Raw genomic sequence first — 60,948 nt, 5'->3', positions numbered from 1 at the left:
TGAAGAGCAGAAGAGAGAAAATGGGAATCCACTATTATAAGGTCTTTGTGCTGTACATGAAGCAGGATTCTTTGAAGCCAAACCGGTTAAAGCGTGTGTTGGGAATCCTAGGGGAATCACTAAAATGAGGCTCTCCACCTCTTTCTCACACTCAGCCCAAGTTTTGTACAGAGTTCCACCCCGGCTCAATGGTGGAGCATGAGACTCAGGCCAAACCAATCAGCACATAGTGGCCACAGTGACTGGTTCAGGCTGAGGCAGGTGACAGAAAACCAGTGGGACATGTCAAGGCTTTTCTTGGAAATGCCAGGACAAAGACAATTCAACTGTATTTCACAGAGTCAGATGTAGAAAGTACTTGAGACCTGGCACTGACAGAGCCCTGTTGGAACCAAGACCTGTGGGTGAACAGTCAACAGGAAGAGGTGGGCAGCTGAGAGAAGGGAGAGAGGAGGCAGAAGGGCAAGAACTTTTCAGTTATGTGAGCCAATGAAGCTTTTTGCCTGAGCTTGTTTGGGCGTGTGTGATTTTCAGTCACCTGCTGTGTTACAAAATACCACAAATTATCTTTCCCCAGCTCACGCATCGAAGTGTAGGTTAGCTGGGTCCTTTGCCCTGGGTCTCACCAGTCTGAAATCAAGCTGTCAGCCAAGACTCTGATCTCAACTGAGGCTCAGGGTCCTCTTCCAAGCTTACTGTTGGCCAAATTCATTTCCTTGTGTAGGACGGAAGCCCTCCACACCTGGAGGCTGCTCCACATTCCCTGCCGTGTAGCCCTCTCCACAACATGGAAGTTTACTTCTTAAAGGTGAACAGGAGAATGTCTGTGCTGCTTTGAATTTGTCCTACAGGTAAGGCGTGCACCTTCTTTTAAAGGACGTCCCTGATTTAAGTCCACCCAGACCAATTTCCCTCCTGACTACCTCAAAGTCAACTGATAGGGAGATTCGTTATGTCTGCATAATCCCTTTACCTTTGCCGTGTAACATAACGAGAGCGAAAACCCATCATATTCACAAGTTCTGCCCACACTCGAAGGGATTATACAGCCATGTACACCATGGAGTAGGAATCTTGAGGACCATTTTAGAATTCTGCCTACCACAGAGACCTGATGCCCTTTTGCCTTACACTCAGTCATGAATCAGTTTCCAGAATTTTCCATGTTTTACTAGACTTCAAGTTTGACCTCTTTTCACTTGGCTTTACAATTGCCTGCTTACTTGTCTCTCTTCCCCCATTAGAAGCTGACAACTGAATGAGTATTCATCATCTCCATTCCAGCTCACAACCTGGCACAGGTCTGGTGCTCCACAAACTGTTGTATGGATAAATGGAGTTGATTCTTATGTTGGGGATGAGGATTAATCTAGATGACTTCAAAGACCACATTGATTGTGAATATTCTTTAATTCCACCCTGCTGACTGCATACTGTCCAAACTTGAGCATGGTTTAAGAGGTCCTATCTGACCTGCCCCACGCACACTTCTCTGCCCTCACTACTGTCAAAGTCCCACTTTTTCATTACTGTCTGTGCTGTAAGAACACTAAATCACTTCATTTCTAGACTACGGTTTGCTTTTTTAGTTTCACAACAGTGCCTGTGGTGTGTCCTTAGCCTAGAAGGTTCTTCCCTACATCAACGGACTTAATGCTGCTACCCATCATTTCTATAAACTTAGAAATCACTACCCCAGAAAAAATTTTTAAAAATAAATAAATAAATCACTACCCCAGGACTTTTTTCTTCATCACCCTCTCCTACTTCTCTGTGTGGTTGGTGCCCCCCCTTCTTCTTCCCCCTTTCCTAGAACTTGTCACCTCTTGTAAGTTGAAGCCATCTCCCCTACCAACCTGAGCTGTCCTGGAGAGGGTCATTATGTTGGGTCCCAGCACTGGCCTGCTCTGGGTAAGGACCATGAATAGTTGAACAAACAAAAGGGTTCAATAATCTCTATTTTGTGATTTGGGGTCTTTCAAGATATTCATACTTCCTGGTGTCCTGGGCCCCCTGGCAAGCCAGCCTAGCAGGCCCTAGCTCACCTATAGGTTCCAAGCCCGGGCCACAGGGCAATGGGTATTGTCCTTCACAACGTTCAAATGATAGGCTAGTTTCTGTTGGCCTGGGAAGGCTTTTTTAAATTCCCATCTGCCACCTAGTACTCCTTTAAAAGAGAGAGTGCATGGCGAATTATGAGGCGAAATGACTGGCATTCCTGGTCATGCTGTCCTTAGAGCTTCATGGTGATGAACTGTAATTAGACAATATGCTGTTCAGAGATGGGGTACCAGCCTAGGACAAGAACTTGTTACCTCCACTGGGACAGCTTGTTCCAGTTGCTGAGCATTTGACAGTAGCTTTTCCCTCTCCCTTTTCCCGGAGAGCTAGCCACTCCCTTGTTTAGAGGGCGAGAGTTGGCCCAAGCCTTGCAAGGACCTAGAGTTGTGATGGGGAGGAGAGCAGGTCACTGTCTCATCCGTACCGCAGGCAAGAATCGAGCTGTGCCCCTGTGCCCCACACTCCATCATGAATCTCAGCTTCTAGGCTTTTCCATGTTCGAAGACCTGATAAGATGGGTGCTCATTTTGGGTGAGTGGCCATTTTTGTACCACTCGAAGGGGAACGGCTCACATAACGGTCTATGTAAAAGGCATTTTCTGGCCTTGAGCAGTGCACAACCTGTGGAGCTGTATGCAATGGTTCTACTGAACCCTTAAGTCGCCAAGTATGACGACAGGAGCTCGTGTGAGGAGGTGAGATGGTGGTAAAATTCTTGGTAAACAAAAATAATAGCTCATAATTGTGGAGCAGTTACTATATGCTTCTAAATATTCTAGGCACTTTCCCAATAATTCCGTGAGTTCAGTACTTTTATCATCATCAGTATCATTTTACAGATAAGAAAAGCAAAAGAAATGGCAAAATCTGGTCCTGAACACACTTCCTCAAATGTGCCCGCCACGCTCTATAGTTGACACAGAACTACCTGGCGCGCTGCCCGCGCTCTTCCTCTCGCCTCTTAGGGCGCCTGCGCGTGTGTCCCCGCGACCGCCTTCCGCCTGGCGTAGCGGCCGGTCACGTGCCGGCACGGGGGCGGGAGCCCGCGCGGGACGCCTGCGCGCCTGCGCGCCGCGGGCTGACCGATTCTACCCTGTCCGGCGGAGCCGGCTCTGGGTCCCGCGGCCATAGCCGCGTCTTCTCTCAGCTGTGCCACCAGCCGGGGCTCGGGCCCGGGCCCGGGCCCCCGGGACATGGCCCTCCGGAGTGCGCAGGGTGACGGCCCCACCTCCAGCCGCTGGGACGGTGGCGCGGAGAAGACAGGTACGGAAGCCGGCGGGGGCGCCGAGGAGCGACCTTCGGGGACGGCCCGAGGGGCAGGGGCGGCCCTGCGGGGGGTAGGCAGGCGACAGCTGTCGGAGGAGGGGCCCCGGGCGCAGGCGGCGTCCGGGGGGTGGGGGGGCCCCCGAGGGACCGCGCGAGGTGTGCCCAGCGCCGCAGGCTGAGGTCGGGACGGCGGGAGAGGAAAAGGGTGGTGGGCCCGGTCATGTCTGAAAGGGAAGCGATCCTGGAGTTGGGGAGTCAGCGGATGCTGAGACCAGAGGAACCCTGTTGGCCGACTCGCGTGCCCCGTGCGAAGGACTGGCGGGGGATCTGGTCCGGCTTCGTCACGTCTGGGGAGAACTGGGTCTCCCGGAGAACTGAGGCCGAGCCTCCACCCCCGGCCCGAGGCTGTCTGGCCACGTCCGCACACTCCTGGTGCCTCCTCCCTAGTTGTAAGGCCCGTTTCCCAAACTTCATTCATCTCTCGCCGGCTTAATTTACGCGGTGTACGTGCTCCACTTACTTCTTTTAATTGCCATAAAAATCCAGCCTTTTAAAAACGTACAGTTCACTGGTTCTTAGCACATTTACGGTGTTGTGCAATCATAGCCACTGTCTGATTCCAGAACATTTCTAATTCCAAAAAGAAACCCCCATCACTCTCCATTCTCTAGTCTCCGCAGCTCCTGGCAACCACTAATCTACTTTCTGTCTCGATGCTGTGCCACCTAATTTAACGTTACTTAATTGTGTAGAAGAAAGCGATTCTCCCAAATTTTTATAGTTTCATACTAAGCAGTAATTTCTATGAAATCATCGTTTCGTTGTGCACTGTTTTTGAATGTTTTACATACAGTTAAAACACGGCGCTTAGAATTATTGTTTACTCTGTACCAAGGAAAATAATCCTTTCCCCCTAAGAAGGTAGCTTTCCCATTTTTCCGTCCCCTGTTGGGTGCTGCCCATAACAGAGCCAGCCACCTATGCAACCCACATTTTTGGTGAAGCACCTGATGTCCACATCTTGTTTCTCTGGGCTCATTTTCTGTTATCTTCCTTTCCTCCTGTTCACTCCTCATATTACTTCTTTGGGCCCTTTGGCCTTGTAACCCTTTGCTGGTGTTTTTGTACGACATCTGTCCTCATGGCATAGTGCCCCAAGCAGTATGGTTTTGTGACCTGTTGTAGTGTGGCTGTGCCTAGGTTGTGAGACTTTAACCCAGTTTCCTTGGTTTTGCTTCTCTGGAAGGAATTTAGAGATGAGAGTTTTGCTTTTAATCATATTGGAGAATTGTTGGCAAAGTTACTAATACTGGAATCCCTCCTTTGTAGACTTTATGATCAGATTGGTTTACTCTCTAGAGTATTTTTCTTTATTGTTGGGGTAAAGCAGTTTTTTGTTTTGTTTTGTTTTAAGTAGGCTCCACGGAGCCCAACAGGGGCCTCGAACTCACCACCCTGAGATCAAGACCTGAACTGATATCAAGAGTCGGATGCTTAACTGACTGAGCCACCCAGGTGCCCCAAGCAGTTTTTCTTAATACATGCTTGTCTTCATGTTTCAGGTAGTTAATGGATCTCTGCTAATTTGGATACTGTTTGTTGAAACTAATTAGGACTTCCAGAAACAGAGGTTACTTTGTTTTATTTTGTTTTTAGTAGGAACCTTACTTGAGTAAGGTAAGGTTTTCCTCTCCCACTCTTTATCTGGTACAGGTATGAAGTTTAAACATAAAATTTTAAGAAAATTTCCATTGTCAGCATTAGAAGTTTAAGGGATGGAACAGGAAGTGTCTGTTTGGGGGAATCTGTGTCCCCTCTGGCTGGGTCTTCCATTGTTTTGATTTAGGCTGAGTGGACGTTAATTTTACTGTTTTCCTGAGAATCCCAAGAATAGGTCTATGATTTTTCTCTTTCTGAGATGATACTAGTCGTTCAGCTGAGACTCTGCTAACCTTTTCTTCCTTGTTGTATAGGCCTACAGTTGTCCTTATCACTCTGTAATTCGTACATCTCTAGTGCACTTGAGTTTTCTGTTTTCTCCCCCTTTTTTACATCACAATGAGAGCCTATATATTAGGGGCAATAAATTTTTGTTGAAGCGGGGAATGGCACACATAGGTGTGCCTTCCTCATCTGCCACTACCATTCAATCACTAGATTGTGGGGTTGATAGTGGAGCCTAAACAGACAGCAGCTAAAGTCCACATTTGAACGGTATCCTATTTTGGGAAGTACCAGTAGCTTTAGAAAGAGGCCAAAGAGTTTACATATCTATTTAGAGTTTTGCAGTGAGCCTGTCCCTAACAGTAGTGTGGGGGAAAATAATGTCATTTACTATAGGCCACTTTTTCCAGGAACAGTGGCCAAGCCAAATTATTTCTTTTATTCTGCACATATTTGTTGAGTTCCCACAAAGTGCCAAAAACGAGAAGATAGTAGTAAATTTTGAAATGCAGGATTAAAAATAGAATAGGAGCATAGTGTTAGGAGAAATAAGTATGGGAGCTGTGGTTTGAGTTCAGAATTAGTTAAAATTCTGGCAGATTATTTGCCAAAGCATAATGGAAATCCAGCTGATTGCAAACAGTGCTACTGTTACTAGTTAGTGATACTAGCAACAATTTTCCTTTCCCCCAGATTGCCGAATAGCTTACTTGGGAAGAGGGGTGGGGTGGATATATGTATAAACAATTTGAGGAAATATTTCCACACTCTTAGCAAGTAGTTTAATAAGATTCCTAAATGTCAGCTCACCTCAACAATATTCAGTATTATCATTCTAAGTGTTCTTAATTTGTGATGTGTAGAAAGTACAAGGATACTCTGAATTTATTTATTTATTTATTTTTAAAGATTTTATTTATTTATTTGACAGAGAGCACAAGCAGGGGGAGCAGCAGAGGGAGAGGGAGAAGCAGGTTCCGCACTGAGCAGAGAGCCCGATGTGGGGCTCGATCCCAGGACCCTGGGATCATGACCTGAGCCGAAGGCAGACGCTTAACCAACTGAGCCACCTAGACACCCCAAAGTTTAAAAATAAAAATATATATGTAAATAAAATATTTTGATTTTTCTTTCTTTGCTGGAAATTAATCCAATTCCTGCCATATTTTGTCTCAGCCTGTGTTATATAAAAACTCTTTTCTTCTACATGTCTGCAGTTCCTCTCTGAACACATACAGCCTTCTCTTCCAAAGGATGGCCCTTTGATCCAAAGTTTATTTTGTTTAATTTTATTTATTTGAGAGCGAGAAAGCGGGAGAGCGTGCGCATGAGTGGGGTGAGGGGCAGAGGGAGAGGGATAAGCAGACTCCCCATTGAGCAGGGAGCCCAACACGGGGGTCGGTCCCAGGACTCCAGGATCATGAACTGAGCCAAAGGCAGATGCTTAACTGACTGAGCCACCCAGGAGCCCCTGATCGAGTTTAAAATTCCTTCCTTGACTTCCTCTTTTTCTTTTTTTTTTAATATTTTATTTTTAAGTCACCTCTGCACCCAGTGTGGGACTCGAACCCACAACCCCGAGATCAGGAATCACAGGTTCCCCTGACTGAGCCAGCCAGGCGCCCCACCTTGTCTTCCTCTTGAGTGCAGGATAAAACCCAAATTCTTATTGCCCACAGTTCCTGCATCCATCCAGGTTCTGTTTTCTCTCTTTCCCTAACACTTCAGCCGCACAGAATTTTTCTGTTTTCTGGACGCGTTATTTCTTTCATGTGACAAGGCTTTCCACACACTCTTTCCTCTGCCTGGAATGCTTCCTTCAACAGTCTTCCATGTGCAAAGTTTGCTTTAAGAAGAATAGGGGCAGAATAGGGGCGCCTGGGTAGCGCAGTCGGTTAAGCGTCTGCCTTCAGATCAGGTCATGATCCCAGGCTCCTGGGATGGAGCCCCGGGTCAGACTCCCTGCTCAGCAGGGAGCCTGCTTCTCCCTCTCCCTCCCCCTCTGCCTCTCTCTCAAATAAAATCTTAAAAAAAATTTTTTTAACTAAAAAAAGGTGGCAGAAGGTATTTTCACTGAAGCCTTTCTTGATTGCCCCAGAAGTAGTCATTCTTTCCTCTGGATTTTCATAATTTTTCATGATTCTGTTATATAATAATGTGTCCCTCCCTAATGTGACTCTCTCAAAGGCTGAGGTGTCATATTCATCGTCCTGTCCCCAGTGTAGTACTTATTACAAGTAGCAGCTCATTCAATGATGGTTTGATAAATGAATGGATAGACTAATGAGCGGGTGGGTAGAAGGAAGGAAGGACACACTCAAGCCAAGAGCTTGAAGCATCTTGGGGCACCTGCGTGGCTCATTCAGTTAAGCAGTGGACTCTTGATTTTGGCTCAGGTCGTGAGATCGAGCCCCACGTTGGGCTCCACGCTCAGTGGGGAGTTTGCTTGAGATTCTTTCTCCCCACCGCCATGCACACGCTCTAATTCAATCAATCAATCTTTAAGAACTTGAAGCATGTTATAAACAAATGTTAGACTAGTTAGGTGCTATGCTAGCAGAGGGAATTGAGACCTGATTTTTCATGATCTCTAGGTAGAGTTACTATTTAATATAGCATCCAAGCTGGGACATTTCTGAGAGTGCAGTTAGCAGGAGGGGTTTACTATGAGTAATTATGCCGGGACTATAGACGTAAACTAGGAATCTCTCAGACAAACTGGAACAGATGGTCACCCTACTAGGTTATCAGGGAAAATAACAGTCTAACCAGGAGAACAGGTTTACCGGGGTGAAGAGTCACCTGTGTTGTATTCCTGTCTGCACCTCCAGGTGCATGTGACTCCAAGCCAGTGATGCCTCTGTTTGTATGGTTTGTATGTCACAGCTGTCATAGGTAACCAGGATCATTACTACCAACTTTCATGGTGTTAATAATGTGCATCTTTGTCATGGGAACAATTTGTAGACTGTTGTCTCAAAATAGGGTATTATTGAGGAAGGCTGCTTAGGGACCCTTCTAAAGCCTACTCTTCCTTCCAGTGTTACCTTCCACTTAACTGTAGGGTCTTGCGCTTTGTATATGCTACATAACTGTTTCTTACATGAGTCTGTTTACTGTTAGATGAAAGGGCCCTGTGTTTCCTGGATCCAAGCCTTTCTTTTGCTCTCTGCCCCACCCCTTGCCTCTTGAAATCCCCTCTTCCTTTAGAAATTGCACTCTTCAGTAAGGCCTTCTCAAGTTAGCCTGACCTACCACAGCCTCTTTGAGTTCTTGGTGTCTGCACATCCATTTGGGGGGGCAATTATACTACACTGTTTTGTAACATCTCTTTGGTATTGTCCTGTTTAACTTTTATTGTGTTTGCTGTTCCTAATATTAGATATTCTGCACTGAACTGTGAAAGCATATTACCACATTATTTTCGATAGAAAAATTACAGTAGGATACCCATCAACCACAGACTCTCAGCCAATTTCCTAAGAAGGAATTTAAACACAGTAAAATGCCAGTGTAAATCACAAACTATCACATAAGGATGTAAGATGCTTAAAACATTACTTTCTGCTCACATGCAATTAACATGGTGGTCAAGAAACAGTTGCTGTGTGTGCACGATCATGCCTCTCTTACCACCAGCCACACTGGGGACCCAAGTACACCCTTTGATATTCTGCTTTTGAAAATAATCTCTATGTAGGGGTGCCTGGCTGGCTCCGTTGGTAGAGCATGCAACTCTTGATCTCTAGGTCATGAGTTCAGGCCCCACATTGGGCATGGAGCCTACTTTAAAAAAAAAAAGAAAGAAAAAATATCTCTGTAATTCTGAGATGTTACCAGCTGTATTAGCATGTAACGAGAATTTTTTATCATGTGGTTTTATTTTAAAAGTATTAAATTTTGGTGACATGTATATAAACAACAGGAAAAAATTATTATGTAAAGACATATGTATGTTCTGTGAAGTTAGTTATTAAGAAAGAACAAGCATTCTGTTCTATTCCAAAACATTACTAGTGTTAGAAATGCCTAAATTCACTGGGTGTTTATTCTAATGGTAGTCCCTTGCCTGTCACTTATATGGTTTATCTCCTTAGTGTTTTGCACATTATGTACTAATGACATACCTATAGGTCAACTTCAAAAATACCTACTTGTACCTCAAACCAAATCAGGAGATTGAGCGAGCCCTGCACAGAAAATGAGCACGTGCTGAATATGTGCCTGATGCCTTTTCCCCCTTTGTTTTGCAGACTTTAACGCCAAAAGGAAAAAGAAAGTGGCAGAGATACACCAGGCTCTGAACAGTGACCCCACTGATGTGGCCGCCCTTAGACGCATGGCCATCAGTGAAGGAGGGCTTCTGACTGATGAGATCAGGCAGAAAGTGTGGCCCAAGCTCCTCAATGTCAACACCAATGACCCACCTCCTATATCAGGTAATGGTGGTGGGTGGTTGTGAGGGAAATCTGTCTAGGACGCAAGGATAAAAGAACTCCAGGTGGCGCCTGGGTGGCTCAGTTGGTTGGGCGTCTGCTTTCGGCTCAAATCGTGGTCTCGGGGTCCTAAGATCAAGCCCCGCATCGGGCTCCCTGCTCAGTGGGGAGCCTGCCTCTCCCTCTCCTCTCCCTCTGCCACTTCCCCTGCTTGTGCTCTCTCACTCTCTCTCACTCTCTCTCAAATGAATAAATAAAATTTTAAAAAAGAAAATAGAAAGAGTTCCAGGATCTTTGATTTTTAGGCTCATTTTAAGCCAATAGTAGATGAGCAAATCTAAAGCATTTTAGGACATGTTTTGGCATCCCCTGAAAGTGATAAGTAGAATTTTCTTCAAAAAATGAAATGAGCTTTTATTAGTTTGATAGGTAGCTTTTATTGACTAGGTAGGGGAGTTTATTCTAGTTTCTATATTCACTTAGGGGTGGGTTATAGGAATCTGTATTTTAACAGACAAATGAACTCATTCTGGTGCAGTGAACTCATTTTGAGAAACGCTAGGCCATGGGGAGAGAGAATACCTCTCTGGTCTTTAAGCAAAACAAAACTTTTTTATTGGGAACTACTAAGACGTTTTGAATTCTGAAGTTCTGTAACAGTATGAAAAGCCGTTACTGTGGCACCTGGGTGGCTCGGTCGGTTGGGCGTTCGACTCTTGATTTCAGCGCGGGTCTTGATCTCATGGTCATGGGACTGAGCCCCATGTGGGGCTCTGCGCTCCGTGGAGAGTCTGCTTGAGATTCTTTCTCCCTCACTCTCTGCCCCTCCTCCGTGCACACACGTTCACTTACGTGTTCTCTCTCTTTCTAAAATAAATACATAAATCTTGAAAAGAAAAGAAAAGCTGTTCTTTACTAATTTGCAAGGCCAATGAAGTAAAAGCAGTTCCTTGGAATATAGTACAAAATACAAAAAAGTACTGCACAACAGTGAATCCACTTGGTCATTCAGTCACTCAACAAACATTGATTGCTTTTCTGCTATGTACCGCCAAAGTCCAGGTGCTAGAGATCCTTTCACTCGTGTGGCAGATATTAACTGTGCTCCTGCTGTGTGCCAGGTGCTAGAGGCGGGTCATGCAGCCTCTGCTGATAAGCCCACGGTGCCGAGGTGCAGCCAAGTAGGTGTTAAGTTGCCACTTGTTATTATCTTTGAAACCGGCTGCCTCGGAGCAGTCAGCTTTCGGTTGGAAGGAAAAGACGTCGCCACATTCACACTCTAAACCATGAGAGGATGATCTTCTGTCAGATTCCAAACTACCCAGATCTTTACAAGATGAAGTCTGTGTGTAGGGAAGTGTTACACGTGCTCCTCCGGTAGCTTCGGATTGGGGCTGTGATGGAAATGCGCACTTGTTATATTACCCTCGGTTGGGGTTGAGGGAGATGTGTGCTGGTTCCATTTACAACAGCTAGAGACTGCCTCCTTACTTTCACACTGTGTTGGACTTAATCAGCTGAACACAGGCTCCTATTTGCAGTGTCTTAGTTTTTAGATTTCAGGGTCAAGAGAGGTTAGGTTCTTCTTTGTGTGAGTTTATCTTAATGCTCCTTCCTGAACAGCTCAGTGCTCCCGAGGCTGCAGAGATGTCCAGGTTTTCCAGTGATCTGTGCTTTCCACATTCATGATCTTATTTGATCAGCGTAGTAACATATGGAAGGAGATATCCCCATTTTACCGACGTGCATGTTGAAATTCAGAGCAGTCTCCCAGTGACATGCCAGGAGCAGCCTCCAGTAGGCCCCTGGCTTCCTGACATCTCTGCTGCTCCTTCTGCCTCACCCTGAACACTGCATGTCCCTCCTCTTATGGTCACAGTGACTCGAATGAAACAGCATGTTTGGAACTAAACTGGGGATTCTTCTCCAAATGTTGTGTCTTGTGTCTTGTCCTCTTCAGGAAAAAGCTGAAGAATGTCCTCCGGGCTTCTGATGTCATACCAGAACGTTTTTGCCCCTGATCTGGCTCCCAGACATTCCTGCAGTAACATGTTCCTTTTCCTCCCACAGGGAAGAACCTACGGCAGGGAAGCAAGGACTACCAGCAAGTGCTGCTGGACGTCAGGCGGTCTTTGCGGCGGTTCCCGCCTGGTGAGAAGCTCTTTGGGTCCCGCCACCTGGGAGTTCCCGGCCCAGCTGCTTCCAGCCCAGCCCACGGCGTGACCTCAAAGGGGCCCCTGCCTCCTCAGGAGCCCTTTGTACGCTCAGTCTGCGGAGACATTCTCTCCCCGGCTCAGTCACGTTCACACCCCCGCAGCGAAAGCCTGAGCCCAGAGTAATTTCTCTTGGCCTAGAGGTGCTGAATGAAAAACTTGGAGGCTTTTCCCTGATTCAGAGCCACCGAAGAGACTTCATAGGGACCGTTGGAGCCATCGTCTGGCTTTAAATAGCAGATAGGTTTACAAGGGGGCACTAAGAAGAAGTATTCATACCTTCATTTGATTAGATGTGGATGTGAGGGCGATCTGGCTGCGACTTCTGTCACCCCATTGATCGCCAGGGTTGATTCAGCTGATCTGGCTGGCTAGGCAGGTGTCCCCTTCCTCCCTCACCGCTCCATGTGCGTCCCTCCCGAAGCTGTGCGCTCGGTTGAAGAGGACGACCTTCCCCGAGAGAGGAGAGGACTGTTCTTCGGTCAGGGGTATCCGAGTAGCTGCGCTCCCTGCTAGACCCTCCAAACAAGCTCTCATCTGATTAGATGTATAAATAGGGGTATCCTACCTGTGCCTCTGTTGGGTCCCTGGACTGGAAGGGAAGGAGGCCATTCCCTGCATGTTTTAAAGGGTCTGTTTAGAAATCGCTTCCCATTCCAGGAGGCATGAGAAGAATGACCAACTGTTGTCTCCATGTTCACAGTGAAGGAAGCTGGGCAACAGACCTCGTGTTTATGATCCATTTCTCTTCCTTTGGCAGCCTCACCTTTGTTTAGGTCCACGAAGAAAGGAGAATTGCTAAAAGGGACAAGAGCCTCTAAATCCATTGCCTCACTCTTCCGAAACCATGCTCTGGCTTGGATTTTGCCTCTTAAATCTTGCTTGCACCCCTGCTCATGATTCCTGTGTAGCCGGTAGCCTGCCCGCTTGCTTTTGATAAAAACGTCTGCCCGTGGCCCAGTCCCCTTTCCCTGTCCTGCCGGTTTGGAGGAGACCACACAGGCAGGTGCCCTCATTTCCCCCTAGGTAACCTGCTTTTCCTCTGACCCCTTTCTGCCTCTGCCATTTATGGAATGTTGGTCTGTGAGGTTCTTTGTGTGGGCTGCACTTTCCATGTAGTTTCATATTCTTCTTACATCCGTGTTCTTTTGAGCTCAGCTGACCTCTCTTACTCTGAAAATTCAGACAGAGTTTAGTCTTGTTCTCTCACCACTTTGATTACTTTCCCTAACCATAGTAGTTACTTCATTTTCTTTTTATTGGGACTTTTAGAATAAGCCCTTTTGAGAAGGGGTTTCCAGATATACCTTGGATCAGGATATATTCCTGTGATACTTCGTTTGGTTTAGAGGAGAACATGTAACTCTTAAATTTTTATTTTTATATAATTTCTCATACCTATAGAAAAAGTTGCAAAAATAGGACAAATAATTCCCCAGATGCCTTTTACGCAGATTTCCTACATTATATGTTGATGTTTTACTATATTTGCTTTAGTATTGCTTTGTCTCTCTCCTACACACACACACACATACGCTTTTTTTTCTGAATTATTTAAGAATCAATACAGACATGGTGTCCCTTTACGCCTAAATATTTCAGGGTGTGGTTCCTAAAAACAAGGCTCTTACATACTCAAACGGCACTCAAGAAATCAGCAACATACTGAAAACTAGTGCTACTAACGTGGAGATTTTATTCAGGTCTCACCCTGCAATGGCAGTAAAATCCTTTAAAGGAAAAGGCAATGTGAATGCAAGCAGTTCCCATTCAGTCATCCTACCTCATTAGCCTCCTCGACCCTGGAGTAGTTCCTTTGTGTTTTATGACTCAGTTATTTTTATAAAATTCCCCTCGCTTTGGGTTGCCGAGCTCCTGGAGACGCTCCCCAGCAGCGACCCCGGGGTACGGGGTACTTCCCGGCCGCCGCAGGCGTGCGGTTCCTGCTCCAGGCAGTGTCAGCTGTGACTGGGCTGAGAAGGGGTTGGCGGGCCGGGCCCGCCCCGCCCCACCCCGCCCCGCCGTAAGGCTGCTGCTCCGTGGCTCCTTCCTGTGTGCCGAGTAGTATCGGTGTGGGGATTTTAATACGTGTTGCCAAACTGTTCATAACTTATTCTTTTTATTAAACACTTGGCAAATCCTTTGCTGACCGTCTTCGCCCCTCCTTGTTAGGAGGATGCTCAGTGTGTTCAGGGGCATCTCCCCTCATCTTCCCTCCCCAGGCATGCCGGAGAAGCAGAGAGAGGGGCTCCAGGAAGAGCTGATCGACATCATCCTCCTCATCTTGGAGCGGAACCCTCAGCTGCACTACTACCAGGGTTACCACGACATCGTGGTCACGTTTCTGCTGGTGGTAGGCGAGAAGCTGACACCGTCCCTGGTAGAAAAATTGTCTACCCACCACCTCAGGTACCAGCGCAGAGGAATACAAGAGGATGTGGGATCCCTCCTCAAGCTCCCCCTGGGGACCACTCCTCGGCCCGTTTGCTAGTCTCTTTCCAGTGGTGGGAACCCGGTTCTACCCCCTCGGCCCTGATCTGAGCATTTGGTCTGACCGAGCTCATTGAATTGTCTCCGTCCAGGGATTTCATGGATCCAACAATGGACAACACCAAGCATATATTAAACTATCTGATGCCCATCATTGACCAGGTGAATCCAGAGCTCCATGACTTCATGCAGTGGTATGTATACGTTTCCATTTGTGTACACGCTTGCACACGCACACCCACACCCCTTTGACTTTCTCCTGGCCCTGGTCTCTTCCTCACAAGTCCAGCTCAATCGCACCACCATTGTATGTTGACAGGCGTTAAGTTTTTCCAGATTGTCCTTTCTGTTCGCCAGTGAGCTGGATAATTCAGTTCTGTACAGTCTGGGAGCTCTTTTTTGGGTACTGTGCTCTTGTGGGGATATGAGAGATGTACAGCACATGCCCTTGAGGAGGTTACATCTGGTGGGGAGGGCTGGGGAGGTGAGTATGCCGAGGTGGACTTTGAGGTTATTGCTTCAGGAAAAGGACATACTACTGTAGGATCCCGAATCGAGAAGGACAAGGCCATCCGTGGGTTGTTTTATTCTCTAGGTTCCAAGGAGAAGAAATATTTCTTTGCAAATCTTATATGATTTTTTTCTCTAATGTGTAATTGGAAATGAGTCCTTGGGCCAACACCTCACCCCCCCCCTTTTTTTTTAATGTCTGTGCCTTAAGATGTTTCAATCATCTCACGTTAACTGAACAATTAATACAGTTGTGTCTTTAAGCCTGAGAATATGTGCAAACCATGGTATCGTTCTGTGAAAACAGCTACTTCTTCTTCCTGTTACTGACACTGGTTAGCCATTAGGACAGCAGCCAGCGAGATAAGGCAACCAGGACCCCATCATAGTATTAGTGTCATGATGGTGGGTATGTTTTAAGGATTTTGTATTCGGTGAGAAGATGCTGAATTCCTAGGGGGCTGAATTTTCCAGAGAGTGTATCTCCCAAATTCTTTCTTAATAAGCACCGAGGACAAAGATGTCCCAGGGAGCGGAGAGGGACAGCCTGTCAGGGAACCTAATGTCTGGATTTCCTTGCTCCTAGTGCCGAGGTGGGGACCATCTTTGCCCTCAGCTGGCTCATCACCTGGTTTGGGCATGTCCTGTCTGACTTCCGGCACGTCGTGCGGTTATACGACTTCTTCCTGGCCTGCCACCCGCTGATGCCCATTTACTTTGCAGCCGTGGTAGGTACAGGCCACAAGCCAGCAGCTAGGTTCCCCATCACCCATTCCAACTCAGTCATTTTCCCTCAAGGGAGACCAGGTGATTTTGGAAAGATGGGAAAGAGCATTTCCCAGACTGGTGCCCCTGGACGCCGCTCTGTGCAATGTGAATGGGAGTGTTAATGGGGAAAGAAAAGGCTCTGTGTAAAAATAGGATTGGGAAATGCTTGGTTAAACCAAGTTAAAGAGATCTGTTTCCTGCATGATTCTTCTGAACCTTTAAAATGCTCATGTGCATAATGAATTGTCCATGTTCCTCTTGACATCCCCCGGAACTAGTGTAGACTGCCAGCTCCAGGCCAGGGAGGGAGAAGGTGCAGTACGACGACAGGGGGGACACTGGCAGGGCTTGATGGGGTTCCTCTTCCATGGAGGTGCCTTCACTGCTCTTGAGAGGGGAGCAAGACTGTTCTTTCTACTGCTTTGAACCATTTTTTTCTGTGTGGGAGCTCCAGGAGTCTCCCTGTGAGCCCTTTTCTTTTCTTCCTCCTAAAAGAACCTCCTTCATTTCGTTGATCGGCCTTCCGCATCCTGGGGTGGAAGTCTGCCTGTAGCAGGAAGGGCCAGCCCCCTGGGAAAAGCATACGTACGTTATTCCTTCCTAGATGGATACAAGAGTCTGCTGTCTGTTACCGATTTAAATTCGTCTGTAAGGAGAATGACATGCAAGCGGCGAAGGCCCTGCTTGTCCCGGTCTCTGATGCAAGGCCTTGCTCCCCACAGATCGTGTTGTATCGAGAGCAGGAAGTCCTGGATTGTGACTGTGACATGGCCTCGGTCCACCACCTGTTGTCCCAGATCCCTCAGGACCTGCCCTATGAGACCCTGATCAGCAGAGCTGGAGACCTGTTTGTTCAGTTTCCCCCGTCCGAACTTGCGCGGGAGGCATCTGCCCAACAGCAGGCCGAGAAGTGAGTGAGGCGGAGGCTCTGGTTGAACTGGGGGTGTCTGTGGGTGAGCAGAAGTGGTGGAAGATTGTGTCTGCCGGGCGCCGGGCTGGGGGGTGTCTCCAGAGATCTAAGCTCCAGCCAGCAGGATCCCTACCTCGGTCTTCACGGCTCTTTATCCAGAAGAGCCTTGTGAGCAGTGGACGGCTCTGCCCTCAGCCTCTGTGATAATCCCGTTTTTCTGTCTCTTCTTTCATTGCATTTCCTTCTTCTGTCTCCCCCCCCTCTGCAGGACAGCCGCCTCTACCTTCAAAGACTTTGAGCTGGCATCAGCCCAGCAGAGGCCTGACACGGTGCTGCGCCAGCGGTTTCGGGGATTCCTGCGACCTGAGGATCGAACGAAAGACGTCCTGACCAAACCAAGGACCAACCGCTTTGTGAAGCTGGCGGTGATGGGGCTGACGGTGGCACTTGGAGCGGCCGCCCTGGCTGTGGTGAAAAGTGCCTTGGAGTGGGCCCCCAAGTTCCAGCTGCAGCTGTTCCCCTAAATGCCAGGGAGGGCGCTGCCTCCTCCATTACGTTGAGGTTTCACCCTTCCATGGAAGGATTGGGAGGGGGTGGAATTTCCTTTATTAAAAGGGTTTCTGTCAAGGGTTTTCTATTCCTGCCAGGCCCCACCCTGCCTGCCTGTGGCTCACCTTTGCTCCAGAGCCCACTGGCACCTGAGAGCTGCGCTTGGAGGCCGAGCCAGGCCGCGGGCCTCCTCTCCCTCCCCACCGCCCTGCCCCTGCGCTGCCCGCTGCCGCCTCTTGGCGGTGGGCACCAGGGGTTTCTTGAGCTGCCCGGGGCCCTGGGAACCCACCGGGCCTGGTTACTGGGGACCTTCTTCGCTGCCCTGTAGCAAGTAAGCTGGGCCACCAAGGGCCCTCCTCGCAGTGCCTCCTGTTCCGTCTGCCGCCACTGGCCTGAGGAGGAAGGAGCTGCTGCCGTGGGAGTTAGACCTTGGAACCGAGGCGAGGGACAGAGGCTGCTAGCCGGGTGCAAGATCGGCCCCTCTCGAGAGCAGCTCCGTTAGCTGGTCAGAAATCAGACAGATGTGAAGTAGGTTACTAGGTAAATCCTACCTATTTTCAGCCTAGAAATCACTTGGGCATTTCCAGTCAAACAGGAAGGAATGTGAGGTTGCAGGGCCCAGATGTAACCTGGTTTTGCCTGCCTTCTTTTTCCTCCCTGTTCTCTCACAAGCCACACGATGTTGCTTTTAAAGGACACTTTTATTACTCTTTTTAGAATTACATATACACCCAACGTGTAAAGTACCCTCACTCTGAAAATGATAGTTCCTTCACGGGAAAAACGGTCCTCATCAGCAAGATGAGCTTCTAAGACCCTGAAGTTTCCTTTCTCCTCAACTGTTGAACGTCTCACTTGAGCTAGAGCTGCTGTGTGTTTACAGCCCCACACTTCCAGAGCGCCCACGGGCCCACTCTCCTTCCTTCCTCTTCTCCTCAGACCACTGCTCTCCCAAGTAGGCACCCACTCGCTCCTACCTTGGCTTCGTTTGGGGGATTCAGTTTATCTTCTCAACTGCTGGTCTCTCCTTCCTGGTTGGAAATGTCATTGGAGACTTGTCAGCAACCAGAAGGAACACAGCAGCCTGAAGAGTATGGGAGAAGCTGAGAACAGCCAGCTCCCGCCCCAAGCTTCTGGAGGACTCTCCAGGCCTTCGGGGACAAGACGGATCATTCAGTCCTTCTGGACCACTTTTCTTGTAAGCGAAACCAAGTTGGTTTGAGGTTAACTCTGGCTTGAAAAAAAAGTGCCTTTTGCTGCTTTAAAGAATTGAGGTGTAGAGTATGAAGCAGCCATGTACTTTCATTTTCCTGTCTCTTGGGCACTGTTCTCTTGGCAGGTGTTTTCTTAAAGGGAACGTGCCAGAAGTCCTGTCCCTTAGCGTACCGAGACGGCAGAGTGGGGGGCACTTAGTACGCCAGGCAGCCGGCAGGCCCAGGGCAGTGAGGGGTCTCTACGGCGAGTCACGTGAAGTGACACTAAGCACTTTAAAACAAAAGGTTAAAGTGATGGGTCATTCTCTGTAGCAGGAGTCCCACTTGGGGTAAGCGTAATGTGGATGGATTAATCTAGACAGTGATGGAGACATGAAGACAAAGGAAATTCTTCCAGGACCCGGTCCCAGGCTTCTCCCCCGGCAAGCTTGTGCCCTTGCCGCCTTCACAGATGCACAGCTCCCCTGCCGCAGCGCTGGGGCCTGTCTAAATGCGGAAGGAATTGATGGGCAAGAGGGGCGGAGGGGCATAGGGTCACAGGCTTTGGATCCCAGAAGGCAAGTGGCACAGGCTTCTGTTGTAGCCTTAGGAGGGGGTTCATTTGTTTTGTAGCTTTGCTGACATTGGGATTCTCCCTGCCAACGAGAAGAAAGCATTATCCTTTTACCTTCAGGTGGTTTACTATTCTGTAAAGAATATGTGTAAATAGTTTGTACAGAACCCTGTATAAAATAAACAGCCATATGTGGTTACTAGTCAGTCTCCTGACATGCCGTCCTGTGCTCCCTCACATCCCGCTCCTGGCCTGGGACTGTGCTGGAGTCTAGGGACTCTTGAGTGGCCTTGACTTACGTGGAGAGCTTGGGGAACACCTGCAGTCCTGTTTCTACTTCACCTGCAAGAGGTACGACCTACCCGTTCCAGGTGCTGCCCGGGGGCACTGGCCCCAGTTAGGCAGTGCAAGTGACATGGGACATTGGTCCAGGGGGATCTTGCCTGTTCTCCGCATACTTCTGGGGATGCCTTAGGCTCTAAAGGCGGACATTTGGTTTGGGAACCTAATCAGTCTGATGTGAAGGCAACTTTATCTCCACATGTAATTCCCATCCGCAGAGGAGCTGCTGAGAGCGGTTCTTGCCAAGCTCTTCCCACACCTCTTAACTGCCAGCCATTGGGTAGTGGGAACCCAGAGCGGTGCCTTGAGCATGGGGCCATCTTGGAGGCAAGAATCCATGTTGTCTGGGACATGTTTTGATGCTTCCCTGGCCCAGAGTGGGGGTGTGAGGGCACCCAAGCCGGACAGGCATCACTCAGCTCTTGGACCGTGTCCCACCACCCTAGGCCAGCGCACACACACACACACACACACACACACCCCCGTGCTGCCCCCTGGCCTGACACTCATGGAGTCCACAGGGCTGGCCAGGACACCGCCCTGCTTCCGGGAGCTCACACACCAGACAGTTGCATTGAACAAGCAGGTTGCTCTGAGTGGCAAATTTGGTGGTGGTTTTGTTGAGTTGATGGTTGACTATGGAGAAGTTTTGGTAATTAGAACGTTGAAGGAAGTACATGTGTGATATGATAAATACTTGGGTTTTGTCCCCAGTTCCCCTAACAGCCTGGGAATTTCCCGATGGGAGTGTCTTTGGTTGTTCACAATGATTCCCTTTTGATTCCAGGTGAGTTTATGCTAATGAGGTGACAAGGTAGGGCGACTGGAGAGTTCCGGGAATGGGCAGGTCAGCAGAAAGACCAAGGGATTGGAGGGTGGGACTTCCAGCCCCTCCCAGACCCCTGGGGAGGGGAGGAGATCCTGGGGAGCCATGGCTACACAACACAAACTCTGGATCAGAGATCTCGCAAAGCTTCTGGGTGAACACCTCAAGGTGCTGGGAGGGTAATGCTCCCAGAGGGGGCTTGGGGGCACCGCACCTCCCTACCCCACGCCTTGGCCTATGCATCCCTTCCATATTACTGTTTGCAGAGTTGTATCCTTTATAGTAAATCCGTAAAGGTTAGTGAAGTTGTTCTGAGTTCTGTGAGCCCTTCTAGCCAAGTATTGAACCTGAGGGGGTGTCGTGGAAACCCCTGAATTTGTGGTTGGCCGGGCAGAAATGTGGGCAGCCCAGGCACCCCATTTGTGGCTGGCATCTGAGGGGGGGCAGGCTCGTGGAACTGAGCCCTCTAACCTGTGGGGTCTGATGCTACTTCCCGGTAGTTATGTCAGAATCCAGTTGAATTGTTGGGCCGAGAGCTGTTGGAGAATTGGGGCAATGGGGTCAGAAAATGCCACACGATACTTAAGGTGGAGGGGAAATTGTGTGAAAACAGCTGAATAAAAAGTGTGCCCGTCTCGTAGACAAACGGAGTGGGTCGTGCCAGCGCGAGGGGACCTGCGGTTGAGGCCCTGGAGAAGGGGGTTGGGACTCTCTCGGGGGCAATCTGGGGGGCCGGGGTGGCAGGACGGCCAGTGTCACTTCCGGGCGGTGTGGGCGTCTGCGAGTGCGAATCGGGCCTCCCACGCGGGCGGCGCGGGGAGCTGCGGCGGGGAGGGGGGCAGCAAACGGCGCGCTGGCGTGAGCGCTTCACCTACGCGGCGGTGAACGTGGACGGGCCCTTCACGCTTCTACCGGCCCCGCGCCACGCCCCCCCGCCCCCGCGCGCCCTGGGCTCCTCCAGGGATTAAGTGGGGACTACAGGGAAGAACAAGCCGGGAGGCTTTTGCCAAATGCAACCAAGAGGTGAGGGGGCCTGAGGCTCGGCCTGGCTTGATCTTCTTTCCCCTGCCCTGCGTCCCCTCGCCCCCTCACTCCTCATCCTTCTGCGGTGTCTCCCGCTGCCTTTCTCCCTGTCCTTACAAAGGCCCTCTCTTGCTGATGGTCTCCCCGATTGACCGATGGTTGTTTGCCCAGCAGCTTTTGTGAGCCAGCAAGGCTGTGGGCTCGCCTCCAACTTGCTGCTTTTGAAGTGAGTGGCTTTCCTGCCAGATCCCCCCCCCGCCCCGCCCGACTCGAGAGGAAGACGTGTCCGCTTCGGCAGGGGAGGGGCAGCCCGCCCTCCAGGGCCGCGGCTGCTCCCATTGGAGGAGGCGCGGTCTTCCACTCGCCGTCCCCCGCCCCAGCAGAGAGACTGGCACGCAGGTCCGCCGGGACCTCCGGCTGCTGGCTCAGGTAGGTGGCCCCAGTCCAAAGTTTCGAGTCTGCCCCGGTGAGTTGGCAGTGGGCTCTCAGCGGTCTGGGCCCCCGGCAATGGGCTGACCCCTTGGGAGGGGGAGGCTCCTCCACTCAACCCACAGCAGGGAGCACTCAAGGCCCGGCTGTCTTGGATCCTTCCTGGTGCTGGACGCGGAGCCTGGGACAGCCCGCACCCCTCCATTGGTACTCCGGACCCTCTGCTTGGCTGCAGCAGACCCAACCTCTCTGCCAAGTGGCCGAGTGAGCCGAGCTGCACGGCAGCCCCCGGCCTGTCCTGTCTCCACTGTTGATACAGCCATGGCTAAAGAAACACTCCATTAATACCTCTTAATGCTATCGGACAGAGAATGGTACAAGGCCCCGGGAAAGGCGACAGCGTGGGGCGTACTGGGGGTGAGGAGGACTGGGGTGAACCGAGAGCCACAGTCCCCACCCTGGCCCAGCCCTGCCCTGTGGAAATGAGGGCCCAGGGTTACAAGTGTTGTCTCTTTCAAGAGAAGCTGGGCATCTAGGTTTTAATGCAGTCTCTCTCAATTTAAAATCGTTGGCAACCAAATTTCTAAAATACTGGGGAGGGGGCGCCTCGGTGGCTCAGTCGTGAAACCTCAGGTCATGATCCCGGGGTCCTGGGATCGAGGCCCGCATCGGGCTCCCTGCTCCGCGGGAAGCCTGCTTCTCCCTCTCCCACTCCCCCTGCTTGTGTTCCCTCTCTCGCTGTGTCTGTCAAATAAATAAAATCTTTAAAAAAATAAAATACTGGGGAGACTGGTTACAGCCTGTACTGAGAGAACAGGTCTCTGCTTAACTGTTGCGCTCAGGCCCCTGAGGGCTGCGAGACACTGGCCCTCGTGCAGGGGTGGGGGGGGTGGGGGCGGAGGGAGCTGGGGACAGAATACCTCCCGCCCCCACCGGGCCCCATCTCACTGTGCTGCAGCCCTGCTCTCCTCCCCGGCAGGGGCTCTGTCTGACCCTTTCTTCCTCCCAGGGCAGCGAGGCTGGCAGAGCACAAGACCCTCACTCATGTTCTCAGAGGACTCTCTGCTCCCAGTGCCTGGGGTCAACGCTTGAGCCTCCGGGGACCAGAACGAGCCCTGCCCCAGCCCCCAGCCCCAGCCCAAGCCACACGCCCCAACTTCTGGAGCCTGGAATCCAGGCAGGCCTTGAAGGGCAGAGACGCCCTCCGCCTGTCTTGACGGTGATCCACATGGAAGCTCAGACGATGTGTTCACCATCAAGTACCGGATCTCAACAGGGAAGGGGGCTTGGTCAGAGAAGGCAGCAAAACTTCCATCTCTTTCATCTCTGACCAGCACAGACTGACACCAAAACTGTGCCATCTTGCCTGAGGTATTAAAATGGGGATGGCCAGCCCCGCCCCTCAACCGCAGCAGCTTCACGTGTTCCTGAAAGATCGCTGTCCTCCAAGCCCACAGGGCTGCAGCAAGGCTGGCCTGCCGTCCTCGCCCTCCCCCCGCAAGGACCCATCTGCATACCCACTTCCTGCCTGACCCAAGAGCGTGCAGCCCCTCAAGTGGGCACAGGAGTGCCTCGACCGGGGCAAGGATCCCCGTGCAGGTCACACCCTCGCTCCACCACTGCCAGGGGCTACCGGGCCCTGCCTCAGTGCCCACGGAGCTCGCCATCCTGCCCGTGTGCAGGGTCCCAGCCCGTGACGCTTTCACGCCCCCTTATGACATCACACGCATCCCTTCCTGGAAAGCCATTTTAATTAGCTTACACAGGCAGCAAAGAGGGAGACATGGAAGCTGAACTTGATGCGCTGTGCTTTAGACACCGCCAGGTCTCCCCCTGGCTCCGAACGGGCTTAGCAGCAGCTGTCTAACACACCACAGGCCTCCGACAGCAAAGACAGAGGAGAGTCAGCCCCAGAGAGCCGATGGGGAAGCGGTGGGCTCTGGGTGCTCAGCGTTCAGCAGACGAGGGCGGTGGAAGGGGGAGAGCGTGGACTCACACGGGGCTCTCAGAGGCTCCATCCAGCAGGGCTGTGTTTAAGTCTGGGTCAGGTGGAGGGAAGAGCCACAGAGAAGAGCTGAGAGGTCTGGCCGGCAAGCCCCAGAGGAAGGGCAAAGGCCCTGGGGCAGACGCAGCCATGGACAACACCGACCACAAGCTTAGGCAGGGCCCCCTGCAACACCCCTTGCAAACAAAGCCCTCCGCACAGCTCGGGGGCCTTGGTCTCTACAAGGCCTGTCTCAGCCATGCGCAAAGGCATCTCCCAGGGAAGAAATCAGAGCCAAAGCACCAGCCCTGTCCCACAGCAGCATGGGGATGTGGGGCTGGGTCAGCGTGGGGACCAGGCCATCCTCAGCTAGTGGCAGTTCTGACAGCTGGGGTGGCAAGGAATCCCATTCACCCGGCAACGGCAGCCCCCACTGGTGTCTCCCGGGCCCTGGAGGGTGGGGAGGAGAGAAGGTCACGACAGTGAAGACAGTGCCCTCCCTCCATCACACCCTCAAAGCACTGCACGCCCCCACCCCGGGCCTTTGCTCGGGCCGGTCCTCCTGCTATGAACGGCCCCCCCGGCCTCAGCTACCTGATGGAGGCAGTCAGTAAGACCTTTCTGGGCTCCCACAGCGCCCCCAATTACATGGTCTCAGTCTACACTCCCCTGGACCCAGAGGAGACAAAGGATGTGACAGATCTTTGCATATCCTGGGTGGGCCCCGCACCCGGGCCCCAGAGACAGGGCGGCTCCCTCTGCCTCCGTCTGTCCTGGTGTCCACCTGGACGGAAGGACAAGCCCCCGTCTCCAGAAACAGACTCCCAGTAAAGACAGCTGCCTTCCGTGCAGCGCTCACCACAGCCAGCCCGCGGAGCACCTCCCTTGCACGTTTTCAGCTGACTCAGGAGAAGGCGGGAGAGGCCCTGCCAGCGTCCCCACGTTACAGATGAGCAGCCTAACCCCAAGGCCAGGGTGCGCCCACCACCGGCCCGCTCGCCTCGGACCCGCCTCGGACCCCAGACCGACTCCTCATCGCTGCCCTGGGCGGGGGCGGGGGGGAGGGGTCAGCCAGCTTTTTCCGTAAAGGGCCGGTTCCTTCAGGCTTCTGGGGCCATATGGTCCCGGCCTTTGTGGGCCAAATGCGGCCGCAGACAGGACACAACGGAGGTACTGGGCTGTGCTCCCAGAACACGCTACTTAGGGACAGGACACTTGGATTTCATATCATTTCACAGCTCACAAGATAGTCTTCTGTTCTTGGTACTTTGCAAACACTTAAAAAAATGTAAAAAACGTTCTTACTTTACCAGCTGGACAAATACAGGCAGTGGTCGGATCTGGCCCAGGGGCTGTCCCCCGTTCTCGGGCAAGGCCACCAGGGCACCTCCCCTAGCACCCCCAAGCCTCTGGTCTCCAGAGGACTCACCCCGGGTCCCCAGCGCGGGCCCTTGGTGACCCAGCAGATTTCCGTGTGGCACACAGTGCAGCGGATCCAGTCACAGCCGTCCTTCTTCTGCACCACGATCCGGCACTGCGGGCAGTGCATGGCCTCGCCCTGCTGCAGCATCGACTGGGGGGGGGGGGGGGGGGGCGCGCTTCAGCTCCCGCCCCCTGCAGAGGGAAGCCGGCTCTCCCCTCTGGAGTCCGGGCTCACTCTCCTCCGCGGCTCCACCAGGCCTCGTGTCTGTGGACCTCTTCCTGCTGCTTGCCACCCGCCCACCTGTCCTAAGTAGCTCCCATTTCTGGATGGTGATGACACGAGAACGGGGTGAGAGCGCTCTCTGAGAAGCCCCCCACCCGCGGAGAGCTCCCAGCGCTGCAACCTCCAGGCCCTCAGCCCCGACCCTGCCTCACCCTGAGCATCTCTGTCGTCTGCCGGGCGGCCACGTCATTCTGAGCCCGCAGGGCCAGGTCGTCCTGGTACTCCTTGCAGTTCATCTGCTCGTGGATGGCCTGCAGTGCGGTGAGGGGCACGAGGTGAGAAGGTTCCTCGAGGGGTTAAGAGGCTGAGGGACGTGAGGGGGCACTTAATGCCTCCAGACGATGGCCCGGACAGGGCCTCGCTTTATACACCAAGCACCCATTTTAGGGAAGAGAACACGGAGGCCAGGGAGGGGAGGCCAGGGTCGTCCCATATGATGATAATAATACCCACATATGCCAAGTCCGGAGGGCAGAGAAATCCCTACACCCCCTCTCCCCACGACTGCAGCCCCTCCGTCCCTGGCCAGACTGCCCTGATCACAGGCCCGATGCTCCGCAACCAAGCTTACTTAGGCTGTGACCAGGCTCAGACCTGTCTACTCGCCCAAGACCAGTCTCTTCGGTGGTCAAGTGCTGAGATGATGAGGGGAGGGAGGGGCATGAGGTCAGGGTCCGGCAAGACTCCATCTGGGGCCAGCGTTGGGGTTGGTCTGTGACTGAGATCGGGATTCAGTTAGAGGCCAGGGTCAGGACTCAGTCCTGGGCTGAGGCTCAGTCTAGGTTGAGGTTCCATGAAGGGCCAGGGCTTGGTCCAAGGCTTAGGCTCAGTATGGGGCCCAGGTCAGGCCCCATCACGGACATGCAGCTATCTGTCCTGACAGGCCAGTGTCACAGCTCCTTTCCCAGGAGAACAAGCACTGAACTGCAGTGAGCTCCTGGCAGGACGAGGGGGATGGACAGCACGGTCCCTGTCCCCACCTTACAGAGCAGGCAGTTGACGTGGAAGCACACCGGGCAGGTAAACTCGTTGACATCATCCTCAAAGAAGCACCATCCCTTGCAGTCCGGGGTCTTGCAGTGGTAGCTAAAGGCACTGCGGTTTTCCGCGATGGAGACACCCAGGTCCAGAAACCGCTGGTAATCCTCGGGGGGCAGCAGCTGCCAAAAGGCCACAACCCACAGCCCGGTTTGCTCGGGGTGCAGAATAGCCGATGAGGGCCCTCCCTGCCCCCAAATATCCTCCAGGAAGCCCCCAACCCATAAAGTCCAACCTAGCTCCGGCTCTTTACTTTGCACCACTCCATTCAAAAGTGGATTATAAGTTCTAGAGATGGATGGTGGTGATGGTTGCACAACAGTGTCAGTGTACTTAATACCACAGACCTGTACACTTAAAAATAGTAAAAATGAAAAAAAAACAAGAAAAATGGTAAATTTTGTTATGTATACATTTAAGGAAAAAAATGAACAAAAATAATAAATGGCAATGCTGGGGAAGATGTGGTTAAGCTAGTATTCTGGTACATCACACTCTGGGAAAGCAACGTGGCAGCTGTGTTTCAACAAAATTTCTCCGACCCATTGGGCCTCAGTCCACTTCCACTGAGTTTATCCTAAGCATAGAATATATAAGAAGAGACAGTATGGAAAACGTTCCTTGAAGCATTCATTACAAACGGAGAAACGGGAATTATTACAAGAAGAGGTGTAAGCAAAATAGATGCCATAAGATTTATGATAATCCTTAGAAAAATTCTACGGCAAAAGAGCAAAAGTTGTTATATCCATGCTGGTAACAATGAAGAAAAAATCATGCCTACTTTCTATATCTGAATTGGGTGGTGGTTACAAGAGTTACATTTGCCAAAACTCACCCAACTGCATGCTTATAAGGGCGCATTTTATTGCATGCCAAGTTTCCTTTAGTAAACTTGATTTAAAAAGGAATAAAGTTATGTCTGCCCACAGACACCAAGGGAAACAGGAAAATGCAGTCAGGGATTCCCTGGGGTGGCAGGGTTGTGGGTGACTTTTCTCTTTGATTTCTGTTCCTGTTCTATGTGGTTTAGGCATGTGTTTTGTAAAGATAACCTCCACTGCATTACGCTGCTGATCCCTGCCCCTTTTTCCCTCTGCCACACCTGACCTTCTCTGAGTCTTGGGTCAACCCCCAAGGGCTCTGGGGAAGCATGGGCCCTGCAGCCCCTTGGCAGGAACTCCGGTCCCATCACAATGCCCTTGGCAGGGATGGACCTCAAGGAAAAACCTCTGGGTAATCACCATGGGTGCCAGGACATATGGAATGACTGACTCCATGTCTGGGAGCTTTCCAGGCCGCAGTGAGAAGGCCTTAGCAATCCCCTGAAGCCGCCCTTCCCTGATGCCCCACAGACAACAGATAAAAGGGGCTGTTCTTGGTGTAGGTGGAAGTTCCCCAAGCTCTACCCTTTCTGCCCCCCCCCACCTTTTCAGCTGAGGTAGACCCCCTGGGCTCCAGGAAATACTAGGAGCAGTCAAGGAGGTTCGCAGAAGCAGGATCCTAAGGGAGAGGCAGGAGGAACAGAGGTCTTGGGGATGTGCCTGTGGGGTCTCCCATGTGGACCTCAGCCACCTTTGACCCTGCCTCGTGTTTTGGCCTGGGAATCCCAAGATGCCCATTTCTGAGAAGGCCCTTCCCAGCAGTTTAAAAACCATGAATGAAGCCCAATGGTCAATTTTCCAGGTAGGGATATGGAGACTCACAGAAGGGTGAGAACTTGGTAATAATATTGATAATAGTAACAGTGAATGCGCTCGCCGGGACGCCTACAGCACTGGAACGGACTGCTGGAGGAATGGCCCCATTTATTCATGTCTCCCTGATGCCACACCCTTGGGGGGTCCCCTCTGGCAGGGACTCTGGGCTTGAGCATGCTCAGTGGGAGGGCAGCAAGGGAGCGAAGAGGGGAGGTACTCTTGCACTGGAGCCCCCTGCTGGCTGCTCTTGTAACCTGAGGACCATCAGCCGGGGAGCTGGCCTGGCCAGCTTGACCCAGCGAGAGAGCAAAGTGGAAAGAGGCCCAGCCGCACCCCCTGCCACTGCAGGTGAGGCCATCATGAATCAGTCCAGGACAGCTGACCCACCAGCTAAACCCACCTGAGGCCGGCCAGGCCCAGCAGGAGCTAGAAAAATCAGTTGCTACAAGAATCGTCTGGCTAAAACTGTGGAAAGAGCCAAGATGCCCATCGACAGATGAATGGATAAAGAAGATGTGGTATATATACACAATGGAATATTATGCAGCCATCAAAAGGAATGAGATCTTGCCATCTGCAACGACGTGGATGGAACTGGAGGGTGTTATGCTGAGTGAAATAAGTCAATCAGAGAAAGACATGTATCACATGACCTCACTGATATGAGGAATTCTTAATCTCAGGAAACAAACTGAGTGTTACTGGAGTGGTTGGGGGGTGGGAGGGTTGGTGTAGCTGGGTGATAGACATTGGGGAGGGTACGTGCTACGGTGAGCGCTGTGAATTGTGCAAGACTGTTGAATCACAGATCTGTACTTCTGAAACAAATAACGCAACATATTTTAAGAAAAAAGAAAAAGAAGAAGATAACAGGAGAGGAAGAAAAGGGGAGTATGTCAGAGGGGGAGACGAACCATGAGAGACGATGGACTCTGAAAAACAAACTGAGGGTTCTAGAGGGGAGGGGGGTGGGGGATGGGTTAGCCTGGTGATGGGTATTAAAGAGGGCACGTTCTGCGTGGAGCACTGGGTGTTATGAACAAACAATGAATCATGGAACACTGCACCAAAAACTAATAATGTAATATATGGTGATTAACATAACAATAAAAAAATTAAAAAAAAAAAAAAGAATCGTCTGGCTAAGCCCAACCCCAATGACTAACTTGCAGATTCACGAACGAAATGAACAGTGGTTGTCTGAAGACACTATGTCTGGAAAACCTGTTACGCAACAAAAACAAACTGATACAAGGGCTCACCCACCATGTGTCAAAGCACTACTCTAGAATCTTTACACACACCCTTCTCTTATATTCTTCACAGGCTTTGAAGAAACTATCTTCGACCCTAACTGAAGTGAGAAAAGCAAGGCATCGGCTGAGTACCTGACGTGAGGTCGCCGGGGCCAATGGGCCCAGTTGCCCCACACCTAACGCCTCTGCCGTCTTCCCCTCACAACAGTGGTTTCTTTACCAGCTACACCCCCCAAGTCCTGTCCTCCTCACTGCTTGGCCCCCAGCATCCCACGCAGAAGGCTCTGGATAGATGTGTGCTGTCCAAGATGTGCCGGCCCAGGGCGTGCCCCCCCCCCCCCGGGGCTCCCAGGCCTTACCGCCCGGATCTCTCTCTCCAGCAGCTTGCCTGAGCACGAGTAGGTGTTGTCAATGAAGGGGCAGGAGACCTCGGCCTCCTGGCTGTTGCGGATGGTGCCCTGCAGACACTCCCTGGAGGGGGAGTGGGGTGAGGAGTGGAGGTTAGGGTCATCTGAACCCCATCTGACTCCTCACGTGGTGAGGCCTGACCCCAGGGAGGCTTTTCTTCAGTACCTCCCTTCCTATCCCTCCCACAAAGCCATCAGCAAGCCCTCCACCTCTGTCTACCCCGCCACCACCCCCACTGCTCTGGTCTAGGCCCCCATCACCCCTCGCCGGGAGGACTGTGGGCACAGCTTCACTGGGATCCCTGTGTCCACCTGTCCCCAGCAGCCCCCCACCCCAACCTGCCCAGAACAAACCTGCACCCCTCACTACGGCTCGCAAGAGCCCCAGGGACAGGTCCTCCCTAACACCTCTCTGTCCATCCCTCTGCTCTGGCCACACCGACCCCTGCTTGCCGCAGATGGGCCAGGCACACCCCTGCACCACAGCTTCTGGTCTCTGTGCAAGTGCTACCTCCCGTGGGGCTTCCCTGACCCCCTCCTGAAGCAGAGCCCCTGGGTTTTCTTTCTTCGTAACTCACCGGTACTTAGATCTGACACAATTTACAAGTATACAACTCATGATTTGATTACCAGCAGCCTCTCCACTGGAAGGTAAGCTCCAGGAAGCAGGAACAGCTTTTGTGTCCAACCCTGGATCCCTAGGCCTAGCCCAGTCCCTGGCACCCAGGGGCCATTCAACAAACACCTGCTGTGACGAAGGAGGACCCCGTTTCCAGAGCCCAGGGCTGGCAGCCTGCCCACCAGCCAGGCAGAGAGCGGGAACCAGTAGGCCTGAGCAGTGTGGCCGTGAGGGGGCGGCAGGCCTCTCTGCACCCCACAAGCCTCCTTGGCAAAATGCGGAGACAGCGCCTACCTCGCAGGTTTTTGCGGCCATCCAATGAGATGTAAGCGCACGGGCCCCACCCACTCTCAGCCCTACGGTAACCGGCGGCTGCGAGAAACGCGGCCCTGCTGGGGGTGGGGGTGGGGGCCGCACCTGCAGAAGGCGTGCAGACACTCACGCAGCACCACGGCATCGCCGGGCGCCAGCACCAAGTAGCACACGGGGCACTCGGTGGGCTCGGTGTTCAGCACCAGGCTCCTCTGATCCAGCTGGACGTGCTGCAGGTAGTTCCCCTCCTGCTGCTGCTGCTTCCGCTGGGCACACGGGGTGGGGCCGCGGGGCGGGTCAGGGACTCAGGGGAGGGGCAGACCATGAAGGGGGCGGGACCAGGTCAGACCCCGGAGGCGGGGCAAAGCTGGGGGCGAGGCAGGATCCCTGGGTGGGGGTGGGGGTGGGGGTGGCCTGGCCGTGGGCAGGAGACGAAATGCTGGGAAGGGTGGGGCCAGCGCGGGGCCTGGAGGCGAGGGGGGAAGCCACGGGCGGGAGGCGGGCCAGGCTGGGGCAGGCTGGGGCAGGCCGGGGCTGCAACCAGGGGTCAAGCCACGCGAGGGAGTGATGCGGTAGGGAAAGGAAGGGGGTTAAGGTCTGAGGGGGCAGTCTAGGGTAACAGGGCTCACATCCCTGCCAAGAAGCAGGGTAGGGCTGGGCAGGGGGTGGGGTCGGAGCCGGTCAAAGTCACAGAGTGGGTCAGGGGTATGGAGGTGGTAATAAAGCTAGGGAGCAAGGCAAGACGGGAGAGGACAGGGTCTGGGCCAAGACTGTAGGTAAGACCACGAATGAGGTCATGGCTGGGGCGAGGCAAGGACAGCACTGGATCCAAGGGGAATGCAGGTGAGGGTTGGGGGGCATCCGATCAGAATGGGGAACACTCAGGATCTGGTATCTGTGTCATCAGGGCTTGTGTAAGGATCGGGGGCAGAGCTATGGGAGGGGCAGGACAGAGGGCGGGTCAACCTCGCAGGGAGAGGTGAAAGGCTGGGTCCAGGCTCATAGGAAGTCAGGGGTGAATCACAACAGGGAGGGAGGGTGTCAGGAATAGTAGGGTCCAGGGTGAGGTGACGTCTGAGTGGAGCAGGAGCTAGGTCACAGGCGGATAAGGAGGTGGACAAAAGCATGGTCAGAGCTAGGGTACCGGAGTCACAGCCAGGGGAGTTGTCTGCACAGTGGGTGTGGAAGTCAAAGCTAGGGGCGGAGCCACAGCCCCAATGGGGGCGGGGCATGTGATCACAGCCAGGGAGCAGGGTCTCAGCACCTAAGACCTCCAGGAGAGGGCGAGTCACAGTCACGTGCAGAGTCAGCACCAGCGGTGGGCTCAGGAGGGGGCAAGGCGGCAACGCGGGAGGAGCGGCAATGCGGAGGTGCCTCCCTTCCAGTCCTACGCCTCCCCGCCCGGTCTGCGCGTGTTTGTCCCGGGACTTCCGCGCCCACCTGCTGGTACTGGCGCAGCGCCTCCTCCTCGCCCGCCAGGCGCGCTCTCTCCTCCTCGTCGGGCTGGTACGAGGCAGGGACCTGGTAGGCCTCAGGCCGCGCCCGACAGCACATCTCGCAGCCGGGCCTCGTGGGCTTGTTAATGAAGGTGCAGCCGGGGCACTGCCAGCCCACCTGGGAGCAGAGTCGGGGAGTGGGGGGTTGAGCACCGCGCGGGCAGTCGGGCGGAGGCGGGGCCCGGGAGCGCGGAGGCGGGGGCGGGGCTGGGGCGCGCGGTCACCAGCACGCGAGGCAGGGGCGGCTTACCGGCGGGGGTTCGGGCGTGGCGTCGGGCTGGCCCCGCCCCGGCTCCTGGGGGACTCCGGGCTTCGTGGGGGTGGGCTCCAGAGGGCCCCGGGGCTGCAGCGTGAGGTCCTTGAAGCCCAGATCTAGGGAGGGTTTAGGGGGTGGCAGATCCAGGCAGCCCACTTTGTGCACACTCTGAGCCAGCCAGGCGCCCTGCGGCCCCCCCACCCCCCCGCACCGCTCCCTCCTCCCCGGGGGAGTCCAACTCGGTTCCTCAAGTGAGCCTAGACCTGGCTGAATGTGGGGGTCCTACAGGGTCAGGGTCCCTCCTCCACCCGTGAGTGCTCCTGTGAGCCCGTGGCTTAAAAAGGGGCTTAAAACCCCGGGCCTAAAAACCGGCCTCCTATGCTCCTGAAGTCATGCACCTAGAGGCACAATCACTTCTGAGATGCTCCTGACAAATACTGAATCTGCATCCATTCACGAGGGGATAGTGGACAGGAAAAAAACAAAAAACAAAACTGGCCAGACTCTTCAAATATCAGGAAAGTCAAAGGAAGACTGAGGACACCAAAGATTGAAACACCCTGAGAGACATGACGCCACTGCCAGGTGTCTGGCTACAAAGGACATTCGTGCAACAACTGGTAAAATCTGGGTAACATCTGTGGATTAGATAACAGTATTTCATCATTGTTAATTTCCTAAATTTGGTAGTTGCATGTGGTAATGTAAGAAAATGATCCCTTTTCCAAGAACATGAACACTTAAGTATTTAGACGAGAGGGACATCATGTCTGCAACTTCCCAACAGCTCAGAAAAAATTTAGACATATACAAATAATTATATAGAGAGAATGACAAAGCAAAGTAATTGTGATGAAATGTTAATATTTTGGGGAATCCACATGAAAGGTACTTGGGAATTTGTTATACAGTTCTTTGTACAATGTTGCAACTTTTCTATAAGTCTGATATACTTTCAGATGATAAGCAAAAAATTTAGAATAAACGCTATTACTGTCATCATCATATCCAATGTACAGATTTAGAAACCGAGGAACAGAGACAGGACGGGACGTGCCTGAGGTCGTACAGCTGATGAATGCCGGAGCCAGGAGTGAACTCAGCCCCACTCCTCCCCCAGACCAGCTGCTCTCAAAATGGCTCTGAAATGGCTCCCTCCGGGGTACCCTTTGTCCTCTCTTCCCCGCTATGCATAAGGTCCTCCCAGTGAGGGCTCCTGACCAAAAGCCTCGGGCTCTGCTCCCTCTCACCCTGCGATCTCAGGTGAGTCCCATGGCGCTCAGAGGGAGAGCCTCACCTTCCAGCATCCGCAGCTGCCTCTCCCGCTGCAGCTCCTGAGGGTTGAGTGAGGTGTTGCAGGCTGACAGCAGATAGAGGTAGGCACTGTCCCCATTCCGCCGCACCCCATGGGAGTGCAGGGTCTCTTGGTCCCGGGCCAGCCGCTGCCCAATCACCCACTGCTGCAGGACAGGCGGAAAGCCGTAGTCCAGGAATACCTGGGGGGCGCAGGGTATGGAGAGTGGGAGAGTGAAAAGGAAGGATCAGAGTAAAGAGAGGTAGAAGCAAAATGGGAAGCATGTGCCCTGATATGTCCCTTTAGTGTGGCCCCGCCCCCTGCCAACTCACCATGTCCTTGAGGGAAGCCACGGTCATGTCAGGACGCACGGTGAGCCAGATGCTGACTGTGTGCATCTGAGCATCCTCCACGCTCACCCACAGCCTGCGGAGAAGGTCACAGGTCCAACCCCGGCCGCCAGCTATTGGCACAGACGTGTCTGCCCACTTGTGCACGCGTACGCATGTGTACAGACACAAGTGCACACGCCCACGCCCCCCCCCACACACACACCCTGGGGTAGGGGCCTTTCCTGGATTCCCACAGCACTGGGCTTCCTTCTTGATCAGAACCCACCGCGTGAGCCCCTGCAATGGCTTGGCACTGCTCTGAGAATCAGATCCACGCTCACCGCGGCACACCAGGGCCTCTGCAATCGGCCCCTCCCGGCTCTGCAGCCTCCTCTCTCATTCTGTCCTTTGGTCCCTAGCCAAGCCACCAACAGCCAACCACTATATGCCAAGACAGGTCAAAGCACTTCATATGTTTTAGCTCATTTAATCCTCTCCATGAACCCATGAGGCAGATACTGCTGTCACCGCTGCTTTATGGATAAAAACCCGAGGCACAGCCAGGTCACACTGACTCTACTGCATAAGCACTGAATGACTGTGAGAGGCAGGATTCCAAGCCGATGTCATTCCAGAGAAACACCAGCCTTCTCAAGGACCCTTCAACATTTCTGGAAGATCAAAAGCATGAAAAGGAAGGGCTAAGATAAAAAACAAGAACAAAGGGGCACCTGGGTGGCTCAGTCGGTTAAGCGACTGCCTTCGGCTCAGGTCATGATCCCGGAGTCCCGGGATTGAGTCCCGCATCGGGCTCCCTGCTCAGCGGGAAGTCTGCTTCTCCCTCCGACCCTCCCCCCTCTCGTGTGCTCTCTCTCTCTCATTCTCGCTCTCTAAAATAAATAAATAAATATTAAAAAAAAAAAACAAGAACAAAAACAAAACAAAACTGATCCCAAAAGAAACAGAAAAATCCGAATACAGAACAAGAAGAGCAAGGAGCAATCAGTACGTGAGGACAAGCTCCCGGAAATGTAAAACGTGACTCCTGACTAACCTAACCTTCAGCTCCAGCTCCAAGTTCACAAGAAAAACTGGAGATCCTAAATGACAGGCTGAGACAGCAATTAAGAAATCCAGAATGTGGGAAAATTCTGGAAGTCCAAGACCCGGTTTCTTAAATTAATGGCATAAAAAGAGAAGGGGAATAAAAAGGACGATATTAAGAAATGTTACGCATAGATCTCCTTTGGCTCCTGACGGGAACAAACCTACTATAAAAATTGTTAATGAGATAATCAGGGAAATTTTAATATAAACAGTATTAGAGGATTTTAAGGAATTATTGCTAATAATTCCTTAATTATTGTTAGGTGTGCTAATGAATCCGCGTTCATAAACAAGCCATGGGGAGGTAATGTACGGCACGGTGACTATAGTTAACAATACTCTGTTGTATGTCTAAATATTGCTCAGAATAAGTCTTAAAAACTTTTTTTTTTTAAAGATTTTATTTATTTATTTGACAGAGAGAGACACAGCGAGAGAGGGAACACAAGCAGGGGGAGTGTGAGAGGGAGAAGCAGGCTTCCCGCCGAGCAGGGAGCCCGATGCGGGCCTCGATCCCAGGACCCTGGATCACGACCCGAGCCGAAGGCAGCCGCTTAACGACTGAGCCACCCAGGCGCCCCTTAAAAGCTCTTATCACAAGAAAAAATAGGGGTGCCTGGCTGGCTCAGTCAGTAGAGCATGTGACTCCTTTTTTTTTTAAGATTTTATTTATTTATTTATTTGACAGAGAGAGAGAGAGAGAGAGAGAGAGAGAGAGAGAGAGAGCACAGCAGGGGGAGCGGCAGGCAGAGGGAGAGGGAGAAGCAGGCTCCCCGCCGAGCAGGGAGCCCACCTGGGATCATGACCTGAGCCAAAGGCAGACGGAGCCACCCAGGCACCCCTAGAACATGGACTCTTGATCTCGGGGTGGTGAGTTGAAGTCCCATGTTGGGCGCAGAGATTACTTAAAAATAATAATAATCTGTAAGTATGTGAGGCAATGGACGTTAAATTATTGTGGTCATCACTGCACAATACACACATGTACCAAATCATATGGCATCCATCTAAAATGAATCTGAGCCTCCACTTCCAACGTGTGGACGGGAAGAGGGGAGCTCCTCACACAGCCCCCAGCGATTCTCGAGCACCAGTAGGGCGTCCTATACTGCAACTCAATTCTGATCCTATCGACCCAGAGACAGCAGCTGCGTCCACAGGTTGAGGGCTCAGCCCGATGAGACTGCCCCTCCCCCATGCCAATCACAAGCCCTGGTTGTCACCTGTGCTGTCCCACCAGCTATAGAGTTGGGGGTTCCAACAGTCCACTCCTCAGGTTCAATTAATTTGCTAGAGCAGTTCCTAGAACTCGAACATTTTACTTACTAGATCACTGGTTTATTATAAAAGGATATAATTCAGGAACAGCCAGATGGAAGAGACACATAGGGCAAGGTAAATGGGAAGGGGTGAGGAGCTTCCGTACCCTCTTGGACTGTACCGTTCTCCCCAAATCTCCATGTGTTCACCAACCCAGGAGCTCTCTGAACCCTGTCCTTTTCAGTTTTTATGAAGATTTCATTACATACGCATGACTGATTAAACCGCTGCCACTGGGGACTGATGCAACCTCAGCCCCTGTCCCCTCCCAGGAGGTCAGGGGGATGGGACTGGAAGTCCCAACCCGCTAATCATGGGGCTTGGTTGCTCTGGTGACTCGCCCCTATTCTTCGGTGATCTGGGGACATTCCAAAAGTCACCTCATTCACATAACAAAAGGCACCTCTACCATTCTCATCACTTACAAAGTTCTGGGGAGGTCTGTGCCAGGAAAGGACAAAGACCAAATATGTATTCCTTATTATAAATCACAATATCACATCCCCTTGAACTAATACAATGTTATATGTCAGTGATATCTCAGTAAAACTGGAAAAAAAAAAGTCCATGTAAAAGGTGGACACAAATGTTCCCAGCAGCAGCATTACTCAATATTAGCTGAAAAGTGGAAAAAACCCAAATGTCCATCAAATGATTAATAGAGAAAATATGGTATATCCATACAGTGGATTATTATTCAGCAACAAAAAGAAATAAAGTTCTGGGGCACCTGGGTGGTTTAGTCGGTAAGCATCCAACTCTTGATCTCAGGGTCGTGAGTTCAAGCCCTGCACTGGGCTCCACGTTTAGGGGAGCCTACTTAAAAAAATAATAATAAATAAACAAAGATAAAAGGAATAAAGTTCTGATACATGCTACAACACGGATGAATTAAGAAAACATTATGCTAAGTGAAAGAAGCCAGACGCAAAAGGCCACATGTCGTATGATTCCATTTATATGAAATATCTAGACTAGGCACACCCCTGGAGATAAGCAGATCAGTGGCTGCCTAAGGCTGGGGTTGCGGAAAGGCAGGGAGATGAGGAGTGACTACTAATAAGCACAGACCGGGGTTCTGCAGGGGGTGAAAAAACGGTCTATAAGTGGGGCACCTTGGTGGCTCAGTCGGTTAAGCGTCTGCCTTCAGCTCAGGTCATGATCCCAGGGTCCTGGGATCAAGCCCCTCATGAGGCTCTCTGCTCAGCATGGAGTCTGCTTCTCCCTCTCCCTCTGCCGCTCCCCCTGCTCCTGCTCTCACTCTCAAATAAATAATAAAATCTTAAAAAAAAAAAGTTCTATAATTGATTGTGGTGATGGTTGCACAACTCTGAATATACTAAAAGCCTTGAACTATACACTTTAAATTGTTGGATTGTATGGTATGTCAACTATATCTCAATGAAACCATTAAAAAATCAAATGGGATCCACCAGGATCATTGAAAATCACAACTATGAAACTACTGTCTTACTATGTATGCAGCAGCAAAAAAGCAGCAGGAGAAAGATAAACCCTGCCGTTTGTTGAGTGACTGATACGTGCGAGGCACAGTGCTAAGCATTACAACATCAAGCTTAAGTCTCCTGGAGAAAGACTAACCGTATCCATCCTCCCTTGCTTCTCTTGCTAACAGAACCCCTGAATTCTAGTTGGATACCTGGTCACATTTCACAGCCTCCCTTCAAGCTGAGTGTGGCTGTGGGAATAAGTTCTGGTCTGCAGGAACTCAGTAGAAAAAGTGCGACTTTCTGAGCCATGTGCTCTTAAGTGTAGGAGGGGGTGTCCTTCTTCCCTTCTGTAGAGGCCGCTTTGGGACAACAAGCTGGAGCAATGGAAACTTGATCAAGGCAAAAGGGCCCACAGCAACCACCAAAGCTGAACACAAATAGGCTCATTAAGCGACCCACCTCAAAATCCGCATAGCCCTAGCTGACAATGGGTTACTTACACCAGACACAATTACCAATAAAGGGAAAATTCCATCAGTTCTCAGTCCCCTACTTCCCCACTTTGCCCTGTAACTACCGCCCCCTACCCAGCCTCACTGCAGATAGTCTGTTCTGCTGTCCCACCCACCGCTCCCCTGCAGTGTATTCAATAAACTTCTGTCTCCTTTATTTGGCCTAGGGTGAATTCTTTCACCTCCCGGGGCCGCCAGCTCCCACCCGACTGGGTGGCCTCACATTTGGGTCCCCCCCCCACCCAGATCTGATCAGGAGAGAAACCACACCTTTCTCCTTCCTGCTGACAAGAATGCTGATGTGATGGCTAGAGCTGGAACAGCTATTTTGGACCATGAAGCAAACCTCAGAATGGAGTCCATGAATGACAGAAAAACAGGACAGAAGCATGAGTCTCTGAGGACTACAGGAAGCACAGCCTCCATCCACATCTAGACTGCCTGCCGTCAAACTTATTTATGCCAGTTATTGGTTTTTTTCTGTTACATGAGGACTAACACTCTAATACCCCTTCTAACCACCCTATGAGATAACTTACTATTATTGCCCCATTTTAAAAATTTAAAAAACCCTGAAACTCCGAGAGGTGAAGTGACTTGCCATAGCCCTCACAGTTGATTAGTGACAGAGCTTGGGTTTGAACCTAGGTCTCCTGACACCAGAACCTGCCGCTAAACATAGCTGTTCTATAGGCAAGAATACATTGTGGTCTGCTGCGGTTCAGGAAACCCTAAGTCTTTGGCCACCCATGCACTCCTTACCTGATGTCCTGTGTTGGGGAGACCTCGGGCTTTAGTCGCACACTCAGGGGCACCCGTTGCTCTGCCAGCCAGATGGCACACTGCACTGCCACCTTTTCATCCCCGCCTGCCACTGCCCGGCTGAGTCTCAGGGCCATCTCCTCGGCTGAAATCCAGCACAGTGGAAGCAGGTTAGCACAGGGTTTATCTTTCAGGAGCTGGGGGTGAGGGAGGTGGTGACCCCTTGTACATGATGCTTCCTCTGTCTTCCTGGTGAACTCCTACATATCCTTCAGTACCCAGCTTAAAAGTCCCTTTCTCTGAGAGGCCTTCTCTAAAACTCCCCATTCCCCCTCTCTGTTCATTTGGTTCTGTGTTTCCTTCATACTCCCAGGTCCCCATACTTCCATTCACTTATGTGACAAGCATCTATTGAGCTCCTGCTGTGTACCAACCACTGTCGTAGAAACTGGCATTCAGCAGTGAATAAGATAAACAGGGTCTCTCTCCTCATGGATCTCCCAGCCAAGTAAGGAGACAAGACAACAGAAAAAAATTCAGATTGTGATCCATGCTGGCAAGGAAATAAACAGGGTAAGATCAGGGAAGGCCTCTAGGAGGAGGTGACGCTGAAGCTGAGACCAGAAGGAGAAGCTACATATGTCCAGACCCAGTTAGGGAAGAGTATACCAGGTGGAGAGAAAGGTAAGGGCAAAGGCCTTGAGCAAGAAACGGTTAGATGAGAACAGAGAGAAGCCAGTGGAGCTCCATCGGAATGAACAAGGGGGTGAATGGGGTAAGACTATGAGGTCAATAAAGCCCAAAGGGCCTTGTGGGCTAACCAAGGGCTCTGGCCTCTGTTTTAAGAACACAGAGGAGCACCTGGTGGGGGGATTTAAGCAGGGTGATGACATGACTTGACATGTTCTACAATGCTGGGTGGAGGAAGCAAGAGGGGAGGCAAGGGCCCCTGATATTCTGGTCCATTGAGATCTGTCTCCCCCACCAGCCTGCGAGGTCTCCTGTGCCCTCTGGGAGCTCCCTACCCCATCGCAGCAGAGTTGGGTCACGGTGGCCTCAGGGGCATCCCATAATTGAATGAAAAGCCTCTGGCAGCAACCAGGCCCCAAAGAAGGAAACTGAGGGGCAGGTGGGTAGAGGAAGGACACTGTTAAAGCTCCCTCTTCCCGGGTCCTTCTGGGGAGGGGAGGCCGGGTCCTGCCGGGGCCCACCTCCTAACAGAAGTTTCCCAGCCGCCTCAAGGGGTTGCCCACCTTTCTTGGTCTTCTCGTCCATCTGGCTTGGTTGCGCCCATCCCCCCGGGCGGGGGCAGCAGCTCCGGAGAAATGCTATCCCTGGGTCACCTGGCAGAGGGCGGACGACCACAAGCCAACTCAGCCCCCGCCGGTGGCCTTCCACGCGGCCCGAGCCCTCTTTGTGCCTTGGTGTCCCCAGCGGCAATCGGGTAACATCCCAAGCACCGGGGACCGGGTATGGGAAGCGGCCGGGACCCCGCGTGGGAGGTGAAAGGGCAGGCGGCACAGAGCCAAGCCCACAATGCGCGACAGAGGAAACGAGACAGGCCTGGTGCGGGGATGAGAGGGACGCCGCACAGCCAGGCGCTGTTTAGCCCCCGGGGAGGGGCCCCACTCTTCGCTGCTGGGAGCGCCCCTGGCGCCCAGGATTACAGCCACACTCCCTCCCCTCCGGGGTGGCCCCAGACAGTGGGGACGGGAGGAGAGCAAGCTACAGCGGAAGGGAAAGTGAAAGTGGAGGCCCCGGAAGTGGGGCAGCAGATTGTCGGGACATCCGGACACCCTCCGCCCCCACACACCGCCCGGCCCACCCAGGGGCGGCTGCCACCTACGCAGTCCCCGGCGATCCCCGCCCTGCTCCGGATCACGGCTCAATGACCGGGTGCTCAATGACCTTGACCGGAATGACCCCTGTTGGGCTGACCCCAGACTCCCGGACCCTCACTCACCCGCCCTGCCGCGCCCGCCGCGCCGCGGGAAGGGGCGGGGGCGGGGCCCGGATGGGAGGGGCGGGGCCGGACGGGGGCGGGGCCATGACTGCCGGGGGCGGCGATTAGGCGGTATTGGGGTGGGGCACAGCGCGGAGCCACCCCGCCTCAGCCTCCGCGGACCCACTCGCGCACCTGAGGGTCAGCCACATCCCCGGCTCTGTTTGCTGAAGACCAGCGGAAGCTCTGGCCTCACCTGACGGCTTCTCCTTTCGGCCCCAGCAGTCCATTTTCCACCTGCTGCCAGAGGGTCCCTAGAATGTCAATCAAACCACTCCTCAACACACTCGCAGTAGTTCCCAACACTCTCATGGCAAAGTAAAAGCCGAGGTCCTCCCCACGGCCTGCAAACTGCCTCCCCTCCTTTTCTACTGTTAAACCTAAAATATAAAACAGCCAGTTATTTTCCCAGCAAAATGGGTTTATTCAGGAATAGCCAAGAATTGCAATCTGGGACATTCAAGCTATGAAAAACCATGGGCAAGTCTAACAAACAAAGCAAAGGAACATTATTTTACTGAGAAGGAGGAAACTGGGAGGGGTGCTTTGAGCCAAAATCCACTGGAGAAAAGCAAGAGTTCAGGGTGATGACAGGTTCTCATTGGCGGAGTTACAGAGGTAGTGGATTTCTTGTAGGGGATGCAATTCACATCTTTCCCTGTCGGGGCCTGTAGTTGATACTTTCCTGCTGAGGACTCTTTGTTGGGGTGTGTAATTGACAATTCCTCCTGTAAGGGACCTCCAGGGGTACCTGTCAGAGCTCCCCTTCCTGGCCTCCCCACTCCATTTCAGTGAGATCTCCCTTGATTACTTGGCTCACTCCACTCAAGCCCATTGGCCTCCTAAGTCCTGCAACAAGGCAGACACACTCCACCTCAGGGCCTTTGCATATGCCATAACCGAAATACCCTTATGGCTTGCTCTCTCCGTTTAGTTTGGTCTTTACCCAAGAGTCTTCCCCATCCACTCTATCTGAAATTTCACACACCCACATACATCCGGCATTTCATATCCTCCTTCCTGGCTTCATTTTTTTTTTCCTACAGCATCTATTACTATCTAATGGCATATTTTACTTATTTATCTTGGGTTTTTTTTTTTTTTTTGTCTGTTTCCCTCTTCTAGAGGCCAGGACTCTTGTCTATTTTGCTCACTGCTGTGTTCCTGGTATCTAGAACAGTTCCTAACGTAATAGGTCCTCAAGGATTATATCTTAAACAAATGAAGGAATCTCTGACTTTTCATCTAGGGTCACTTACCTTTTGCCTGAAATGCATCCCTTAACACAGAGGTTCTCAACCTGGGCTGTACATTTGAATCATCTGTAGACCTTTTAAAAATCCTGATGCCCACGCCACATCTAAGATCAACTGATTCATAATCCCAGGCTGGGCCCAGGCATCAGGAATTTACAACGCTCTCTGCTATTTATAATACAAAGTCAGGTTTGAGAGCCGCTGTTTTAAAACTCCTTGTTAGGAAGAGACTCCTGGTGACAAATTTTCTTGGTCTTTGAAGTCTTAGTTAGAGTTCAGTCTTGATAGACATTTTCACTGGGAGAATCCAGCTGGCATTTCACCTTGAAAATAGCACTCCTGGGGTGCCTGGGTGGCTCAGTCGTTAGGCGTCTGCCTTCGGCTCAGGTCATGGTCCCAGGGTCCTGGAATTGAGCCCCGCATCAGGCTCCCTGCTCGGCGGGAAGCCTGCTTCTCCCTCTCCTGCTCCCCTTGCTTGTGTTCCCTCTCTCGCTGTGTCTCTCTCTGTCAAATAAATAAATAAAATCTTAAAAAAAAAAAAAAGAAAGAAAGAAAATAGCACTCCTTCGTCTTCCAGCTTCTATGGCTGCTACCGAAACATCACCACCTGTCAGTCTAACTGCTGTTCTTTCTTTCAACAGCCTTATTGACATATAATTGATATACTGTAAGAGCCATCTATTTAAAGTGTACGGTTTAATGGTTTTTAGTACATTTGCAGACTTATATATACAACCGTCACCACAATCTAATTTTAGAACATTTTTATCACCCCTAGAGAAGCCCTGTACCCATTAGCAGACACCCCCCACCTGGTATCCTCCAACCGCACGGCATTAATCTACTTTTGGTCTCTATAGATTTTCCTATTCTTATATTAATTAAATCTTACAATATGTGTTCCTTAGTGACTGGCTTCTTTCATTTAGCATCATGTTTTTGAGGTTCATCCATGTTGTACTGCCGTCCTTTAGAGAGTAATCTCGCTGGTTTTTTCCTCTGAGTGCTTTTAAGATTTTTTCTTTGTCTTTTTGCATTTTCACCATGATGTGTCTATGTGTGAAAATTTAGAGTCTCTCTCTCTTTTTTTGACATAATCTCTACGCCTAACATGGAGCTCAAACTCATGACCCTGAGATCAAGAGTCCCATGCTCTACAGACTGAGCCAGCCAGGGGCCCCTATAGAGTCTCTTGAATCTGTGGTTGATGTTGGATTTCTATCTCACTATTCCCTCTTTCGCCACATCTAATCTGTGGTTTAACCCAGATTTTGAATTATTTTTTTTGAAGATTTTTTTTTTTTATTTGAGAGAGAGAGAAAGAACATGAGCAGAGAGGGGGCAGAGGGAGAGGGAGAAGCAGACTCCCTGCTGAGCAGGGAGCCCGACGCGGGTCTCCATCCCAGGACCCCCAGACCACGACCCAAGCTGAAGGCAGACACTTAATCGACTGAGCCACCCAGGCGCCCCCACCCCCCCCACCAAGACTTTGAATTTTTTATTTTGGTTATTGTATTTTTTATTTTAGAAGTTCTGTTGGGTTTTCAGATCTGTTGTCACTTGATAAAGTTTCTATACTTTGGCCATGGTTTCAAGCTTGTAATTTATTTCAGGGCAGTACACATTTTTCTTTTATAATCTGTGTCTGATAATATTGCCATCTGAACTCTGAGTATCTGTTTCTGCTGGTTTTCACTGGTTTTCACTTCTGTTGCCTTGTTTTCCCCTGGTGACCCTGCCGGTTTATGATGATCGTGGTTCCTTCAGCCCTGAGGTTACCTGCACAAGTTTGGACTGAGGGCAGATATTTTCTTTCAGCGGTCCTGGTCCTCGCCTCGGCCCTTCAAGGGCAGAGCCAGCATTCACTTGGGACATCCTTCATCCTAGCGGGTAGACTCTTTTTTTTTTCTTTAAATTTTTTATTGTTATGTTAATCACCATACATTACATCATTAGTTTTTGATGTAGTGTTCCATGATTCATTGTTTGTGCATAACACCCAGTGCTCCACGCAGAACGTGCCCTCCTTAATACCCATCACCAGGCTAACCCATCCCCCCACCCACCTCCCCTCTAGAACCCTCAGTTTGTGCACATACCCCTTCAGATCCCTACATTTGTATCTTTGTGGTAAATACCCAGTAGTGCAATTGCTGGATCGTAGCGTAGCTCTATTTTCAACTGTTTGAGGAACCTCCGTACAGTTTTCCAGAGTGGCTGCGCCAGCTTGCATTCCCACCAACAGTGTAGGAGGGTTCCCCTTTCTCCACATCCCCGCCAACATCTGTCATTTCCTGACCAGCAGGTAGACTCTTTAGTCGTTCAAACCTGGGCTCAGTCCCACCGTTTGCTATCTGTGTGCCCTGAACAAGATTCCCGCTCTCTGGGCCTCAGCTTCCCCCTCCGTGCAGTGGTAATCACGATGGCTCCTCCCTCATAGGGCTGTTTTGAGGATTTGTGTCAGTTATGGCTTGTTGATATCTAATGAGTTACCCCAAAATTCAGTGGCTTAGAACAACAATAAACATGTAGATCTCACACAGTTTCTGGCGGTTAGGAACTCAGGAGCAGCTTCTTAGGTGGTTTTGGCTCAAAGTCTCTCAGAGGTTGTAGTGAAGATGTTGGTTGAGGCTTCAGTCATCCGAAGGCTTGACTGGGGTGGAGGGTCAGCTTTCAAGGAAGCTGCTCATGGGGCACCTGGGTGGCTCAGTTGGTTAAGTGACTGCCTTTGGCTCAGGTCATGATCCTGGAGTCCTGGGATCGAGTCCCGCATCAGGCTTCCTGCTCGGCAGGGAGTCTGCTTCTCCCTCTGACCCTCCCCCCCTCTCTTGTGCTCTCTCTCTCTCTCTCTCATTCTCTCTCTTTCAAATAAATAAATAAAATCTTTAAAAAAAAAAAAGCTGCTCACACACCTGGTTGGTGCTGGTTTGCAGGATGTCTAAGTTTCTTGCCACATGTGCCTCTCCATCAGTCTACTTGAGTGTCCTTGAAACATGGCAGCTGGCTTTCCTAAGAGCAGATGATTCAGGAGAGCAAGGCAGGAGCCATGATATATTGTATGGCTGAGCCTTACTCCTTCAGATGGACAGTGATTCCCACAACTGGGGAGGGCGAGGTGACCCCTGTGCGGGAGTGAGTCACCGCCGCAACCCTGGGCCACGAGTTTGGGAATCTAACACGGATGCAACATGGTACCACATACAGCTTTGTGGCCTTCCTGCAAACTTAGGCAGGGGCATCCCAAGTGTGCAGCGCCACACTCGGGCACACATCCTTGGCACTGTGCCACCACATTTTGTAGTGTTTTATCTTGTCTACACGTGGGGGACCCAGGAGTTTGAGAAATCCAAGGGCAAGAATCCAGCTGCTTATGAAAATGACAAATGGGCTACGCATCTGGGTGAGGGTTCCATGGGTCTGAAAGATCCTTCTCTGACAGAAGAGTCTACATTGCTGTGTTGTGTTGAAGACATAATACACTTCTTATGGACTGAAAAAAAAGTCATATTTTTTCATTTTCACAATATCCTATTTGTTACACGTGTCACCCCAGCTCAGGGGAGGAGGGAACTACACAGGGGCCTGAATACCACGTGTAAAGATCATAGCGGGCCGTGTTAGAGGCTGGCCATCACATGTCAAGTGAGAGAGTGCATACAAAGTGCTTAGAACCATGCCTGGCACGTGATGTATCCTCAGTAAACATTAACCATCCCTAACAAGTGTCCTGCTTTGTTCTAGCCATGTAGAGTCTGCATAGCCACTGCTTTCAGTTAGTCATTCAATAAACATTTAACTGAGCAGCTCTGTGTGCCAGGCACTGTTCTAGGAGTGGGGGAGACCATTATGAACAAAACATAGCCCCTGGCCTTCTGTACCTCCCACAAACAACAGAGACAGAATGTCCTGCCAGGTGGTGGTGCTAAGTGCTGTGAAGAAAAACAAAGCCAGTTAAGGAGAGAGGTAAAGCCAGTAAAACAGTCATGGTGGCTCAGATTTGAGCCCTGAGAGAGCCCTCTCAGACCTCTGAGTCCCTCCTGGCATCCCAAGCAGGTGGAACTTCTATACCCATTTTATACCTGGGCTGGGGTCTAACAAGCTCAGAGAAGAGCTGAAATGAGCTTGAGTTCCCCAAGGAGTCAGGATTTCTCCAAATACAGAGGTTCTCCAAATGGATGCTCAGTAGCATCACCCAGGGGGCTTGTTAAGATGCACAACCCCACGCAGTCTGACTCACAGGTCAAGAGAGGTCAGGGATCAGCCTTGTAAACAAGCATCCCAGAGGACTGACCAACCACATCTAGACTCTGTTCTTCAGGCTGCAGAGGTGCAGGGCAGGGCTGGCCCAGTCTTACAGAGTCTCCAGGCCCAGCCTCAAAGGCGGGGTGGGGCTTAGCCACACAGAGGGGAGTGGAACAGGCTGGGGCCCAGAGACACCAAGCAATTTGTCCAGGGACACACAGCCTGAAGGGTCAGTTTTGGGTACACAGTGGTCAACTTATTTGATCAAGTATATCTCGTGCTGTCTATTAAAATAAATAAGTAAATAAAAAGCCATAAATTATTTTCAGCTCCTCCCATCAAGACGGAGAATCATTTTTCCCACCTCCTGAATCTGACTGTGTGACATGCTTTGGCCAATGGGACATTTGCTGATGTGACACCGGCATAGTGTGCACATTGGCGTCTGTCCTCTATTATTGCTTTTTTGAAACCCAAGACCACCACATGAGGGGGCCCGGGCTAAGTCTGTTGGAGGCTGAGACCTCATAGAACAGAAGTGAGCTACCCAGCCCAGCCTCCTTAAAGCCTGCTGCTGACAGACTGACGGATGACACACAGCCAGGCATGAGCCTGCCTGCCCTTCTAGCGGGCGCAAACTGCTGACCCCGAGAAGCAGGGACCGCTAAGTTTTGGTGTTTGTAATGCAGCAAAGCCTAGTTACTGGGGGAGAGAAATTTTCTCCCCTCCTTTGGGGCAAATTATACTTAATCATGGTCATTAACCCTAACTGCCCAACAGAAACTCCGAATCACAAAGACCTCACCCAGGTAACTTCATGTCTTGCTCACTAAAAGCCAGTGTGGATCTGGTGGTCCTCCTCCATCTCGTAGCTAAGGAAACCGTGGCCTCACGGTGGCTGTGTTAGGAATGAGAGGGTAGAGGTCCACCAGCTCTCAATGGCCTCAGCCCAGAAGGGATCTCCCACAGAGGGCACTTCTACACACACACCATTGGTCAGAATTAATCACGTGAGTGTAAGGGGGGGCAGGCAGGTAGGGGAGCACCTGGAATATTTGGTGATGCCCACCTTAGCCACAAAGAACTTACTTAACACAGAGGTAATTAGTTTCTTTCTCTCTTTCTTTCTTTAAGATTTTATTTATTTGAGAGAAAGAGAGAGAGCATGAGTGGGGGGACAGAGAGAGAGGGAGAAGCAGGCCCCCTGCCGAGCAGGGAGCCTGACAACGTGGGGCTGGATCCCAGGACCCTGAGATCATGACATGAGCAGAAAGCAGCCCCTTAACCAACTGAGCCACTCAGGCGCCCTGGTAATTAGCTGCTTTTTTTTTTTTTTTTAAGATTTTATTTATTATTTGAGAGAACGAGAATGAGAGAGAGAGAGCACGCACATGAGAGGGGGAAAGGTCAGAGAGAGAAGCAGACTCCCCGCCGAGCAGGGAGCCCGATGTGGGACTCGATCCCGGGACTCCAGGATTATGACCCGAGCCGAAGGCAGTCGCTTAACCAACTGAGCCACCCAGGCGCCCCTGGTAATTAGCTTCTTAATTTGTGTGGTTACCTGTTTAACATCTGGCTTCTCTATTAGACTGAGTCCCTGAGCGGAGGGACCACGTTTGTGTCCATCTGGCACCATGCCTGGCTGTAGCCGTCATTCAAAATAGTGGTTGAATTGCTAAAGCAAATAAATAATTGGGCAGACCACAATATTATCTTTTGTGTTTAGCTCCCAGTTATAGAGAAAAACCCCAATTAAATTTCCTACAGTCCCTCACTTGTAGTAATATATATGTATTACATTTGATATTGTAAAAGTTTTACAATGATCATTATATGAATATAAGTAGACCATGATAGTCCCCACTAATTGCGTCAGGGGTTTGGCCACATGCATTACTTGGTGAGAGTCGGTTCTGTATTTTTCTGTGCCAGTTTTCATGTGGCTGCCTCTGAGATGCCTTGTCAAAAGTTCCTGCTTCGTGGGGTCCCTGGGTGGCTCAGTCATTAAGCCGCTGCCTTCGACTCAGGTCATGATCTCAGGGTCCTGGGATCGAGCCCCGCATCGGGCTCCCTGTTCAATGGGGAGCCTGCTTCTCCCTCTCCCTCTGCCCCTCCACTCACGCTCTCTCTCTCAAATAAATACATAAAATCTTAAAAAAAAAAATTTCTTGCTTCAAGGCAAAACCAGGAAACCAGGTGAGTTTCTCTGTTGTGCGGTGTTGGCCGAGTCTTCTCTCTAAACCACTTTTTTTTTTACCTATAAAATGACAAGCGTATTTACCTCCTAGGGTTGCCGTGAGAATTAAACGAGCCCCTCTGTGTAATGTAGATAAAAGGTTAGCACAGTACCCGACACTTGGCACCCCCATTTTAGATGAGTTTGTGTCCCTCCCCCTCACTCCTCTGGTACTGGCGAGGACACGCAGCTTGTGAAGGAACTGGGACTGTTAATTTGTCCACACAAATTGTTCCAACTGTCTGTTGGAAGCCAGGGCGGGGAAGAAGAAAGCTTGGGGCCCTTCCCCAGCAATCCTGGGTACAGAGAGAGGAGGATGACTTGTCCCTATCAGTTAGCTTTTGCTGTGTAACAAAACACCCCAAAACTCAGTGGCTTAAAACAAAGATCCCTTTATTTAGCTCATGATTCTGAGGCAAGGCTTCTGGTCTTGGCCAGCCTGACTGATCGGTGCATTTGCAGACTGATGGCTGGGTGATCTAGAACGGTCGCCCTCACCTGTCTGCCGCCGGCCATAACTTCAACCAGGACACCTCAGTTCTCGTGCTTTCTCCCACTACCTCCTCCCAGAATTTGACTTTGCTCAGGTGACAACCCCTCCCACATGGAGCATGAACCTCAGGGAGGCTGCACCCCCCTGCCGCCTGAGGGTTGGCTTGGTTAATTTGTGTACCCGCATTTCCCTGCTGGTGATTGGTCAGGAAAGGACATGTGACCCAGCCCTGGCCAATGAAATCTGTGGGAAAGTCGGCCAGGAGGGCTTCTGGCAAAGCTTTCCCCATCCCAAGAAAGAGCTCTGGGGGTAAAAGTAACAGCTGACACTTATTGAGGGTTTAAGTGCTTTACAGGAAATAACTCATTCAACTCTCGTGAGGTGGGCACTGTTTCGCTCATTGTACAGATGAGTAAGCTGAGTAGTTAAGACACTTGAGGGTCAGCTAGTGAGTGTGGGAGCCAAGACTTCGTTCCAGGCAGGCTGACTCCAGAGGACTGAGTCCTCTGGTGCTACAGTACCACCCTCCTGCTTCCTCTGGTCACAGATCTCTCTTCTGTTGACACCTGGGACCGCTGTGGCCATTGTGTCAGTCGTCACCAGGGACAACAGAGCAGAGAGAGAATGAGCTCGGGGAGCCAGTCCTTGCTTACAGCTCTGAGAGCTGAACCAACCAGCCCAGAAGCCCGTCCCACCTCTTGACTTCTTGGCTTTGTGTGAAATTTCCTTCTTTTGAAAGCCACTTTGGCCCAGGGTTTCGGTTACTTGCAGCCAAAAAGTACCCTAACAGAGACCCCAGTGCCTCCCGAAGGAACAGACGGCATGCGCAAGAGCCGCTGGGCTGCAGGGAATCTGTTCTCACAAACCACAAGCCTCTGGCCTCGCCATCGGGCAAGGAGAACGCTGGGATGGGGAGGAGTGGACAGAGCACATGTCCGGGACATTAAAATATCTCATAACTCCTTTATTAGGCAAAAGGTAAAAATACATTCTTATGGCATCCAAAACCCATGGTGTTGATCCAAAACCCAGAATAGGGCTTGAGACTTCCCAGAAGGCCAGGAGGAAGAGCCTGCCTCCTCCAACCTCATCTCTGGTGCTCAGGCCAGCGGAGCACAGCTGTGCACCCTCATTCCAAACCGTCCTTGAGTCAGATGAGGACCAGCCTCATAGTTTGAACTGGAGAGGCTCCAGCCCGAGTCCTTGGCTCGGGCCTGGATGGAGAAGACAGAGCTGCTGGGAGTTCCCAGCACAGCCTGGGCTCTGGAGTCCTGAGTTGTGAGGGGGAGGCCTGGAGGCTTTGGCACAGGGATTTATGAGAGGGACTGTCCAGGGTCAGAAGTGCCGGGGCACCAGCACGAGTGGATGCTGACACCTATACCGGGAGGGCCCCGTGTGGACACACCTGCGGGCATGGAAAAGCGGTGAGCTCTGAGAGCAGGAGATTTGTCTTCTGTTCACTGCTGTGTTCCCGGCACCTAGAACAGGGCTTGGCACACAGTGGACTCCCAAGAAGGATGTGTTAAATGCACAGGCCTGTGTGCCCAGGTATGAGGAACCACACAGGTGTGCATACAGCCCACTCCATACATGCCTCTTCCTTTCTCGCTTCTAGAAGGCACTAAGGTTTGGCTCAGTGCAAAAAAGGCCGGAGAGAGCTTGGAGATACCCCAAACTCAGTCCACTGTTTGCAGCTGAGAGTCTAGGGCTACCTAGCCATATAGACCCGCTTCTGCTTCCCCCTCCTCTTCCTCAGCTTCCTCCAACCCCGGCCCTTCGGGAACCACCTGGTCAGCTGCCCAGAGGTGGCATCGGGATGGAGCTGAGGGGATCGGGTTGTCCCGCAGCCAGGGGTGCAGCAGGATGCCCGTGGCTGTGAGCCGCTCAGCTGGCTCCCGTCGAAGGAGGCAGCGGACCAGGCAGCGGGCAGGAGCCGAGAGGCCCTCAGGCAGGGCAAAGGCACCGCGGCGGATCTTGCCAAAGAGCAGGGCAGGCTCTGAGTCTTGGAAGGGGTAGTGGCCAGCCAGCATGGTGAAGAGCGCCACGCCCAGGCTCCACACATCGGCGGCCTTGCCCGAGTAGGATGCCCTGGAGCTGAGGATCTCCGGTCCCACATAGGCTGGGCACGCGTGTTTGTCCCACAGGGAGTCGTCCGGCCCACTCAGCACACAGGCGTCCTCCAGGTTCTCCAGCACCAGCTTTGTCCTGTGGCAGGGGGACAGACAGAGGGGTCAGCTCCTATGGGGACCCCCATGCCACCACCCTCTACTCTCACCCTTAATGGCACCCATGTCGTGAGCGCCTGCTGGCATCGGGCAGAATTGAGCCAGTCCTGTGAGACTGGTTGGTTGATCGCATTTTACGCACGAGGAGGCCCAGGCTCAGAGACGTTAAGTCATTTCTCAAGGCCACAGAACAACTGGGTTTGAACTAGGACTCTGAGAGGAGCACATTTCCCAACAGTCCCTCGAGGAGGGGCTGAGGGGGCCGAGGGCACTAAGCGTCTCTTAAACCAGGGACAAACTTAGGGTCTAGGCAGGTAATAAAGTGAGAGAAATAGGAAGTGGGGACCATGCCAAACACCTCAGCACAAACACTGTCTAAAAAGGTCACTGCTAACAACATTACAGTCAACATTCTGGAGTGTCCATGGGGTACCTGACCCGGAGCTAAGCTCATTATCTGCTGTATCTCATCTCGTCCTCACACAACCTGTGAGGAAGCCGTCATTTTACAGCCACAGGGTACAGGGCTGGGATGTGAACCCCAACTCTCACCCACCCAGAGCCACTGCTATGAACCCCTCACCATTCCCAATGGCCCCACATTCCCATTTTTCCCCAAGAGAAGCCAGAAACCATATGTTAATGAAAAGTCCCAGTTTTTGAAATGTTGGCAGCCAATTTCAATTAAAAACAAATGAACATGGGGCGCCTGGGTGGTTCAGTCGGTTAAGCATCTGCCATCGGCTCAGGTCATGATCCCAGGGTCCTGGGATCGAGCCCCGCATCGGGCTCCCTGCTCCGCGGGAAGCCTGCTTCTCCCTCTCCCACTCCCCCTGCTTGTGTTCCCTCTCTCGCTCTGTCTCTCTCTGTCAAATAAATAAATAAAATCTTAAGAACAAAAAAAAAACAAATGAACATGTACGTGGGACCAAAAAGAAAATGTGTGTGAGGTCCACCATTTGCAACTTCCGCTTTAAACAATTCCCACAGAGCACTCCAGGTTACTTTAATAATAACCTTTCTGTTACCAATGCCATTTTTTTAATTACCACTGCTATTAAAATTATTCTGTGACACCAGTTCTAGGGTGCCTGCTGGCATTTGAAAAAAATCAAGACCCAGGCAGGTAAAGCCACTGTCAAGGCCAAAGAGCAGGTAAAAAGTAGAACCAAGATTCCAAGCGAGGTCTGTCTCCACCAGCCCTCTTCTACCAACAGTGCTTCTCAAACTATTGCCTTAAAAAGACATGAAGTACTTTCTCACCCTGGGAGGTCTGTGGGTGATGTAACTCATCCTAAGTTCACAATTATTTGAAGCTCTGTATTAACTTAAAAAATCATTATAAAATTTATATTCTACTTCTTACTAAAGAAAGGCATGTTCATTTTAGTATAAAATGTAGAAGGAGAGAAGGAAAGAGAAAATCACCGTTAGGCAAGCATCACAACAGTAACTGCTACAGGTGAGGTGGATGCCCTGTGAAAATCCCTGGGCAAATTTGAGGAGAAACAGTATTTACATGCATGGCCTCGAAGCACCAGCCCAAGGTATGTATGTATGTATGTATGTATGTATTTTTAAAGATTTTATTTTATTTTATTTTATTTTATTTTATTTTATTTTATTTTATTTGACAGAGAGACACAGTGAGAGAGGGAACACAAGCGGGGGGGAGGGAGAGGGAGAAGCAGGCTCCCTGATGTGGGGCTCGATCCCAGGACCCTGGGATCATGACCTGAGCCAAAGGCAGATGCTTAAGGACTGAGCCACCCAGGCACCCCACAATTTTATTTTATTTTTACTTTAGAAAGAGAGAGCATGAGCAGGGAGAGGGGCAGAGGGAGAGGGAGAGAGAGAGAATAAGACACCCCACTGAGCACAGAGCCCAAGGTGCAGGTTCAGTCTCACAACACTGAGATCATGACCTGAGCAGAAATCAAGAGTTGGAGGCTTAACCAACTAAGCCACCCAGGTGCCCCCCCCCAAGGTATTTATTAATTATAAGGGGTAAATTAGGAACCTTACAGTGGAGAAACTTGGCAGACACCACCTTAACCAAATGACTGAGGTTAACGATCACAGTAACACATATCACCATCATGCATCTTCTGACACAGTGTGCTGAGAAGGACCTATCCCTCTTGTGGTACTCTTTTTTTTTAAGATTTTATTTGTTTATTTATTCATTTATTTGAGAGAGAGAGCACTCATGAGTTGGGGGGAAGGGAGAGGGAGAGGGAATCTCAAGCAGACTTGGCAATGAGCACAGAGCCCCACTTGGGGCTCCACGCACGGCTCCATCTCAAGACCCTGAGATCATGACCCAAGCCAAAACCAAGTGTCAGATGCCCAACTGACTCAGCCACCCAGGCACCCTTCCTGTTGTACGGTACTGTTGCCAAAAATGCATAATCTCGGTCTAAGCATGAGAAAAACATCCATCAAATCCAAGTTGAGAGGCAATATATGAAATAACTGACTGGTACTATCCAAAAGTTGTCAAGGTCAGGACGGTGGCCATGGAAATCAGAATCTGGTAAGGAGTGTGTACAACTCACCTGCTAAATCAACTAGCCCTGAAAAAAAATTTGAAAAAAGAAAAAAAAAACCCAAAATCAAAAAGTGTCAAGGTCAAGGAGGACAAGGAAAGACTAAGGGACTGTTTCAGACTGGAGCAGACTAAGGAGACAGGACAACTGAATGCAGGCTGGGGTCCTGGACTGGATCCTGGACAGAAAATTGGTATTAGTGGGAAGCTAGTGAAATCGGAATCAATCCACGGTTTAGTGAATAGTACTAGACCAAGATTAATTTCTTAGTTTTTTGGGTTTGTTTTTGTTTTTTTGAGAGAGAGAGAGAGAGAGAGAGAGGGAAAGCGAGCTTGAACTGGGGGTGGGGCAGGGAGAGAGAATCCCAAGCGGACTCCCCACTGAGTGCAGAGCCTGATGCAGGGCTCAATCTCACGACCCTGAGATCATGACCTGAGCGGAAACCAAGAGTTGGTCACTTAGCCAACTGAGCCACCCAGGCTTAGTTTTGATAGTTGTTTCTTAGTTTTGATAGTTGTTCCTTGGCTATGTGAGAAGTTAACATTAAGGCAAGTGGGTGAAGGAGATATGAAAACTCTTTGCACTATTTTCACAACTTTTAGGAAAGTCTAAAAGTATTTCAAAAAGTTTAAAATGGGGACGCCTGGGTGGCTCAGTCGGTTAAGTGTCTGCCTTCCACTCAGGCCATGATCCCAAGGTCCCAGGATCAAGCCCCACATCAGGCTCCTTGCTCAGTGGGGAGTCTGATTCTCCCTCTGCTGCTGCTCCCCCTGCTTGTGCGCTCTCTCTCTCTTTCTCTCTCTCATAAATAAATAAATAAATGAATAAATAAATAAAATCTTTAAAAAAAAAGTTTGAAATGTGAATGGGTGGGAGGGTGCCTGGCTGGCTCAGTTGAAAGAGCATGCGACTCTTGATGTTGGGGTCATGAATTTGAGCCTCATGTTGGGTGCAGAGATCACTTAAAAAAATAAATTAAATAAATTAAAATGTGCCGTGGGGTCGCCCTCCTTCCCCATCCCCCAATCCCACAAAAAATCTTGCAATGTAATCCATGTTCCTGATGGCTGTTCATGTGGACCTCACTGGCTTGCCTGCTCCAGGACACACCCCACTCCTGCTCACCGCCCCCCTCCCCAATCTGGGGTAGGGGAGAGAATGCCGGCTCCCCTCTCCGCTCCCTCCCTCCAACATCACTGATTCTGTTTCACAGAAAACATTCCCATTGAGGAACCTCAGGGCCCGTTGTGGCTTGTTGTCTGTGGCCCTGATATCCTGGAAACATCTTAACCGTCCACTTTTCTCCTTCCAATGGGGAACTGAGGTCCAGAGACCCTGAGTCACCCAGAGTCAGGGGGTAAGCCCAGCCAGGCCTCCCGCCTCTCAAGCTCAGGGTGGATTAGGACCTCTCTGGAGTCACATCTGGGTTCGATTCCCAGCTCTACTATTTATTTAGCTGTGGTATCTTGGGGGTTACTTGACTTTTCTGGGCGGGTCTCCTCACCTGGCCTATGGGAACAAGAAGAGTGCCTACCTCATCTTTGTAAGCATCCGGGCCGAGTCAGAGAGCGCAGCCAAGCTCTTCGTCACTGTCAGCTCTTATGACTGTCACAGAGGCAACGCTCCAGTCCAGGGGCTTTCATTAGCCCCGAGTCAACCTTTTCCCGGGAACCAAGCAGAGGAGCCAGTCCGGGCTTCCCCATTTCTTTGTGTAAGTTACTTTGCCTTCGTGGGCCTCAGTTTCCCCATCAGGGCCCATCTCTTAGGTATGTCTGCGAGGAGGGTCTCTGTGACCACACTCACCTCTCGCGGTCCGTGAAGACAAAGCGCCGCAGCTTGAGATCGCGCAGGACCAGCCCGTGCTGGTGACAGTGCGCCAGGACGGCGGCCATCTGGCGGAAGAGCGCGGCGGCTTCGGGCTCGGGGAGGCGGCGGCGGCGGCGCACCAGGCTGTGCATGTCCCCGTGGGGCCGCGGGAAAAAGGTGTACAGGTGGCGGGGGCCTGCCACGACGTCGGCGGGCCGTGCCACGTGTCCTTGCGGGGGCAGCCGCGAGTAGGGCTCCAGCGCAGCCAGGGCCTCGCGGGCCGGGTACACCTGTGGGCGGGGCTTGGCCTGAGCTCGGGCGCCGCCGGGTGGAGTGGGGAGGGGGGGGGGGGGGGGGGGGCCTTGGGAACAGTCCCCGCCAAGCCTTTGGGCACTGCTGTGCGCTAGGCACTGGGCCGGGCGCTCCAGCAGCAAGCCGCTCCCCCCTCACAAAGCTGAGAGGCCACACAGCCGGGGAGTGGCAGGGCTGAGATCTGAATCCATGCTCCGTTGTCTGCGCTCTCAACTACCTTATATGGCCTTAAACTTCAGATAACTGGGAAATAGTAGGTAATCCAAATGAAAATAAGCCCCAGGGCCCAGGGCCGGGTAAATCCAGAAGAGCAGAGAGCTCGCAGGTCACTTTATGCAGAGCATCGCCAGGCTCATAGCTCCCATTCCCTGGGATTCACTGCCTGCCAACTCCATCCCCCCCCCCCCCCGCCACCCCCCCTTGCCACCCACTCCAGGTGCAGGCACTGCATGGCCCGCGGCGGCTGCCATCCATAGGGATCCAACTTGCCTGACAGCCATGGTCCCTGCCCTCCTGATGCCCACAGTCCAAACCAGCCAAAAACTAAATATTTCCCAATTCTTATAAGTATTGCAAAGGAACCAAGAAAGATGCTGGAATAGAGAATATTTTGGAAGGGGGCACTTAGGTGAAAAGGTGTGGTCTAAAAGGGGTTCTGGGGGGGCACCTGGGTGGCTCAGTCGTTAAGCGTCTGCCTTCGGCTCAGGTCATGATCCCGGGGTCCTGGGATCGAGCCCCGCATCGGGCTCCCTGCTCAGCGGGAAGCCTGCTTCTCCCTCTCCCACTGCTTGTGTTCACTCTCTCACTGTCTCTCTCTCTCTCTCTCTGTCAAAATAAATAAATAAAATTTAAAAAAAATAAATAAAAGGGGTTCTGGGGAAGTGACCTGAATGATTCCCAGATGCCCATGGGATAAGCTTTCCAGGGGGAGGATATGGGCAGTGCAAAGGCCCTGAGGCAAGAAAGAGCATGAGCTGCTCTAGAAAACCAGCCCCAGATCAGTTCAGCTGGAGTGGGTTAAGAGAGGGAAGAGGGGCAGTGGTAAGAGTGGCGAGGTTGTCAGAAAACGTGCTAGGGGCTTTATGGACTTTAGGTGGGAGCCTCACCACAGCCCTGAAAGGTGTTCTGTTTTTACTGCTGGTGAGACTGATGTTCAGAGATGGAAGGGCACTTGTTGGAGGCCACACAGCCGATCAGAGGCAGAGCGGGGAGACTCACTTAGTTTGTCTGCCTTTAAACCCTTCCCATGTTATATTGGCTCTGCCACACAGAAAATAAACCAATAAAGCATATACATATTTAATTCATGAAAAAAAATGTAAGCATGTCTTAAAACAACAAACAAACACTTGGCTGGCATGGAAGAAAGAATCCAAAAAACAGAGACTCCTTTTTTTTTTTTTTAAGTCAGGGCAAGCACATTCCTGCCTTAGTACATTTGCACTTGACTGCCCTGCTTCCTGGATGCTCTTCCCTAGATACCCACAGGGCTGGCTCCCCCAGCTCACACAAGTCACTGCTCAAATGTCACCTCCTTGGAGAGTTCTTCCTGGACTAAAATCACCTGCTCCCCCACGGTCCCTGTCCCCCTCTCTCCCAGCTCCTAGCTTTCTCTCCAAAGCACTTATGATCACCTGACACAGGATCACCCTTCCCTTGTGCCATATTTTACTTATTCCCTTGTTTACTGCCCATGTCCTCCACTAGAACATCAGCTTGATGAGAACAGAACTCTACCTTGGAACCATAGCATGGTGCATGGCACGTAGGGTGCTCAGTGAAGGTTTATTGAATGAATGAATAGGTGATAATCTATAGACAGAATGCCGATCCTTCTACACACTGACCAGAAAAGACGATGTGGAAATGGCAGGTCAGCCCCACGGCTCATGCTAGCATGAGGATAAGCACGTGCCAGGAGACCGCCCCCCTAAATGTTTCTGAATAACTGGGGCTATGAGAAAGCATGGCGCTTCTGGTTTGAGCCTGCTTTGGTCATGCCACTCAGCAGGGACTCCCCTCCCCAGTAGGAACAGAAGAAAACCTGTAATGTTGCAGGAAAAGGAGCCAGAGTTCAGGGATTCCTTAGAGCACTTGGGTCAGAGCACTGGGGACCTGCAGTGGGCAGCCCAGAGCCCAGGTAAAGCTGGTGGCTGGACCACAGGTCCGCCTCTATCCCCCTGCCCACTGCACCCCCCACCCAGTAGAAGCCAGTTGCCAATGCTCCCGGGTGGAGGCTTAGGTCCACCTGCTTCTCTGTGCATTCCCAAGGGGACCCAGGCCCCCTTCTTCCCGTCCCCTGTGTAGCTGGGTCTCCTGTATCTTTCTTACCCTGCCCACCAGAAGCAAACTGACCTGCTATGTCTGTAACACGTGTCCTAGCATGGGGCCACAGCCCTGGGCTCAGTCTCACCTCTGACACCCCCTGGCTCTGTGACCACAGTTTTATGAGCCTCAGTGTCCTCTATCTGCAAAACGGGCCAATAATAGTAAATACGTCACAGACCAGGTGAAGATTGGAAGAGATTACACACACTAAAGCATCAACATAGTACCTAGTGCACAGTAAATACCTATTATTATAGTTCTTCACCTCTGCCTTTTTAGGATGTGACCCGCCAATGTCCCCTGGGCCTTACCTTGCCCATTTCCTGATTTCTGCCAAGAACCTTGGACTTTGCCCTAGGAGCCAGGCCCGTTACAGTGAGGTTTCGTGCTTGGCCCTTCCTTCTTGGCCTCGGTCTTTCCATCTGTGAAATGGTCACAGGCTAGGCCCAATGACCTCCAGGGTCCCAGGAGTTCTGATGTCTACCCCAGCTCACCCTTCCCTTGTGCAAGTATCTTCAGTGGCTCCCGCAGCCCAGGGCCAGCTCCTTTCTCATGCTTTTACAACCGGTGGCCGCCGGCCCTCCCCTCCTGCCCCTCTCCAGTCTGGCCGTGGTGAAGTCCTTCGAACCCTCTGATGCCTCACACGCTCTTGCTCCTCAGGCCTCTGCACAGTGGCCTCCCCTGCCCGGATCTCCATTCTCCCACTTCTCCCTGGCTAACTCCTGCTCAGCCTTTTCTGACAGCCCCCCCTTGAATACACTGGAGGCTCCTGCTCTGTGCTCCCACAGCCCCTAAGCTCCACCCCTATGGCCTGTATCATACTATGGGCCTAAGCTGAGCATGCCCCAGGGCTGGGCATGTCAGGTTTACCTCTCTGGCCTCAGCCCAGGCCGGGACCTGACAGAGAGCTGGGGGCTCTCTGACTGCTTCCCCAATAAACACAGGAACAAAGTAACCCTAAGGACCCCTCCGCCCTGACAGTCCTCTGGAGCCAAGGCCCTTGCCAGGCCCCTGTGATGCTGGGGGAGAGTGACCCAGGGGACCCACCTTGCAGGTGTACTCCATGCCTGTGGGGCAGTGCAGGGCACGGTAGGCTCGGCCACCTTCCTCAGGCTCCAGGAGGACGTAGGGCCCAAGCCGGGAGGGAGTGGTCACAGCGAGGGCCTGGGCTGGAGCAGGGGGTGGGATCAGGGGCAGCGGGCAGGGGGGCAGCTGAGGCTGGGGCCCGCTTCGGGCTTGTTTCCGGGTGGGACATTCAGTGTCTAGGTCACTGTCCAACTCCAACCGCTTCCTCCTGGACGGGGCACCCACAGGAGCAGCCAGAAGGGTGGCTCGCATCTACAAAGAAGGGGAAAAAGCACTGAAGGGAGGCTGCTGGGCAGCCCCCCTTCCCTAGCTGTTATGGAGGGTGACTTGGCAGTGTGCATTAAGCTGACAAATGCACTTACCCTTGACCAGGTGTCCCACTTCTGGAAATTTATCCTCCCATTAAAATGCTCACCAAAATATTAAACACAGGAAAGGCTGTTTTCAGTAGAGCCTTGTATCTAATAGCAAAAGGCGGGAAACACCACCAAATGGCCATCAGCAGGGGGCTGGTTAAACATCGTGGTACAGCCACACAGCGGACTCCAATACATGGACTGCCTTGGGAGGGAGACCCCACATTGAGCGAAAGGCCATAATCCCAAGGTGGTAAGAATGCAACAGCAGGTGGCTGTAGTCAGACATTCCTGGGTTCTAATCCTGGCTCACCACTCTTCCTGGCTGGGTAGCGCTGGGCAAATCCTGCAGTCTTCCCCAGCCTCAGTTCCCTCACCTGTAAAGTGGGAGCAGGATGCAAAGCCCATAGGATTTTTACAATGATGAAATGAAAACACAAATAATTTAGAGTGACCTGTTGCAGGGTGGCTGGCAGCAAATGGTCACGGTCCATTGCTACTACTATTATTCATAGCCGAAGGCGCCTCAGTGTTCTTGGGACTATCCCTGGGGTGGCTCTTCCATGGCCACAGCAGCACTCCAGGCTCTGCTTTGGCTGTATCCATTCCTCAGAAGCTGGTAGGGCCTGGGATAAGCTCCATGGGACAGGTGGAGTTACCCTAACTGAGCAAGGGACTTCGCAGGCCACACTGCGGGACTAGAATCTCCACTGTAGGATGGAGGCAGCCCCTCATATCTATTTCTTGCTGTTCCCCGACACCTCGGGGAAGAAGGGCGGGTCATACCAAACACACACTCACAGAACCCAGAGCAGACAGGTGCACACACACCCCTCAAAACCACAGTTTGTCCAAGCCAGCCAGCTGAGACACCACATCGAGGGCAGAGAGGGGCACACACATCATTAAGTGACACACACCTCATCCTCCGTGGGCCAGTGTGTAGGCATACACACACAGAGCCCTCCACCC

The 60,948-nt window shown here is 51.6% G+C and overlaps 3 protein-coding genes across 9 annotated transcripts in view; 1 reads left to right on the top strand and 2 right to left on the bottom strand.

Moving 5' to 3' along the window:
* The first annotated feature begins 3,115 nt into the window (after positions 1 to 3,115).
* TBC1D20 (TBC1 domain family member 20) lies at positions 3,116 to 19,116 on the top strand. Of its 4 annotated transcripts, none has more exons than XM_073880606.1 (9): positions 3,178 to 3,324; positions 4,745 to 4,842; positions 9,525 to 9,710; positions 11,778 to 11,858; positions 14,143 to 14,329; positions 14,503 to 14,604; positions 15,507 to 15,648; positions 16,411 to 16,598; positions 16,867 to 19,116. In XM_073880606.1, the coding sequence occupies exons 3-9, from the start codon at positions 9,611 to 9,613 to the stop codon at positions 17,120 to 17,122; spliced, it is 1,056 nt and encodes a 351-aa protein (XP_073736707.1). In that variant the 5' UTR covers positions 3,178 to 3,324; positions 4,745 to 4,842; positions 9,525 to 9,610; the 3' UTR covers positions 17,123 to 19,116. The 4 variants fall into 4 exon arrangements, with proteins under 4 accessions (XP_025732031.1, XP_073736707.1, XP_073736708.1 ...); XM_073880607.1 differs by having other exon boundaries at positions 4,745 to 4,889; XM_073880608.1 differs by having other exon boundaries at positions 3,192 to 3,324; positions 4,742 to 4,842.
* Positions 19,117 to 23,267: 4,151 nt separating this feature from the next.
* On the bottom strand, positions 23,268 to 41,093 carry RBCK1 (RANBP2-type and C3HC4-type zinc finger containing 1). Of its 4 annotated transcripts, none has more exons than XM_025876468.2 (13): positions 41,049 to 41,093; positions 40,339 to 40,428; positions 39,086 to 39,230; positions 33,934 to 34,027; positions 33,605 to 33,803; positions 32,302 to 32,423; positions 31,996 to 32,169; positions 30,661 to 30,821; positions 29,577 to 29,688; positions 26,204 to 26,383; positions 25,376 to 25,474; positions 24,948 to 25,091; positions 23,268 to 23,968 (listed from the first exon to the last, which is right to left on the bottom strand). In XM_025876468.2, the coding sequence occupies exons 2-13, from the start codon at positions 40,358 to 40,360 to the stop codon at positions 23,888 to 23,890; spliced, it is 1,533 nt and encodes a 510-aa protein (XP_025732253.1). In that variant the 5' UTR covers positions 40,361 to 40,428; positions 41,049 to 41,093; the 3' UTR covers positions 23,268 to 23,887. The 4 variants fall into 4 exon arrangements, with proteins under 4 accessions (XP_025732253.1, XP_025732252.1, XP_025732255.1 ...); XM_025876467.2 differs by having other exon boundaries at positions 40,932 to 41,082; XM_025876470.2 differs by lacking the exon at positions 40,339 to 40,428 and having other exon boundaries at positions 41,049 to 41,073.
* Positions 41,094 to 50,244: 9,151 nt separating this feature from the next.
* The window catches only part of TRIB3 (tribbles pseudokinase 3), an 11,624-nt gene continuing 920 nt past the window's right edge, over positions 50,245 to 60,948 (bottom strand). Inside the window, exons 2-4 of the mRNA XM_025876706.2 lie at positions 59,582 to 59,872; positions 55,892 to 56,184; positions 50,245 to 51,519 (exon numbers count right to left, since the gene is read on the bottom strand). Coding sequence (XP_025732491.2) covers positions 51,027 to 51,519; positions 55,892 to 56,184; positions 59,582 to 59,872 — 1,077 coding nt within the window. The 3' untranslated portion in view covers positions 50,245 to 51,026. The remainder of the gene's footprint in view (positions 51,520 to 55,891; positions 56,185 to 59,581; positions 59,873 to 60,948) is intronic.

This window comes from Callorhinus ursinus, unplaced genomic scaffold (assembly GCF_003265705.2).
Source record: "Callorhinus ursinus isolate GAN/ISIS: 27379988/994484 unplaced genomic scaffold, GSC_fseal_2.0 scaffold38, whole genome shotgun sequence".
NCBI lineage: Eukaryota > Metazoa > Chordata > Mammalia > Carnivora > Otariidae > Callorhinus > Callorhinus ursinus.
The sequence above is the reverse complement of the archived record's forward strand: the minus strand, read 5'-3'. Positions and strand labels throughout refer to the sequence as shown.

What these genes read in the sequence shown, in the direction of transcription:
- RBCK1 (XM_025876468.2), bottom strand. Translation starts at nt 40,360, where the DNA reads ATGGACGAGAAGACCAAGAAAG. An exon ending in TCCCCAACACAGGACATCAG is followed by an intron (nt 34,028 to 39,085) that starts GTAAGGAGTGCA and finishes CCTTCTCCGCAG; the next exon opens with GCTGTGGGTGAGCGTGGAGG. An exon ending in CGCTGCGCCAGTACCAGCAG is followed by an intron (nt 30,822 to 31,995) that starts GTGGGCGCGGAA and finishes CCGTGTGCCCAG; the next exon opens with CGGAAGCAGCAGCAGCAGGA.
- TBC1D20 (XM_025876246.2), top strand. Translation starts at nt 3,255, where the DNA reads ATGGCCCTCCGGAGTGCGCAGGGTGACGGCCCCACCTCCAGCCGCTGG. An exon ending in CTCCATGACTTCATGCAGTG is followed by an intron (nt 14,605 to 15,506) that starts GTATGTATACGT and finishes CCTTGCTCCTAG; the next exon opens with TGCCGAGGTGGGGACCATCT. An exon ending in GCCCAACAGCAGGCCGAGAA is followed by an intron (nt 16,599 to 16,866) that starts GTGAGTGAGGCG and finishes CCCCCTCTGCAG; the next exon opens with GACAGCCGCCTCTACCTTCA.